Consider the following 52,814-nt stretch of genomic DNA (forward strand, 5'->3'; position numbering starts at 1 on the left):
CATCAGTTTCAGATCGAACCCATTTGTTGAATACTTAGCCCAATTTCGACAATATTAAGATAAGTGTACCGGCTAAAAAATAACTATTCAACTAAAACGTTATCGATTGTTAATCGAGTAGTATATATATATATTAGCTCTGTTATTCAATAAACTTAGTTTAATTAGTTAATTATTAATTAATTTAGTTTTCTTACACTTCGTCGACATAAACGTTCCATATTCATGGCCGACATGTCAGCTGGCGTCTGCATCCAACACTATAACGATTTTGATTACCGGACCTTGAGCAGCAGAGTAAAGTCGATCATTAATACTGTGTTACACTCTCGTGGAGCAGTAACTTCGAACATCGAGCAAAACCGCCTCTAGGATGACTTCAAGATACAGGCACCGCGTATTGTGATGGTTACCGCGACCGTTCAACTGAAACTGCTAGCACCAAGCGTCTATGCGTTGTTAAGCTGAGGCAAGAGCGCCCCTTGCGTGCACGAATAGCAGTGTTGGGCAACCGTACACCTTGATTACAACAAAAACGGTTTCTGAAAAAATAGGGGCCGGGATAAACCGCATAGTACAGCATTCCCGTGCTACTGATTACTACAGAAGAGTATGTTGGTAAAAAGGCAGGCACTTCGTTGGAGTTTTATAGGCGAAGACAGTAGCTCATTGAGTTATGCTCAACAAGAGCTCACTAATTCATCAGGTCCGACAATGGCCTAAATGTGCTACACAGCATATGTGGTTAAATAAAGAACGTTTTAATAATGGCAAAATGATTTATGGTCCTTACGCCTATGTTTAGCGATGGATATACCCAATAAATAGTACAAGATGTTCGATTCATTTGTTTTCGGGAGAACTTTTTGATTGGCGAGGTAATTAGTGATAAAGCACTAGGTTAATTTTCCAAGTGCACCATTATTTTAGCCTTTTTTAGTTTTAAGAAGCATATTATCATCTGAATTTGAAGAAAAGGTCCATTAGTCGTTGATACGATTAGAGCTCTCGAACTTCTATATGGAGCGAATGATAACGCAAAGGCATAGCTTCCAATCAGATCTGCGAAAAAGCTACCTGATGATCTACAATTCACAAGGACACAAGTTGGCAACTAAAAAACTTCCACTTACGTAACCTTTAGATGAACAAAACAACTATTATTTCAACACGTTTTCCACTAATTATCTATAAGTTGACTTGATATAACGTAATAGAATAAATCAGCCGTCACCAAATTAGAATACCTATCAACAAAAGCTTTCTGATTCAAAGGCTTTCGAACATTTAAACGAGTTTATAGTAAGCTTTTCGAAATTAGAATGCTCTTTGGACAGCAGGGGACTCAAGTTCGAAGATCACCTGCTCTCACTTACGCTGTGTAACTCTATCGATTGAGTATTTTGAATTCTAATCAGCTAAAATAGGATTACACACTGTAAAATATGTTGAATAATAATCCACTTCTCAGATCGAGGCCTAATCTTCACGTGTTGAAGGACAACGAAACTTGTCACGGGCATTTCCCACAACAGCCCAGAATGCGTATAGTGGTATCTAACTACGGGCACAGCATCTTTAAGTATAGTTTAAACGCAGGTTATATAAATCAAGTGAGTCATTTACATAGTTTATTAGATATGGCAATAGCTTCGCGATTCAATATTAGTTTGCCTTAGAAAGGTTATGGGATTGTTGAGGCAGGCTGATAGATCGACTGAATCAAAGCAATAGAATTACTCTAATTTCATAGCGGCTACCGAGTAACACGATAGACAACGGGGTCTCAGGGAAATTGCAATCTAACAATTGTACAACTGTAGATCTGTAGTTTATTAGATCAGACGTAACACCAGTCAGATCGATCAATATGTTTATAAGTATATATAGCATCAGTCATAACGGTATTGGAGAATAGTGACCGGAAGGCGATCGGAAATAGCTGGATAATAACCATTGTTACAATTGAGTTGTATTGGAATATTTGTTTTGGTTCGGTGTCTTCCAATTGCTTAAGGCCACAGAGCGTTAAATATTAAGAAAAATCGCAATAGGTATAAAATAAAAGTAGATTATTTCTTTATTCTTTAGTAGAAGCTTCAACATGAAGCTACTTTATATAGATTTTAATGGCCGTGCCTGAATACGCGTTATGAGAGCATGTCTTAATACTAAGTATTCTAGGCTCTGGACTGACTTTGCAGGATTCTATCTTAAGGTAGTTCATGAGTTGTGCGCGTATTGTGTGCGTAGCCTTGCTTTAGACTTGTTTTTTTGTAGTATAATATAAACCCTTCGAAAGCCATGTAGATTGTTAACTGCTAAATTATAATGTATCAAGCTTTACTTATGCAATCATTCACAAGCCAATCGAGTTTGACATTATATATGGCTACCGAAGTCTCTTCTTGAAGCTGTTCGTATGAGAGTACTTACTCAACCTACGTATTCTTAATTTCCATTAAAATACACCTTGATTCTACCTAACATCTAGACGTCTCGCTAAACCGAAGGTTTCAGACGCAGTTCCTATCTAGCCGTTTTTTCGTACATACAGTCTCAACGAACCTTTTATGTTCTTCGCCTTCTGTTCGCAACCTTTCAACTATAATCCGAAAAGCTCGTTATGCTGAACTGAAAATAGACTCCTTGCTTCTAGTTCATAAGCTCGTGTCCCATTTTCATAGTTCGGCTCTCCCACAATCCCCCGGGCGGACTGAGAAAGTCGTGGGACAACCCGCTGAAATTTACCTTGAGAGCACAGTCAGGGTCGGCTAATACATCGCGTGCATAACGAATTATTTAAATATCGACGAGCTGGACCAGGAAGAAGCTTGGTTTGCTAGTGCCGTCGTGGGCTGCCGTATCTGTACGACGTAATAAAGGATGCATGCAAGTTTGCCCTATACCTGGGACAGACAGTAACAGGGTTTCGTTTCACCCACTGTGGGAAGAATCAATGGAGAGACAGGTCGCGGAAGAGATTCAGAAGGTCAAAAGCATAGATGTATAGCACCATATAGCAGAGACCAAGCAAAATCGAAATTAGGTCAAGTCGCCATTCGTAGCCGTACACAAAACTGGGAAAACGAGCGTGCGCAAAAAAAACTGGAAGAAATATAAAGGAATGTGTTATTAGTTTTCTGAAGCTGGGTTTGAAATAACTTTGTTCTTGTCTGTGCTCAGTTTTTTTCTGTCGTGCTATCTTAAGTTGATGAAAATTAGCTATTATGGCCTATATACTATCTTCGTCTATGGTGTCTTTTGGCCCGTGCATTGCACAGTACGCAAAACGTGCATCTACCCGATACAAGTGAAGGAAGTGTTATACTAAAAACATGTCCACGGAAATATCATTTCAGGTTAAAAATTAACAAATAGAGATTTGTTTAAATAAAGTATAAAGAGAAAACGATGCACGCGTAGACGCCTACTTAGCTTACATGAATGACGAAATCCCTCGCATTGTCCTTCTGTAATCTAGAAGTTTACATTAAAAAGTTGTTGACGAACGCACAAAAGATGACCGCTAAGGTTGTATCAATCTAATGCTAACAACAACCCAATACACCTCACTATTACAGGAGATATTGAAGACTAAGCACAGAACTAGATGCGCTTAGCAACATCACATGGATATACCCTGCTCCAAAATGGTGGCCCTGACTGTGACCAGGCGTACGTTTTCCTGTACGCCTGGTCACAGTCAGGGCCCCCCTCCCTTTTCTATATGAAGCTCCCTTATATCTGTGCTGTAGATGCAGATTTTATTTTTATTGTTGTTAAATGTGCGCACCATATGCCATGTCAGCTTGATCCCATCTGAAAGGTTCCACAGTTCTTACCCGCAAAGATTTCGCTGTCGGCATTGGCACCGATGCTACTGAATATGACTGTACAGGGTAGCGACTTTCTGGTACTAAGGTCTTGGCGAGGCCTGGTTCTTGATGCTCTTCCCAAGAATGGCTCGTAATCTTCGCATTGACTGAGGCTGCGTGTCCTTAGGATTGCACTGATGTCTAAGCTTCGTAGTCCCAATTTGGCTTTTTTCCATTATATCACTTGTCACACTCACTCTGCTTATGTTTGTTTGCGCAGATGTCGCTGAGAGCAAAGACGCCTCTTTGTGAAAAAAAGAAAAAATACATTTCTTTAACAGCATAATAACAATGTGGCACATTTGTCAAATGTCTGTCGCCGTTTGAGCTCGAACAACAAACTAATGGCGACTTGATAACATTGACGTTAGTGCGTACGTCATCCTGGGTTCGATACCAAGATGGGACCTAAGAATTGTCAATATGTCGGAGCTTTTAATATCACCTCACCACGCAGTCAGCTCAAACAAGCTGGGTACATATCGCGTAACATAACGATCAATGGCCGTATAGCTCTTCTTTCTTCGTCTGGTTTATACTTTGTAGTTAAATAAACGGATGTTCTATCGTAAACGACAATCGGCCAATTGTTGGCTAAATAGATTACCTGCGTAAGAGAAATCTGTCCACCAAATACCAATTTCTATATATGTAAGGTACGACAACTATGGTCATTATTTTCAAACACACATCTTTAATATGCCAATCTTGATATACAACCCGAATTAATAATATATTTCGGTTTTATTTACGCTTGATTTTTTCGCATCTTTTCTCCGTTATCGTAGTGTTTGAGCTAACATATAATCAAGTAAGACAATTTCGGGACCTTTACTAGCCGGGCTAGGGTTCCCGGTGACGCAAGACCGTTTGCCTGTTCGTACAGTCGACGTATTCTGTGTCGATGCTGCTTACATAGTAATCACACGGGGTGTGCAAAGTCGAAGACGAACGTCCGGAACCTGATGGAACAATGGACCCTGCAGCGACAACACAAATTGATGAGCGCTGTCATAATTCCATTGAAGGTCGTAGCTAGATATTAGTAGCGTTGTAAAGAATAAGCGTTTCGCTTATGCGTCCACGGATCGATTACGGCCTATCGAGGCAGTAGCTTGGAGCGATCAGTACGCGACCGAGAGTTCGCTGGAATGGTTTAAACTGGCGATAAAATTAGCCCTGCCTCAATATGGCTGTTCACCTTTGAAAGACGCCAGCACCGAATAGCAAGTTTATTGTCATTTCCAATATGTCTGAGCAAATCTGATCAACAGAACACAACAAATACAAATGAATTAGGAATGGTACGCTGATAGTTAAGCAGCGTTCTATTCGTTATGGGTTAAGAAGGCAAATGCCCATTTCCGCTTCAGCTGGCACAGCTTCGTTAAGAGGCAACACAGAATAGGGTAAAAGGGTCTTGATAAGTTGAAACATCAGAAAAGTTTTTCGTCCACAACAGAAAAGTTGAGCTTATTCTATACAGAACTTTTCACCACCCCTTATTCGGTTTATTTTTACTTGATTGTTACCGTCGGTTGAGGCAAATTTTTTTTTCTATGTAAATAAATTCCGGCAAAAATTCTTGTAGTGCTTTTTATGTGGCTGCCGTTCACCGCTTTCCTCCTCAAACCTCAGGTTTTGAACCAGCTCAATAAAGATAGAATAACATTTTTTCCTTATAATTCGTCAAGATTCCGTACAAAGCAGATACACTGCCTGTTTCAGGAGCCAGTAACGGTATCAAATGTTTAACTTGTTTCGTTTACATTCCCTTGTGTCTATAAAAATTAATTTAAATTTCATTTTATTCGTATTAGAAAACAGTGTGACTGAAAGTTCAACTTTTCTATTAAACGCAGTTAATACTGGGCAGCTGAATTAGGATCGAGATTAAAATATAGAGCGGAGCCTCTTATAGGTTTGTAGACAAATTGTTGATTAAGGCAGCATTTCTAAGTGATATTTGCCATTTTTTTTTTTTTCGAAGAAATACCAACTATTATAGGGAAATTGGATATGAGTATTAAAAATATTGACCTCTATTGCTGAGTCGTATTACTTTCTTAAACGTTGACCTTAGGCCAGTAAGGCTGCATATATTCATTTTATTCTATAGACAAATTAAGTAATTGATGAGGTAATAATAGAAATGCACTAATAGACGTCGGAGTTCAGTAAATAGACGCGGTACGTTGTCTACAAAATTTCTCATTTTTTAGCATAGCAACACGGAACCCAACTCACTTTCTGCCATCTTTTTAACCGGCGCCATCGATATCAACAAAGACATCCCAACCTTGCCGCCTCACCCCACTGTTTGACTGAGCTATTCTGCAACGCCATCGGCACTACCCTGGGCTCCTTGATTGACATAAAAAAAACAAAAATGCACGCGAATAATCAGTGTTACCTTGTACCAAAGGCCGAATCAGGCTAGAACATACGACCCAAGCGATGCTTTCTACGATGCAAGCTGCACATATGACACCCTTCGGCTACCAGCAATAGGCGCTAAATGCCTTGAGCCACATTACCTGTTTATAAGTACTAGAATACTATGTGAGCGCAATTATACGGCTACACAATCAACTATCTACGGCCACGAACGTTTCTGACGCTAAAAACTGCCCCCTATTGAGAAATAAGTTTTTACTTATCTGAACTAATTTTCCGAGCGCTTCTAGAATTTTCCCTATTCAAACCTGTCCGCATGCGGCTTACCGGCTTCCAGTTGACTGTGCAGGCAATCGAACACCTAACCTAGGAACCTAAAAGGTGGTAGTGGCATTTAGTAATGCTCTTCGGTACGACAGCATAAAAATCTCCGTTCAGTAATTGACTATATTGAGAAAAAACCGGCAGGCTTACATTGTGCTGGCCTGCTGGAAAAAGGATGCGCACACGACCCGAAGGTTGTTTCTGTTCTTCCCTGTCGGAATTTGGAGCTTCGGAAGGGTTTCCAGCGAGGCCAATTTGCTAGGCCAGTGCGTTTGCCATTGTTTGGTGCCTCCTAAAACTCAAATGTAGATTTTCCAAAAAAGTCACGTTCCGGTTGTCAAAGCAGACGACAAAAATGCACCGGCTCACATAATCGACAGTTCAAAAAGCTGCTTGCTCATTCCAACTGTTATACTACAGACGCTTGTTTGCAGTCTACATACAACGCAATAACCACCGTTAGCGTCATAATTTACCGCTTTAACATTTTCTCTTCTGCTAAGGTAGGACGTTTGTCGGTAGGGACGACCAACAGAACAGACTTCATCAAGCTATATAGGCAATGAAAACAAGCAGACAGAACTTTGTATTAACAAGCAGCTTTTTCCAGCAGTAGCCTTTGCTTCACTGAGAATAATATGGCCGTGACAGTAACACAGGCAAATTGTATAATTAGTAATTAGATCTGAAGTTGATTTAGTTCATGATTACTTTCTTACTTGAACCTGATCAAGTGTTGAACCTAAAAAGACGTTCACGTGTTGTGAAGGGCTATCTTCGGCTAGAGCAAATGTCGACTATGTATTTGGACTCGATTTACGTTCAATTACCAGAAACACACTTCACACTTTTCGAGGTAAATGGATAAACTCGGACTCCGAATTAATGTAACGAAAAAAATTTTATCATATTATTAGGATCCTTGATAATACTGCTATTGCTAAACTTAGTGCTAAGTAAATAGATTTTGAAGACTTGCTGTTTGAAGTGCTTCGTTTGCTGCTCTGCCGTTCTATCTTACTTAAATATACTAAATGGATTCGTGCTAAACCTTATTAGGAAAGTCGAAGCCCTTCCGTGACGTAGCACTACTTTCTTCCTACAAAATAGTGCCCTTTGTATAAATGGATGGGTGTATAGTGTTCGTTCGACGCATTAAACCCATTTCTCTTCAGCAGTCAAAAGTGCTAATTGATAACCTGTAGATTTTGGGCACTGTGGGCTCATAGTGTTTTACGGCTTGTCAGAAGAATGCTGTATCTTAAGGCCTTCTGAGGATAGTGGAAACGCAAATTCCTCCCCTGGTGTTTAAGGCTAACAAACGTTCGTACTGCTTGGCTCGTTTGCTCTATAGCATGCACAGAAGATAACAAAATTGCCAACAGGCGACGGGCGATAGTGAAAACCGCCTCAGGCATCACCTCACCTGCCTACGTGTCCAACCCAATGAGTTGTCTTTCTCTTCGCGCGTATTACCCTATCCCCCAAATAGCCGACCAACAGGTAAACCTTTGTTGGATTGTTTAGAAATGTAACAAAAAACTCGAACTGGACTGCGATTACCAAGCCCGGGCCCTCGGCCCATGCCTGCGCTACTCAGCTACGGTCATCGTTTCGAGCTAACAGTGGAAAAAGATGAAGAACAATAGATGAACAAAACAGCTATGGTCCAGTATTGAGAATTCCAGATTTTCGCAGCATCCGAAGCAGACGACCGTACTTGATTAACCTGTATATAGATATAAAAAGAGAGGTGCCTGAGAGCACTTCCTCTCCGCTAGCAATCCGAAGCAAAAACATACCGACCCCCGGTCGGGTCCACAGCTTGTGTGTTGGTCGTATTATTTGTTGGGCGTGACTATAACGAAGAGTTTGCATAATACCTTTCGACGAGGTCAGATTCGATTTATCTATTTGAGTTAGCACCGTGTTGCCACTCTTACCGTAGCCCAATAACGAATTTATATACAGACGAAAACACCGTTTATATACATATATTTGTGGGCGGCTCTTATCTCTGCGCCAATCAGTTACCGTTAGCCGCCCATCGTTCAATAGCGTTACCGTAGACGTCGCCATAACTGTATCGTCTACTAGAGATGCACGCTCTAGCAAACCCTAGAGCAAACAGCAAGAGCATAGCTGCCCTATTCTTCGGCGCGAATGCTTGAGCAGCAAAATCATTGTGCTACATTGCGTCATAACAGCTGTCAGGATTTATTGCGTGCCGCTGCGTTTCTCACTGTCTAAGGATGGTATCGAGTATTAGGATTAGGGGTACCTAAAAAGTGTCAAAGAACGGGCGAACCAAATGTACCAAAAGATATGGAGACGTCTCGTTGCCTGCTCAAGGCACTTTTGTATAATACTTCACATCGATTTCTTCATGGATACGAAGCTCCATGAATAGATTTGATTTCTTCAGCGTGACATTGGTAATGGCGCCGTGGATGCACACTGTCGACTATGTATATCTTGCCAGAGCAGTAGCAAAATGTTCGAAGGTCAGCTTGTAATAGTGAAACGCATAATTGGAAAACAAATCGCAGTTGTCGGTTAGAAACATGTTTACAATTAGTTCCACAGTTAAAGCAGCATGGGTATTTGTTTAAAAACGTGTTTTCTCGCAATAATAAACTTGCCAACCTACAGATAAAAACAATTTATATTGTTTATATAATATTGTTTGGGCATCACACTTCTTTTTTGGGCAACACAGCTTTTGTTGCTATATACCAAACAGCCTAATTTCTTGGATTCACGTTATCCTTTTTATGTGTAATATCAATTTTACGATTCATTTGGAGTGCAGTTTGTATATAAAGCATTCTTGGTGTGTATATATATACTTTTACTACATTTCTTTTTTAAGGTTTAGAGGTTGTTTCACAAAATCTATAGAACTACTACTAAATTTAACTAAACAAAAGCTTATACGCATTATATTCTGGGCGATGCTTATAACCGGACCCCATGTTTTCTGTATCTGTTTTTGTTTCTTTTTCAAAGTCACGAACTGCATAAACGGTCTTCTTCCGTCCTTGACTTGTATACCAAGATCTCCCTGAACTCCTCGATGGCACCAAGTTCTTGTCCCACAATCTGAACCAGTGAACTGCACAAGTCATAAAATATGCGTTAGAACCATTTTACGAGCGTCCAAGTCTGGCCGCGAGTTCGCCGCGAATGACAGCAAACAACCAGTCTACTTACACACTAAACCCAAGCTTCGGTATTGACAGCCCTCAGCCGGGGCTAGCGTGAATTCTGTGGAGAAACATCGTTTGCAAACCGATCTTTCTCTTCGCTTTCACTTGTATAGATACTGTAGCCGTACCATACGTTTAGCAGGCGACAGGCAGTGGCATTTTCAAGGGAAGCAACGAGTAGCAAATCAGGGCATAGCGTTGCCACGAACAGTCTAAAGAAGTCAGTTGCACTTCTCTCTCTCTCTCTCTCTCTCTCTCTCTCTCTCTCTCCCTCCTCTAATTTTCGTCTTCTATCGTTGATAAAATTGCGCAAAGGCTGTAACTAATGTACGTGCTATTGTGCCTTTTGTTTCAAACCGCGTTTGTTCGAGAGCCCTGCCTCCCGCGTGCGTGTTTCGGGTTTCAGTTAGCGACCGTCCAACACTTGTCTGACGCCGCTAGGACCTAGCGCTAAAATCTGGCGGTTCGGCCTTCAATGCAGCGTTCGGCACGAACACCACTGACGGAGAATTTAATAGCATGAGCCTTGCTCGCTGATCATTAAGGCGTCACCGGAGGAATCACTGCTGCTGCAGCCACCGTTATGATAGTAGTTTTTGCTGTGTTACTAGTTCTGTTCTTTACTCTTTCTGTTCCTAACTCGTTCGACCACTGAACTGATCGTAAAGTGGGGACTGTGACAATAAGAACTAACAGCTACACTGTATGTTAGTGTTCCAGCGAAGATATGCGTGAACTAGTAAATCGAGTCGTCTCACAATTCTTGCATCTCTATCCGGAAACGTATGGTCGCGAAACTCTTGAAAACTTCCTATAGACAGCGTTGACAGTGGGGCGTTATGGAGCGGGTCCTTAAGCTGGCTGAGTTCGACGTCAGCTGATCCAGTTAGAATGCGGAAGCGACGTAGCTTGGCTTGTTTGCACAGCTAGAATTTACGCTTAAACAGATTGGAATATAAATATTTCGCACCATAGCAACCGATCACGCAGCTGGCGTAGATATTTATGGAAACTGACCCATGTCAGGACAAGGGCACAGATACAGTAGACGCTAATGCTGTGCGTAGGTTCACGCTTATAGCTGTAACATGTCCTGAGGACGAAAAGGATACGCTTCACTGCTAAGAGTTTCAGTAAAGGCAAGCGATCATAGCAACCAACGCTGTTATTTGTAGTAAAATATACTTTTGTCGGTCAGATCATTAAAACTTACTCAAATTTGTGCAACAATAATTTTCGAGACGTCGAAGCGCGCAGTATTATCGCACATCTAAACCTACACACAATAGATTTGCTTCCAAACAACAACCAATATCATACCTTGTGCTGTTTTCCTCTATACTCTATCTACTATAATCTATACTCTAATCAGCTTTGTAGCTACACACTAGAGACAGTCTGAATTTCTATGTTTTCCTCGTCCGTAAATCCTATTTTTTGCCTAAATTCACTTTTTATTGATGTCCCCTGTATATCGATTTTTGACTCTTTCTGTGTAGACAACATGATTCATTTGGGCTGGTTCTTTTTTAGTTCATCTTGCAATAACAATCAGATACGTATTTTCTATGCACCGTTCGTGCTTTTTTACTTAGCTTCCCAGTGTACATGCAGAGACTGCGTATAACGGTAACACTCGAGTTCCTTCGAGGACGTTTTTATGCCTATTAGGGATCCTATATTCAAACTTTAAGTTATAGCCCCTTCATCTAGTGAGTGGGAATTAGAGGGGGCAGAGGGCTATTGTAGATGCTCCTGGTTTTCACAGATTCATTAAGAGACGCATAATATACTGTGCGGCAGATCCTGCTACTTTATAGGTAGCGTGGTAGCGATCCACTCTCAGCACCTCTAGATCCTTGCGACCAGCATGGCCGATATATCACCTGTCCCCCCGCCTTGCATGAGCCTAGTCCTAGGACTCTTACTATGCTCAGCATATAATAGCCAAACGGCTTAACTCGTTTCATGGCCGGTGCGGCTAAGCAAGACGCCTTCTTATACTGTGCCGGCCTAATCCTGAAAAGGATACGCAGCTCTCGTTAGCCCTGACATTATCCGCTAAGACCGAGAAATCGAATGAGAGTACATAATTAATCGGTCCCGGTATAATTTCTCTAGAAGACGAGCGAAGCAGTAATTCGATTGGCTATTACTAGCTACGCATTAAGCAAATGAACGCCCGAAATGATCGCATGCGATAGGTGACTTTTTCTTATTGGCATTTTATATATTTGATTGTATGGCACTGGAGTTCATACTAATAATTAGGACCATATATCGTCCGTCTTAATCTGTCAGATTTGAGCATGTTGGATGCGTCCGATGCAATTGAAATTAAGGGTAGTATGGACTATGGGTAAGCTGAAAAACGCTAGCTACAGTTTGAAATAACCAACATGCACGGCATCCTTCGCAATGGCACGAAATCCTGTGAACGCTTTGAAATCCTGCGCGTGATTGTTAGCTTGGACGACTTCTGAATAATCTATTACGTATTCGTATATAGCGAGAGCTAAACATAAACTAATTGTTTGTCTGCTTATCCTACCTTTTGACCGCACGTGTTAAGTTAAACAAGCTTTGGCACCTCACTTTTCCCTCTTCTTACTATAGACATTAAAGCACGGGAAAGCTGGTAATCAGATTTGTCCGCGCTGAACGATTAGCAAACAAACGAACCTAAAAGCAATTTCCCATTATTTTTTAGCCACTACTAAATAACATTAAGTGGTACAATACTTGACAATGTTAATGCTAGTGAATAAGAAATCTTTTACTGTGTCAGCGAGTTTTAGGTGTCGTCATATTTTACTAAGCAGGGATTGCCCGGCATGTAATACGTTTGACCTACGTAAACAAAATAGAGACGACAACCTCATTAATCGTTTATGCTGGGTTATAACCACTGATGGTTTTAATTAGCGTATGCTGCGTCCTATTAGAATCAAGTGCGAATAAGTAAATATGTCGGTTGTAGGGTCCCATGTAGTATTAACTCACAAGTTTTGTTGTACGTAATGCTATATAATAGAATACTTAGATATGCACCGACGTCCTACATTTGTTTGAATGATAGTGCACCCGGTATACTTTCCTGCTTTGTTACGCTCCCGCCACTGCCCTATATCCTCGTTACATTGGCACCAAACTAGTTCCAACCATCCGCTCGCAGGTAGCTTTCGCTCGGACTCGCTCTGCCGTTGCTGCCGCCTAAAGCCACTTATCGAGTAACCCATCTAATATCATGATGTAACCTGTAATTCGATTAAATATTATATGAGTGATATAAAGGCCCATGATCAGCCTATCGAGATCGTCGTTCGGCCATAATGTCGTCCACAGGATCTTACATATGCAGGAAGCATTGCAGTGTCTTGAAGGTTCCATGACGAGCCTGATCTTGCCTTGCGGTAGGCCGTCTTTGCCGCGGTGTCGTGGCGCTTCGATCGATGCTGCCTCATAAATATGCTCATGTTTCTAATAATTAGCGGAAATTTTTGCTGGTCGTTCCGCTAGCAACAAAAGCAGCGGCAGGCCCATCAATTTGTCTGGTGAGGCCAACTATCTGCCATGAGCTTTGTCAAGACTGATTGGATACGTGCTACTTCTTTTGCGACTGGGTGCGTGGCCGCTAAGCTCCGACCAGCCTGGACCTTCGGGTACTTGGGATCTCAGAATCTATTTTCGGATGTATTTTTTTTCTTTTTCTGGCACGCTGTTTGGAAACTGAAGATCCCTCCGTTGCGAGCAGGTAACATCCCGAACATGACGCAGGCCGATGAACGTCAGATAAATCAGTTGGATGAACGTCAAATAAATCAGTTAGATGAACGTTAAGGGTCAATAGCAGTAGAACGGGCTCTTCAAAAAGAGGTAAAGCTTCTCGTTGTTAGCTGCGATGCTCGTTTTGAACTACCAGCAAGTCGATGATTGTAATTGGAGTACTTAATGATGAACGAAATACACAACCTTAGCTTCGATTGTCGTCGCTCGAGGATAAACCGTGACCCTTTCTTTCTTAATCGTCTAACTAATTCCGTGTTTCATACGTTAACCTCTGCTGCTATATCCTAGATGCGCTATCATGCTGCTCTACGTGTTTGAACAGCTGCCTACACTCATCCCCACCATAGTATATTGCTCCGAGATTCATTAATCTTGATTTACATCCATCTGGGCACGGCACGATTCGAGAGGAGAGCCTATTACAGACGCCTTTGCCTCTGTCGAAGGCAATGGTCGCCTCTGTTACCGGCACGACTGCCGCCGCGACTATCCGTCACTAGCATAACGTCATGTGCCCTAACGTCCGTTGTTCATTGTTACTCAAGTGTATCTCTTCGTGTCAGCCAGGGCAGTTAAAGCCAATACTGCCAACAGGCAAAGATTGAGGAACGGTAACGGTGATCGTACCTTCGTTGCCGTCGGGAGAGACGGCTGGATGCTCCTGAAGCTAGCACACACAGCAGTCTGCACGGATTCTGGCACCGTCGTCGATTACCACACGATTAGCAGACACCACCGCATATTATTCAGCGATCAGGTTGTCTGCTATTTTAATATTTTGGCATGTGAGCAAAATGGTGGGTAAATGTAGAGAGAGGGAACAAGAAAGAGTAAAAAGAGGGAGAGAGAGGCAGGCAGTTAGCGAATTTGAAAACATCTGTTCGCGGCAGAAAGCAAGTATAGCATGAAGGGCTACTTAGCTTGCTGATGATCGACAACGCGTGCCTTCACCGTCTTTGCTGGTATCTCCATCTCGATGAGCACGGATGAATCAGATAAATGGTGAGAGTGACTGGCAATATAGGGAGGAGGAGAGGGGGGGGCTAGTTAAGCGTGGTTAATATTTTATAATACATGACCGGCGTCGAATATCGCAGCTGTGTATTCCGATTTGACCAAACCAAGCCATAGGTAGGCCGAAAAAGTTTATCCGTGTCGCAGACAAGTAGAAACTTCGTCAAGCAGACACAGCAAGTTCTAGCAAACCGATCCAGGTGGCGCTATTCCTGGTAGCTCTTCGTAATCTAAAAAAAGATACCCATTAAGGCAGAATGATGATTAGTAATTTGTTAATGACTTTTACTGTGATCCTGCTTGCCTTTTGCGCGGCAAATCATTCTGTGCCAGAATGTTTATTCAACAGTAGGACCATAAGGCTAAGTGGGTATCAATACGATACGTGCAGGATAATTTGTTGTAGTAAGTTGGTAAAATATCGGACGTGGAAGGTCTTGTTTGTGGTAAACAAAAAAAAAGTTTAGTAAATTAATTAAAGATAACATCCTCAGGAATGATTAGAGCGTTTGTATGCTAACGTTCATGAGGTCATTAAACTAAATCAGCATGTGTAGATACACAAAGTATGGTTCAAAGTATGAAATGTTTTTTTTTTAATTATGGATGTCTTGCGAGTCGCAAGATCACCAGCAATTCATAAAATTAAAAAGCGCGCTTGTGGTTAGGCGCTTTATGTAGCCACAGTATAAGAATACTATGTAGTAATGATTAATGGCTTTGGTCGTTTTAAGAAAGGAAGAATAGTGTTCTTTTTTCATAAAAATGCTCTTTTTGCTTCTATGTGTTTCCAGTTTACTATTATTCATTGATATACAATAGAAGCGAGGCCTTGTACAACGTTCACGCCCGGGTCTAATGATATTGCTCCCGTGATAGCTTAGTGGGTAACGTATTTGCCACCTAATTTGTTTAGATTTGATCCTGGGCATAGCCACAGCTCATTTCACGCTGGGGGCCAGTTGCCAGATGGGATGCCCAACAGTGAGACCGGACGTAACATTCGGAATTTGATTCAAAGAATAACGATTTGATGTAATTAATGATACTTCCGGTTTTACGTGGAATCAAATGACGAATGTACTAAATAATCGTGTACGCTTTCCTTCACAGTGGCCAAATCTGGGACCAACAGAATAATTTCTCGGTGATGAGCAGCTAAGGTAACAAGCTATATACTGGGTATAAGCTAAGGTAATAATGTATATACTGGGTTTGTTTTATTGACAGCGTAGTGGGAACTATGGCTCCACCTCACGTAGAGGCCCCATTCAAAGTGCATTTCAAATTTCATTGTACGAAACTATATTTCCAAAGCCACTTCCACCATTCAGAAAAAAATTCCCAAAAAAAAAGCGAAAATACGTTTAATAGACAAAATACATACTTGTTTCGTACATCATAAGGCTTAAGAAAGTACGCACATCTTTTTTACTTGTGAGGTTTGATAATGCAAATCTGCAGAGATCGTTGTGCCGACAATGTGGATAGAACGTATCGAGTTTTGCCCAAACATCTGCCTCGGTCATTTCTAATATTTAGTCAACTGTTCAATCGCGCCGTTTCATCACCGCGATGGCAATGCTTGCAGTTGTACAGTTTTCCCAAACTGCTTTTTGATAATCCTTCTCAAAGTTGTAGAACTACTGTTACCTCCGAAAGAAAAAATTATTCATTTGCGAACGGCTACCCGATGGTAGACCGCTGCAGATCGTCGGCTCAGCAGACTGCCATGATGGACTTCTCGTTGCAGCACATTGGCCTCGTGGCATTGTCTACCATTATGATGAATGTGAGGCCACGATGAATGTGGAGAGAACGGGCATCTGAGCAGCTCTTGATGACCTAAGAACCACAAGTTCACATTAATTGATAAAGGACTGTCAAAGCTCTTTCAGTTCCAACAGCGCTCGGCAGATTCCTGTAAAAGTAAACGCCTAAGCTAGTAAAATCCTCGACATACGATGTCGTGTATAATGCACCACAGTACATAGATAGGAATTCAGCGAAAAAAAGGTAGATGAAACAAGTATCTTGGGTTCGGGAAGGTCATGAAAGTTCCCAGCTAAATGAAGTGCTTCTTATACGAGTAGCGTATAACAGCGTTCAAATGCATCTGAGAGAGAATGCTGCCTTTTATATAATGAAGAGCTTACTGTAACGGTCATTGTAGAATAAGATGATTTATAATAAGAAACAAACCTGCTTAACCCTTGGGTTTGTTTCTCATCCTCGATCTAGACAAAAAAAAAAGTAAATGTATTTGAAAATACGAGAGAAACATGGATGCACCGGTTTGCGAATGATTTTTTTAGGGCAAAAAATAACCGTAGAAATAAGGCATATATGCCAAAAACCCAAAGTTCGCCGAGTTGTATTACAGCACAATGATACTAACAGAAGCCCAAACCCCCTAGAAGAAAATATTGGGTCGAAAGGTTGAATTCAAGTCGAACGTCAAGTGAGATGGCCTGGCCACCTGCCACTCCTGAAAGGAAACCAGCTACTCGCCACAATACGAACCCTTAAGTAAGGGACCGCGGCAGGAGGAACCTTTGAGGGTGGAAGACGAAGCCGCAGTTGAAGAGAGTCTAGCCTAGTTCACTAGCTAGCCATTGCTAGCATCGTCTTCTCCTGCACGACGTGCCTTAGCGGCCGCTGTTATGTGTAAAAACGGCTGAAGACTGGCATAGAATCATGAGGGAGGCGCATTTTTGTGCCATTTTTACGCACAGCTTTCGTTCGCCCGCCCGTCCGTCCGTCCGTCCGTTTAGAAAGAAGAAGAGAGGACGCCGTAGAGAGTCAGAGCGGGGAACCTAAATACAACCTACAGAATACGGCCGCCAACGGTTTTGGCCGTTGCGCCTGCTACCTCTTTCGGACTAGTAGAAAGATGGAAAAAAAATGTACTTCATTTACCTCTTTCGTAGGAGATACACGGCGCTACAGCGACTTTATAGCGGATGGAAGGCGAGGGCCTCTTGAGAAGTTCGCTTTCAGTTTTTTTGCCTACATTGCCCGCCAACTACAACAAGCGCGACCGCTTTATACGCGGTATTATTTGCGAAAGTATTATCCCCTTAGGTAACATAAAATGTGCACAGAGTTTGTTTACCTCTAGTTCTATTCTTTGATGACGTGATAACTGTTTGGTTAAACGCGAACGAGAAAGCACGCCCCAAATAAACTTTATAGGCGACTACTAATTGCTTGCGTCTTAGAGGATTATTGTAAAAAGATTACAATTAGATTTTTCAGTAACGAAATAAGTTTATAAAAACATCGACAACTTAGATTTTGTTCTATGTTAATAGACACTTGCTAATGTCATCATTAGCTATTTAATTCATACCATACAATCAACTCAGTCCCCCTGCGCCCTCGTTCACTTATTTAAGGCGTGCTCTTTCTGATGTCTACACTCCTTGCTCGTTCCGACGCTTGGCGCGAAGTGTGCTATGAGTTAGGGTTACGATACGTAAGTCGGCTTCGTGTTATAAGGACGGGACATGACAAATCAACAGTGTTCGTTCATCCTTTCACTCATCCACTTAGGCAGAACTGTTCCTGAGCATCTACGGAGCACGAGTCATATCGGTAAGGATACGAGTATCATTATTCTATTGCCGCAACACTATTTTGTGAACTGCAGTTACCTGTTAAAAGCAACATCTCTCCATCGCGCTGTCTTGGCCCTCTTCCTATCTCGCGGATGTTCTAGCGTATCGGTTGCATTTCATGTAATGGATTTAAGGCCAGTTAGAATTGACGCACGACCCGAACTATGAAGGGTATTTTGTGAATTCTATATAGGTATGTTCTGACTATACTACCGTACTTCCAGGCGTTGTAGTTGAAAGAAAGCGTACATTATGGTTGAGGTATAAAGTCGATTTGCTAACGATCCCACGAAACTTATAAGGTAAGAAGCTGTTTAGCCCGCGCGTAATTTTTCAGACCTATTAGCTAAACGAGAAATTGATTCTGATTTTTATCGAATAATTTTCGGTGTAGAGAAAATATGTTCTGTCTTCTAACGCTGTTAAGTCTCAAAACTGTGCCATTTTAGCAAAACCTAAGAACATTCACCAAAACTCACTGAAACGTATCTTTAGCTGTACCCGAGTTATCGATAAATGATTGGTGGTTTTATAAAAACGTGGCCGTAGAACGAAGCGGAATACACAGTGTCTTCGCTGCCCGTGTCCCCCTCAAAAAATAGACTCCTCCTAAGGCAAAACGGGAACTGAGTTGATGAATCGGGACACTGACTTCGCCAATAGCGGCCGTACCCGATTTGCGCCGCTCTTCGCAGTAAAGAGACAGCAATACGAAGGAAGACATATCCGTACGCAACCGCGCGGCCGCTTTTCAGCCAAGCGCTGATTTGGCTTTTGTAGGGTGCCAATAAACTTCACACGATCGAGACGGCTGCCCACAGCACTACTGTGGAGAAAAAAGGAAGGAGGGCTAACTCTATCCCCCGTCTCGTTCCAAATGCCTCAACGCTACACGACTTACCGGCGTCGCTGCTGTTGTCGTGACAAAATTGGTGGCCGTATCAGCGGCGACTGGTGGAGCAATGACGGCCTTAGTGGTGGCAGTTGCTCATTTGACTTGGTCGAAGTAGGGGGTCCGTTTCATAGACCGACGAAACGATGCCGATATGAAAGCACTTTTGCGCTTGAGTGCGTTTGTTGCCCGCGTAGACAGCCGGAGCCCGGGCCTATAAGCCTCTTCGGGTCTCCTGGTTGCAAGGAGTGAATGAGAGAAAGAGGGGAGTTCCAGGAGGCTACTCTAGGGGTACGTCAGCTGAGTTTGTCGGGCAAAGCCCTTTCTTACGGTCAGAAAGAAGAGTGACAGCCGCAACGAGGCAACCGAGAAGGAGAAGATGGACCACGCGGTAGCGGCTAGCTGAGCCCAGGCGTGAATAGGACTTTGGCCTCTCGCCCACCCCTGCTTCAACGACCACCCACTGCCCACTCAGTCTGCCCCTGCAGACCCTACTCGTCGTGGGATAGAAAGGAAACGGCTTTCAAATTGCGCACGAAATGAGACGAACCTCAGGAACTTCCCTGCTATTACATTCATCCCATGCAACGCCCTTAAATGACTTTTTGTCGTCGTTGTTGCCGTTGCCTCCTGCTTCTTGTAGGAAATAAGCGGCCTCAACGGGATGCAACGGGACGAGTGGTGCCGGGAGGCAAAACTACTTGAAATAGGAATAGCAGAAGTACTGAGCGCCGTGCGACAGCTGCCGGCTGGCCGCCATAGACATAAGAAAAAGACAGGAACTCAATTTGAATGAAGTGTGTGTTCTAGCAGAAGACGACGATGCGATGGCGGCATTTTTGAATGATAATTTTATCGCGAGGGGCGAAAAGTAGCTGCTGTGCGTACAGTTCGTAAAAGCAAGCGGAACAGAGAAAAATAGGATATGTTTAAATCGTCCCGCACCAGGAAACGACGAAGATACGACGGTGAATGGGACGACATTGTCAGTTATGACAGATATAAGAAGCGAGTGGAGCCAAAAAAAGCGTTCGTTAAGTAAGACGTTTTTATCAATAAATAGACTATAATATGATACAATGCGATGATGTAGACATAATCTATGTTTTTTGAATTTGCCAATGATACGTATAAGACAAAAATATAGATATGCATAAACCAAGTAATTTAGCTTCAGGAACTATGCGGATTACCAGTTATTAGATACATAGATACACAGTGTAAGTACGTTTGCTGGAATTAATTAAACGAAAAGAACTAATGTTTTTGCGAAAACCATTTGCATCTGACTCGGTTAGTACAGTGCCTAGAGAGAATTTAGTAGTCTTTTATATTACGAAGTAATGATACATTAAAAACATGTCTTGAAAAATACGTATCCCTTTTTTTGTGTGTATTTCAAACTATTCGCTAATTTCTAACTTGCGTCCGATTTGCTATCCGATTTAGCTTTTTCTGCAGATTTGCTGCACGGCCTGAAGTAATGCGTAATGGCATAAATAGCGGACGTAGAAGACAAAAGGTGTGGACTGGTTGTAACATTCGTAAGGATAATGCTTACAGAAGCTTCAGCCATACCAAACTATAAGACACATTAATTTTTTATTTTTCGGAAGAATGCTACATGACGTCGTACGAGGAACATCTTAGAAAAAGTTCCTTATGTTAACTATCAAGGCCACTGCCCAAACACCAAATCCTTGCAGTGCTATATGCCACTCGAAAAAAATACTCTCACACGTCCCCTTAGACCTTACTACAGACTGATTCATAGAACCATATATTTTTTAGCGCCGGTAGCAGCATTATATATTATTATTATTATTTTGAAGGTAAAATTTCTTCACTAAAGCACTTTCCCTGAATTTCTATTCCAGTCAATATTGATTACAGAGCCCTAACGAAGATCGCTTCCTCAAAGCAGCAAATTGCCGCCTAGACTACGATAGGCACTTTACTAATTTTTTGCCTTACTCAAATAAATGAACGTAGCAGAAAATGATAACTACGTACTGACTGGCCTGCTGATTACCTCGGTGTAACAATATCGCCCTATCTATGTCCGATTTCAGGAACTATCGGCTTTTTGATTGGATGGTGTTAGCGTTTGCTGGGCAGATCCAAACCGTAACGGATCAGGGAACATCGACCATTCTTGGGCCATCAACGACGGATTTAGGTTCGATCGAATCGAGTGCCCCACCGTATGTAAAATGGACAGACACAAAGATATCGTTCTTCCGGATAGTCCGTGTGTTTAGGTGTAGAAAATCCTTATCGGTATCAGTGTATTTTTGGATGCAGTTCTCGTTCTTCGCCGCAAAGCGACTACAAGAAAAACAAGCTGTTATTTGGCTCTATCAGCATTTGGCGCATTTGTAATATTGTAAGCGTTTATTGGTGTCGTTTTCAACGACTACTCACTCACAAGATAATAGTATAAAAACAAAACTACACACGAGTACGTTTCATTTTCTATATTTAACAACTATACTCAGACGATATAATCAATTTATTGAAGGGACTATTGGCTTAAAGACCTTTCTGGTTCGTAAAGCTGAATTAAAAGAACTCAACGTTAAATCGCAATAAACCGATGGATACGCGCATTCGTGTAACCTATCGCGTGGTGGACTGCTCCGATCCCGTTGGTGCTTAGAGGACGTGGAATCTAAGTTAGAAAGATGCAGGCGCTATTCCAAATCGTACTAGCTATGTAGCATGACTTTGAGCATCGAAAGAGCTTGAAAATTAGCCGCAAAATGTTTTTCGCGCACCCCAATTTCAGAATTCTCAACTTTCACCCCTTTCAGTTCAAACATAGCGACAATGACGACCCCAAATCCAATACTCGTTGGCTCCATATTAAACTTTGCCGTAACTGTCGTCTTAAGCGAATAAGTCAGGTAATATGTCGCACTAGAAATAAAGCGCGGTCATCTGTGTTAGTGGAAGATAAAAACTTATGTAGATGCAAGATAGACATATTCTTTCCTCGACAGAACAAGGCCGTCCGCTATTGAACACACCGTTTCGTCTACAGGGCTGGCTGTTTCAGTCTGCTTCTCTTACGGTGACTTGAGGTAGCGCTCTGCAGTACGCAGTAGCTGATACATACTGAGAAAGGACAGAAACTGCTGTCAAAACGACACCGTTTCCTGAATAATCATGAAGGCAAGTCTTGTGATGCCTATCGAACGCATATTGCTCTGAGGATAACGGCGTAGTCGTAAATTCGCTACTTCGTTCATTGCTAGCTGGACCTGGCTGGGCTAGCTCCCGCTAATAATCGCTGACACGAAAGGGAGGAAATAGTACATAGGGTGTGAATTAACGCAACTTTGCCATACTTCCAGTGCTCACGTCGGTAGTGCAGTGTTTTAGGTGTAGTGAGAGTCCAAAAGACATGTCCGAAGAACTAGAGTCACCTTCCGAGAAGACTATGATTAGTTGAAATCGCACAAGAGCTCAGCTAGAAATATCTTGAGCCTAGGGAAGTTAGAAACGCTCGCATATATATCGCAAATGTATGATGATTAATCATGTCGTTGGGAATTTCTGTTATTTGCTAGGTATCTGCAGAAATCAGTCGTACGAGCCCCGTATAAACGATACAGTCACATAGTTTTCTTCTTCGGTGTTAACGAGGACTTTTATTGTTTAACGATTTGTTCAAACCACATGGAACTACAAGGCTGAAAAGGAGCTTCTAGGCTAAAAAAGGCAAAGGAAGCAGAAGAGGTATCTAGACCTTAATTGTTTCTTTTCTCGACTGAAGGAAGTGTCTACTACCGATTTGACCCCCCTTTGGTCAGAAAGTAGACACGCTGCTACTGCAGCGTTTCGCGAACTCGATGCCGGAACTGCAAGCTGACCAAAAATATGTTTCAGTAGCTAGTACACCAGCAAAATGTAACAATTCATTAGCATACTATGTGACCATGTCCCCGTTTCCCACCAGACCGTCTATCTACGCACGAACAAGCTGATAGATCGGAAGAACTTCTATCAGGGTCAATACAAAATGAGCTGAAAAAGCATCCCGCGTCACTTTGCGTGTGGCGGTCCGACTCAAACACTGTCAGTATATGCTTCAATATACGCTTCAAATGGTATGATGGCCGGCCCCAGTATCTTTCTCAACATCAAGGAACGCCTTACTTAGTATGTATAGAAACTGTTGATGGAAATTTATAAAATGTACAAGGTCAAATCCACGAGACGTCCCTAATATTTATAAAAATCGAAAGCTGATGGAAAAATCCCGACCTACGAGAACCCATTTGGATTTTTGTTCACGTCATTTTTTAATAGTCGATTTTTTTAATCATTTGCAATGATTTGTGTTTTCTTGTTTTAGTTCCAACGAGCGTCTTTGTACAGTTTCCATCTCGAACGATTCGGATATTATTTAGGTTCTATTATTTTCCTCGTTAATGTTCCCTTAAGATTTCACCTGCTCGCCGAACGTCACACTTATCCTCTGGTAATAATTAAACAATAATTTCAATTAGCTATAATAAGTTGACGTTTAATGTACAATAATTATATAATAATGATCCTTACCCAGCCAAACAATGACAGCCCGACAAACGCCCGTCTTGGTGAGTCTATCCCATTAAAACCTCCATATTTCATTCATAGAGCTATGTAACATTTGTACAGATTGTAACAGTTGAGAAGTACCAGCTTGAGGTGGATACGAGGGAAGACACAGGCACTCTTTGTCTACTCGAAGCACTAGGAACACAGCTGTTGCACTCAGCTGGGTTGTGTTTATTTCTAAACGCGTATTTATTGTTTCCCGCTACACCATAAAGCGGCTCTACGCTGTTCACATGTCGAAGATTCGATTCTCACTGCCTTTCATACCACCCCGCATAGAGCCTTTATGTACCTTGCTCCTATTGTTGTTTATATATTTGTATGACTGTATGCACGACTCCAGACGGAAGAAGGCAGACAGGAAAACTATATGTGTATGGTACACATGCAAATTCAATTAAGCTCCTTACATATTAACTCGCCGCTTAAACTCCCGATCACTTATAGTAGATCTTGGACCATCAGTAGAGACAGCAGCACAAGAGTCCATAATATAGGATGATGCCATGTCTAAGCTGTCCTTTTCCTCACAAATGAAAGCACAAGGCACGCGAATGCTCCGAAACATGAATTTATTGCTTACTGAGCTCGTGTGTACCACTAATGCGTGTGCGGCGTGATCGGCCAAAGATTTCGTATCTGGTCTAGAGCTATTTTTCATCAGGGCACTCACAATTGGCCGTTTTCTTTATTCTAATGGCTCTACACCTTCAAACATGCCGTCGAACAATCTGTAATTGATAAGGCAAACAATACACGATCTTTCTAGATAGGATATAGTTCTTCTTTAGAACTTCGGTGACCAGACCAAACAAAGTCAACATACACAAAAACTGGTCGTAATCGTTCTTCATTAACTAAGGCCCTTAACATAATTTATTCTATTTAATTGTATCCAATGTTTATGACAATTTGTATCTAGCTGAATTGAAATATATCAATCTATACATTTGTGGTAATGCCGCGAATAACACTAGCAATAGCTAAATCGAACAGATTTCCATTCCGGCTACATACATACACACTGGTTCCTGCAATAAACATCGGCCAGGGCAGAGAAAATGAGATCGATTAATACATGGTTAGTGTCATCATATTAAAAGTTTCTACTAGTTCTTACTTTTTCATGATCTACAGTGATTTCTCTATACTCTCTTTTTTTTTTTCTGTTTCGTTATTTTCCCCGTGTGTATCACAAGTTTAGGGAAAACATCTATCTTCTGCTCGCAACTTCTTGCCCAGCGACTAACTAGCAAGGCGCTTAAGCCGTACGTTTAACAGCAGCGTTGATGCTGCAAACATAATAATAAGATACATAAGAAATATGATGAAGGAGCCGAGACAAGAAGGCCGAACGATACCTAGGCGAAAGCGGAAATTACAGGACTGCATTGGCCGACTGGGAAACCAACAACGGGGTCGACAGCTAGGTTTAGTTTCCCTTTTTCCTGGGTCTTTCGTCGCCTTCTTCTTCGACATTTTCCTTTGCCTTTGTTCGTTGACTACTTCGACTGTTAGCGCTGCTGCTGCGTTACCTCGTTATTCTCCTGGCGTTTACAATTCTGCTGGTGGCTTCGCCTTCCGCAGTTACTACTACGATTCGACTGCTGCTGTTGCCACCGTTGTTTGAGAGCAGACTTTGGGGCATTGTTCTGCGAGGAACGTCTGAGCCTTTCGGCAGCTTTTCAGTGGTATGTCGCCTAGGGCGATGGTTAGTGCTTAGGGGCAAAACTAAGAATCGGATAGGGGCGAAACTAAGAATAAGACAGGGACGAAGAAGTAGTGTTGGGCCAATGGTGAGGAATCATAGGTGTGCTGGCTGGCCTAGGCTTGGTCAGGTAGCGTAGCTTACCCCGAAGAGATGCACCTATCAGAAGCGTCTTAGCGTTTCGGCATTCCTAGCGATACAAAAAAAATGGCCAGTATTCCGAATCCAGTGTTCAGATCAGGGATCTGAGCTTCGGGCTTGCTTAGGGTCTCGTGGCACAGTTCTTTTTTTTTTAGCCATGACTATAGAAAAAACCGAAAAAAGAACCATGAAAGATACAGATAGAACATTTCGTTGCAGGAACAGCACCAGCAGTATCGAAGATCTTTGGCCATCTTGGAGGATAGGGACTTTGCTGTGCGCTATCCGTTTGTCCAGTTGCTTGGATGTCGGCTTGGTATCTGCCTTCAACCCAACTTTTCGCTAACACGAAGCACGAACGGCTGAAAAGAGTAGAGAGATTTCCACTGTATAAATATTAATGGCGCATCGCCTTACCTTCTCTGTCTTGCCCCAAAATAGAAAACTACGGCCGTTGGGGAACATCGATGTGTGCGTGTGTTCTGGGCGCACTGAGGTCGCTTGTTTCGGTCTTCTTTCTTTTTCAACAGTGTCAGCCCAGACAACAGCAGAAGCAACGGCGGATGCAAAAGCTGTCGTTTTGACGGGCTATTGTCAGGCTGTGATACAGAAATATTTTGGCAGTAGACATTGGTTATATTGGCAGGCCGACAGAGCAGGCTTTTCCTTGTCTGTGGTGGTGGACTACTGTTAAAATAACGAATAGGCGGAATTTCCATGAGATTGGTCAGTCCGACATTCAGGAACACAGGCTAGGTCAGGTTTCTTCGGACCATAGCATATCTCAACATGTATTAAAGCAAAGGGCGAAAATAGAACATCTTCGATAACTATTAGTTTTTTTTTTCATTATCAAAGGGAACAAAAATACGGCACCTTTCAATGCCATTCTCTCGTTTTGTCCTTTCTTCACCCATCCAAGACAATAACCGTAGCAAAAGGCGTAGCATCGCCTTAGATATTCAGCGCCTAGCGTTTATCGTTGGTGTAGTAGCTGAAAGGCATCTCGCCTTAGGCTGCTTGGACCGCATTGGGCAAAGTAAAACGCCTTCGGCTGAAACGCTTTTCGCGCAATCCATCGGCACACTACCAGTGCTCGGCTTTTGGCATCGTTTTCGAATTTGCGCTTCGACAACGGAATCTACCACTATTCTCATCGAGGGTATAAACACTCCTCGACAAACGAGTTCGAGACTCCCAAGCAATGGGAGACGGCCACCGTCACTCTAACAGTAAACGCCGTTGTCTGACTGGTCGAAAATTAAACCTGAACGCGAGCCGAAGTACAAGCCCTCAGATTTAACCAGCCGACGATAAGAACAATGCGGAACTCACTGACGGTGCAAGCAGGCCAAATTCTGGCGCTGCTTCAATCCGCTGTTGAGGTATACAAAATATAGGCCTGGCAGAGGTGCATTTCGCAGGCGTCGAAAAAGCGGAGAAGTGCGCGCAAACCCGTTCGTCTTTCGGCCTGAGCGCATTTCTTCAAGAGGCAGCAAGGCGTAGGCCCGGAAGCTGAGTGGTGCACGGCTCCATTACAGAGAAACATAGGATATCGGCGCCAGGGAGGAGCCAGAATTCGGCTGCGGAAGTATCGGACGACGCTAGTAACGTAACTCATGTTACGAGTGAGGTTCCAAGAAGTTTCTTCTGCGTAGTGAGGCGTTTTTGGAGACAACAACTGAAAAAGAGGAACAGACAGCTGTGCGACGCTCTTACAATAGACGAAAATTTCGACTGCAAAAAGCGGCGACCTCAATAAAATGGCGGACATAGCATTCTCTTTCCTCTCACTCTCGTCCTGTGTTTTCTATGTTCAGTGTTTGTTTTCGAAGCGAGGGACGGCGCTTCAAAAGGCGTTCGTGAGCTTTCGGCACAATTTTTTCATCGCTTTTGTCCGTGGCCAGTCGCGCCAAGCAACGCGCTAAGCCCATTGGCGCCACTATAACAGAAGAACTGTACAGGTGTCAAACAAAGCACTTGTAGGTGGTTATATGGGCAAATGGGAAAATAGCATTCTGGGGCAGTGGAGAGATTTTGGATAGATGTTTGTTTTGATTATGGCTGCCGCCTTTACCTACTCGTTGGATATGCGTAACTCGGGAGGATACGGAAAACAATAACACTTATATATGAAATATGAAAACAATATGAAAACGCTTATATATTCAAAAGGCTAGTTAAATTGCGAGGTCTTTTTACCGACCTCAATAATAAAGGTAAGTTACGTTTTTGCCCTGTTCTCTCTTGTGCATAAATGTGCGGTCATCGAGGAACGATTGGCTTTCACCAGTTGTTATTTGTTCGGAAACGACAGGAAATTTAATGGTTCCGTCCAGAACATGACTTATGTATATAAAGATTTGTGCTCCGCAAGCACTTGGGTAAAAGAACCAAGAAGTATTATGTGTCATTTGACTCGGACCAGCAATCCCATGATTATTACCTCTAGTAACTTCGCTATTTCTGCCAGCTACGGCATTTTTTGTTTCATCTCCTGTAAGTAACGTCCTAGGATTATACGCCTATATAATATTAGTTGTGCTGCGAATATTGCTATAAATTAGCTGGAAATCATCTGTGCTGCTAAAAATAACCTTTTTTTTTTTTATACAGTTTTTATTGTGGTTTTTTTTGTATCAAGGAAACGAACTAATAAGGGTCAAAGTAAACCTTTACCTAACAGTAACTTAATAATTGCAGCCACTGCCCGTTTTCACTGGATTGCTAAAAAGTTTGTAATTATTTAATGATGAAGGGCAAATAGAAATGACCAACTTCTGATCTATTATAATAGCAGATTTATTATGTTAGCTATTCGACTTGAAAGATTGCCATCAGGGGATTAACGGAACGGGCTTTTTCGCAAATTAATATTTCGTGAGAGCCAAGTTATATCATAGCACGCGAACTTACACTTTCTGCAAATTGCAATGATCTCCTCATAGGATTAGCGGACCAAGATATGCCTTTATCTACACATACTTATATAATAGATTTATAGACCTAAACAATACGGCATAGCCTGCAAATATACTTGCACGTAGTCTGTTATTTTAACTAAGTCAAAAATCTCCACGAGTGATACCGCACGCTTAAAAACCCCAAGCGGGGCAGCCCGCTGTGACGGCCCCAAATTCAGCTAGCAGCTGTGAAGCCGATTATGTCTAGAAATTTCCTTATGTCTACGTTGATAGTAAAAATGAACCTATTATTCACACAGTAATAAGCGGATTACGAATGCTGGCCAAAAAAAGTGGGACATTTATTAGAGGAAAGCGCAAAAAAAGCCAGTAACGCACAGAGTTGGTGTTCGTGTTGCCTGCTGCTGATCTGATAAGAGGTAACGAATCCCGTTCGCCAACTGAACCTATGTTGTATTACATCCGCTGGCAGGATAAGGACCAATGTTATGGGTTGTTCAACTCTGTTAATCCCTCGTCGTCATAATGGAACATATGAGATACTCTTTCTACGTAATCTTTGAGCAATAGTTCAAAAACACTATTCTCGCCAAAGTAAACTCTATATTTTTTCTAACGCTGGATACTGAAAGACTATGAGAGCATATTTAATAGAATTTACCTACGGCTAATGAAAAGGTACTCTGGTATAGGATTTATCTTGAATTTTTTAAGACTCTATAGATTTCGTAAATAATTGTTCGTACGTGCAGCTATACTTATTAATGGCCTACGAGAGAACAAGATTGATAGACAATAGATCAGTAAATGCGTATCTTTGTTCAACAACGTTCAGATTTTAGCTGAAGAGTCACTGTTGTTCTGTACAAGCATAAACGACTTCGTACTGCTACGAACTTAAAAAAATAATACACAATCAGGTTTAGATGGTGGGCTTAGTGTAGCTGACACTCTTTGCGGCATTTTCGCCATGAAATAAACAAAATGTTATCCAGCCAACAATAGTAAGCGTATTATTTACTCTGTTCGAGCACAGCTAGCTCATTGAAAATGCTAAGGAACTAAAGATAACAGTATTACTAGAATGGAGCCGAGTCCTGTCATCCTCCAAGCGTACCTTAAAACAATAGCCGACAACGTCTTTTGACGTTTGGCCGACACTCGGTTTAAAGTGGCCTACAGCTTTCGGCTCCGGGGTTTTTGGACCATGGAGCCTGTGAGGTGCGCGTTGGGCTCTATTTATTTTCAAGTTTGCGAAAACAAATTGTCGTTATTTTAGCAGTTTCACCAACGAGTATCATTACATTGCACCAAATTCACGCGAAAGTTAAATTATTCTTTATTAAAAATGCCATCATTGTACTTTGCCCATAACAAATGTTTCTTATCGCGTCTTGTACTTTTTTGCCTCAGATATCTTCTCAGTGTCTTCATACCTTGAGAGTGGCACTGTGTACTAATGCCGTGTATTTACCAGAAGCACTGTGATACAACTACAGAAAACCTGCTTAGTTGAGAGGCCCCAGTCGTGAGCCCGCACCTTACTTAATTTGTTTCTTATTTTCCTTTGCCATTGAGCATACCCACGATCACCGCCGTCCAAAGTAGTACGCCTTCATTTAGCAATACCTTCCTCAAAGACAGCAGCCAAGAAGGCTTAGCTCACTTAACTTTTTGTTCCCGAAAATTGTTTATTCTTCCTCTCTACGTCCAGTTACGTTCCAGTAGCGATACGTACAATGTGAAAGTTGGTCCTGCGTTAGAACTGCTTCCCGACGAGGATCTGGGTGAAAGCGGATGCGGATTATTTCCTTTACCATATCAAAAGACAGGAGTATCAATATAGTGGTGGCGTCGTGATCGTCCACCGTTCGTCGCCATCTCTCGTGTCGTACGCACTTTTACTCGTAGAATCGAAGAATCTCCCTTAGAGCAAAAAAATAAGCATCGTCGTTTGTAGCCGTAGAACAATCAGGCAGGTAAAAATAAGTGGTGCACCCATAGCCTACATTATGTCCGCGCAGGCAGTGGATGCCTGTATCAGGACGATCGACAACGAAATACTACATTGAGGTCAACCATTCATTGTAGTGCTTCACGGTAACACGGAGCCTTTTTTCCTAAACGATGAAGACGCTCAGCGGCTGACAGCCCGCCCGCCTGTGTTGCTGAAAATAAAAAGAAGGCAAAAAATAATGTGACCGATTAACGCGACGAGGACTATCTTCGTTGCTACGGAATTGCGGGTCAATGTTTGCCATCGTGTACTTTTCTGTATGTCACGTCCTGTAGCCGTTCCCGAAACAAAACCAGCGGGGAGAAAAGCACAAACAAAGAGGCAAAGCATTAACGAGATGGATTTCACTCGTTGGTGTTCTTTATATAGGCGATGTATTGAAAAATATTTGAAATTATTAAATATCAAGCATGCCGCAAGCTAATGTAATAGATTAGATACGTGGTTTACGTTTGAAGCCAAACGTAAAGAATACTGATAGAGACAAGCCGTTTGAAACAACGCTTAATGGCAGTACCAGACGAAAAAGCGCAAAAAATATAATTTAAGTTTTGTACGGAATGTGTTGCCAGTCACGTTATTGGGTGGCTATATGTATACACATATTGGAAGTGGAAAGAGGAGACCGGCTATAGGCAGAGCTATAAGATGTATGTTGATCATCGCCATTTCCTGCAGCCGCAGACTATCAGCAAAATGTAACTAAATCTTTTAAAATCCACGAATATACCGTCATAGTAACGACCGTCGTCATCTATTAACACATCTGTAGATACATTCAAGTATAAAAACTATATTGAAGAATAAAGGTAACAAATAAGGTCGAGAGTAAATAAGATAATCACATGAATTGAAAAATAAATAGAAAACGGAATATTATTTAATGAAAACCGCGTAATCATCAAATGCAGTTAACGTATAATAACGTGGATAGGCTACTTTGTTTTTCTATACATTGAGATGATCTGACATAGTAAAAATCTAACTATTTTTCAACTTAAAATAAAACTATTTTTCACTTTTATAACAGCTGTGAGCGAGCACTGCAGACGTGAAGTATGAGTTGTCTGGAGGACCGTCTATGTGCGTCTCCTCAAAACACATCCTCCGTGTAGGGCGAGGAGCCTACCGAATCAGCCTTCAAGCAATCGACAGCACTTCAAATCCTCTTCATTTTCTATAAAGCCATTGCGGCCAGTTATCTTCAGACGTTAGGACTCTTACACCTTAGAGGAGTCTTGAATCTCCCTTGACACGGCCTGCATCGAGGGTTGGATGCCGCTGAGGAAAGTAGATCTTTCTCAGCCCCACTACCTTTTAAAGTCGATACAAAGACATTAAATAGCCCCAGACTTCATCGTACGAGAGGTGCTTATAGGTCCGGCTGTGCTTAGGAAAAAACAATGTAGACATGTTTTACAAAGTTACTACACGTTATCAACACGTATTGGAGTAAAGCTGAACGCATAAGGTTTCAACGACTTTACATGCTTTGTTCATTTAACAATTTTCGAAGGATCTATCTATATAATTGGAATTATCATAAGTGGCTTTGCCTAATTCAAACATAGCTGTAAGCTTCAGAATATCAGAAACGGTTAGATCATGATATTCAAAATTAAGAATGACCTTTAAATAAACCAATCGAGAGTATAAGTGTTTTTTTTCTCTCAGCTCTGTGCATGATGCACAGCTTGCACTGCACCACGATGCTATTGAAAGGCTCATAAAGGGCTTCTATTTAAAATTAGATTTACGTCTTTAAAGCGTTCCTGACAAATCGGATGTTACCGGGTTAGAGAAATAGCCGTGCACTTGTTAGCATCAGAGTTTCTTTGGTCCTGAAGCACCTGTTTTTCTTTTTTTACTGAAAGCTCACATATATTTTTTTAATCACCATTCATATGGAAATCGATGATAATCTGCTTCGCCCCCGGTTTTGTTTATTATTATTCTAAAATATTCGCTGTTGCAACTTTAGATATACACATGTACCTAGCTTCATCGCTTGTCTTTTGTCGTTTGCGGATAGGACTACATAAACTCTACACTCTGCAAGCGCAACTTCCTCCACTGAACAATCTACTGTGACTCTGACTGTCACCTGCGAGATGCTAATATTATAAGTCGCACCGATTCCTTAAGATGAGTTACCGTCCTAGCTACCCTCTGCAGCCTGATGCCTACTGAAGGATGTTGACATTTTAGACAAACAAAATATGATTCCGCTGAAAAACAACCCCTAGATTTTGCTCAGACCCTATCACTCCACGGACAGCTTCCCCTGCCTACAGTCCCCCATCTCGTATTCGTGCCTTTCTGGATCGAAACAGACAGAGCAAATGCAAATTTTTTCAGAGTTTTGCCAGCAAACAGCGTCAAACATGACACGGTGGCCTGAGAGACGTGCAGATTCCAACCAGTCGTGCAAACACCTCATTGTTTTCGAGCGACGCCCTCCAACCATTGCCTCCACAGCGCCTCAAGCGCCTCTCAAATGCCCCTCTATTTTGTCCCCCCTCGTGCGAGTACCGACCGTCGACAAATTGCGACTGCCACTGCACACCAACGATGAAATGCAATTTCGGATGTCACATCTAATGCTACCCAGTTTCCCATGGCAACATCATACTGTGCAAAGCTCCACAGTTACAACGAACAGGCGAGTTATAACAAAAACGGGGATATGCAGTTGCTTGCCGCGGTAGACTTCGGCGTCTTCGGCAAAGTCTCACCCGATTAAGCGTGCACTTCAACGCACACCGCAAGCTGATTCCATGCAAATGCGGTAAGGAGCAGGCAGCGCCGTAGTTATGAAACGGGTGCTCCCTTTGTGTGGGTTCGTATATCCCCAGTAAATTCCCCTGCGTAACGACCCCACCGTACGGTCGTGTCATGGTTTTGTCTTGACAGAACTCATAAATCAGACGTGGTGTGGACCAACGGTAAGCAACGAGTGAGCAAGCGGGGCAGCAGCCACGACTCTAGAACGCCGGAGTGCTAGGAGAACTTCACTCGGTATACGCACAAAGCCACTGACAGCGTGCTTTGGTAGGTAGAGTCGTCACGTGAAATCTGGCTAAGGAAGACGAACTTAGCCTACGGACTAGCCACTTAAAGAGGTATCAAACTTTAGATTACTGTCTGTAGTGGTAATAATGGCATTCAACGTAAACCTGTGGGAGCATAAAGATTAAATACGTACGTGCTTTTACAGTGATAAACGCAGATTGAACAGATGAGATCGGTGAATAGCCTGTTTTTTTCATCGTGTGAATCAATTTTTGCTCATCGATTGTTCATCTGTAATATGCGAGCGTTGTCAACGAAAATTGCAGATCTTTGACAGACGATTTCACACCAAAGGGACTAAAAATAGGCACGGTAACGGCGCTAGTTCGAGTGTCGATTTTCTCGCTTGAAGATAGATGAAGTCAGCTAGGAGACCCAGGTTTGGCATGACGATAGTAGGGTAATAAAGGCGTTCGTAACTCTTCTTGTTATTAATTCTGAGTGCCAAAAGGAACTCCGCAGTTCCTGTAGCGTTTGAAGGCTCAAAGTACTTGCATGGTGGGCAGGGATTGCGGGGTAGAGTCGCATTAAATTATGGCGCACTCCGTAAGCTACGTGCGTGTAGTTTTCTAGCGTTTCAGATTAAAATTCTAGTTGGAACTAATCATGAATGTATGAAACAAAGACAAATTGGTCATAAATACGATCCTTGTGCACTGCAGTAGTTCTCAGGTTCGTGTTCCTCTTTTTTCAATATGTCTCTACCGATACCTATTTATCTATTTGTTCTATGGATTTATTTTTAACACCTTACCTGTTCTTTCGTTCTCCGAATCTAAAACTGAGTTGGTTTCCTGTCCCCGCTCTTTAGATTAACCCTATGGTGCACCTTTCACCCCAATCTAATTGTATATAAACATATATAGCTAGAAGACGCTGAAATACACTTTGCTTTTCTTAGTTTAAAAATGTATATATTTATAGACCCGCAACTACTACGCATTAACATTAAAAAGTATATATATATTCACAACGATTTCATAAATTGACACCTGAATCGAATAGGATGGACCTCTAGAGTATTTGCTATGCAGGTTTATGCAGACTGGTTCATTTTTGTGCAGAAGTATTGTCAAGCTACCTACTTAGAAGTGATCCTTATCTCACGGCAGGGATCTTATGGCAGGTTGAAGAAACCAATAGCCAACGTTAGCCCATTTTGGCCAAATCTTAAACGACGCATTGTGCTTGCACAAGTTGAAACTATCGTTATCCATACAAGGGTCTAACAACTACAGTCACAATCGTAGCGGCGCTTGGTCTAATTTAACAACAAGTTTGTCATTAAAATATATCCAGTGTCCCTTCAGGGCTGCTAAACTCGGTGGCACAGGGTGGAACTTGAGAGATCGAAATAGCAGCACAATATAAACAAATAACGCAATGTTGGAAGCATTAGGCAGAAAGTGGGCCGATAAAAAGGTCGCTTCTCTCGTCGCCTTTCACAGAAGCGATATATAAAAGCAACCGGTTTGTAGCTATAGCAGTAAAGCTAAATGAATATAAGTCGTACAACAATGTTATGCGCCCCTCTGCTCGCGCTTCATAAAATTCACTGAGTCTCTGTGACCTTATTATATTGCAATGTCATATTGAACCACATATAATTATAGAATAAAGAATTAAAACGGCCAAATGTTTCAGACACTGTTTATCCGGATCATTGGTACTTTGCCATACACCTTGTCGTTCAATGTTCCCACGAACGTGCAACGAACTTTCAACGAGCTCCTATACTCAGCAGCCTTATTCTTCACACTTTCTTGGTATAAAGAATTCATCTTTGACAAAAAAAAGCCGAGTTATTTCAGATGTTCCAGCAATGCTGGACAATATTGGTAGCACTGAAATAAGCATATTCCAGTTACTCCAGTAAGTATGAACTGCGTCCGAGATCTGCCTGGCAGAACGTGCTGCGGTTAAGAATCAAGTATCTATGAGTAGGTTCTGTATAACCTTCGCTGAGCGGCTGGGATAGCACGTATCTCGTCTCTTTACGGCTGGTATCGGTGTCGCTGCCACGTCGATGCGGTTAGAGAGTGAAAGCCCCCCAGCGAGAATCTCTGAGACTTTGTGTGGACCACGGGGATGCATTATGTGTTAAATACTTTAGACCAAGAAAAGACGCTTGAAGCGGTTGTTAGAACGACGAAGCCTTCAACTCTGTTAAAGCTCATTAAAGCTCTCCACTCTGGGACCCCGCATTCCCGGTATAGTGCTGTTGGTCCTGCCGCTATTACCGCAGTGGAGGTGCATGACGGTTTCCGGCATAACGGCGGCCTCCTCAATCGAGTCGTCAGATCAACGCAGCACTCCGTGTAGATGTAATTAATATATCTAAAGGATGGGTGGATCAGCGTTCCATTAGTGTAGGAAAAGAGGATCATGTCTCGTGAGAAAAGAAATTCAAACCGGCTTTGGTCAGGTCAGCCAAAAAAAATATAGCATAGCTATATACAAACACACACATACACCCAGTTATTCGTGTGTCTGCAGGCTGGTTAATCTTAGGTAGGGGTAATCAATTTAATAAAACTGTCGTTTGCCGTAAATGAAAGGAGTATCAGTCGACCCGCGATTGCTGATATAGCTTAATTGTGATCTATTGTTTGGATTTAGAAGTATCAATCAAGCTATCAGTGTGTGCAGAACGAGAGGTAAAAAAGGCAGAGATAGGCTCGTCAGTTAGAAAGCCTAGGTTCACCCTTAAGATAAAAAAAAAATGAGCTTACACATCGAAAAATACTTATTTTAACGAGAAACCTATATTTGCCTTTTCTTTATCTTATATGTTTCGAATTCTATGTTTATCATCGCCCTTCGACATTCCCTCAGACGACTGGCTCCCCGCACGAAGCACCCAAATTCGAGCTTCGACTACAACATGTCTCTAAAAAATTAGCAGGCAAAAACGTTATCTGCTAAACCTTTCCTTTACCAATGACTTCATACCTCACTCTATAGTGACTTAAATCAAACTTCATACAACGACCCTCATCATTCATTTGTAGATTTCACAGTCAGCAAATGATTAAGTTCGGGCAAGTGGCTGGGGAAAAAATCCAGAAAAGACAGAAAAAAAAAATCAGAAACAGGAGAAAAAAGAGAGGACTATCGATTTCTAAAATCGCTTTAGAGACACCTTCGTATCCCTGTAAAATTACAGCTACTCATCGCAAGCCACCCGCGGAGTACCCCTTCGCTGGTAAGTCTGCAAAGCATGCCTTGGCAGGATATACGCTCCAGAAGTTCCCGGCCATCAACGTAACGTTGCCGTGTGTTTTATGGTAGCTTTCTTAAGTCTAAGACCCCATTTCATTTATGCTCTACCTTAAATAGGTTTTATCAGCCGATTACTGAGTACACCTGTGAAAAGCTTATTGATATATTAAACGACTGTTTCTTGGATAGATTGGGCAGACAGAAGCAGGAGTAACGTCATTGCAAGTATATTAGACCGTTACTAAAGCTTAGACCCCGTAAAGACAACACTGCGAGGTGATTCTACAATAAATATAATACCGTCTGCTAGTGCGCTTATTCTATAGGCGACTGGAATACGTCTACACGTCGGTGTATCACTTGTTGGGCAACTGGAATCAAGCAACTGGATGTCATGGAAATTTCAAATCGGCAAGATACCAAGATCGTCCGCAAGCTGATGACGCGATAATTATTTTCTTCGTCCTGTTTCGCGGCAAGACGAAGTGCGCATGGGTATGATACCATAGTATGATAGGTTGGATATGTTAAACAAACATCACTAATACCCACTCAATAACAGCTAGAGTTATGTACAAACTGAAAAACTAGGCTTAAACCCATATAATATGTATGAAGAACGTACAGCTATAAGTAATACACGTCTCAGTACAAATGAAATATGATGGCGACGTTTAGCCACCATACGAACGGGCTCCAGGACCCAGACCATAAACGGCAGTAGTTAGTGACAAATCTGCCTCACTGAGAACCTCGAGGTGTCCATTTTTTTACACTGAATTAATTGATCTTCGAACTTTCTCTTTTCCTACGTCTTGCTGACGCCGTTTTCCCTTGTGTCCTTGAGACGGGTGAATAGCCTTCATAAACAGCTGTAAACGGGAGTCCCTTCTGCCACTACTCAGATGCAACTAACAGCAACCTTTTCAAAATAAATGCTAATAGGAGTAGGACATGGCCGTCCGTACGTATGGCCATCGGTGCAGAACCTCCATGTTTCATCGTTCAATAGGTGCATTGCTGGTACCACCATTTCTCCTGGTGCTACGTTTGGACCCCGCAGTGATAACAAAGGAAAATAGGCGATTGCTGCCACGTAGCCGCTACTGGCTACGCTCCGTTGTCTCCTAAACAGTTCTCTGCTAGCTGTCTATTCCTATTATGCAAAGCCGACTGCTGTTGCACTGCTTGTTCTGGCCATGTATGTGCGTACCGGCGCCTAGCTGCCTCATCCACTATTGGCTTCTAAAGGCAGTATCATTTTTTTTAATGGGCTATTTTTTTGCACTTTTATAAAAAGTTCAAAAGATAACCCATAAGCATGGAGCGAACACAAGCTTCTTATGGCGGATATCCTGTAGCCTTTTTTCCGATAAGGAGGACGCCTTATAACCTCTACTTTTGATAGCTATGCAAGCTGCTCCTTACGTCCATGCCGTCACTTTTTCCGCTGATTCTCCTCTGGCTAGAGCCCCTATATTGTTCTTCATGCTACCGCTGTAATGGCCGTAATGAAGCGCTTAGTGTTTCGTACAGTGTCTTACGGCTGTGTCCGTTGTGCTGTCAACGTAAAAAAAATGCACAAGGGAAAACACGAGCAAAAATGTGGAAACGAGACTAGCCGGTGAGAACGTAGAAAGATGCGTGTACGCTTGAAGTGAAGGGAGTCTGTTGATGTCTCTTAGCCCCTCAGTACTTAGAAAAATATCAAGTCATTGAAAACTTGTTCCCATCGTCTGATTTTTTGTCAAGTTTTTTTATTTTTAAAAGGAAGAATTCGTTGAAAACGTTACAATATCTGGCGTGCACCTATTAGGCCAATTATGTTGTGGACTTTTGGAACGCCATACAACTTTAAGCTTCAAAGAGGTTGGGAAAACACACAGATTCGTGTTTGACAATCTGATTCATGAATATTAATGAATGAAAATTATATATTTATTTATTAGTAGTCAATATGTTCATATGAGAATCACAGTATTTAATTTGTAGATTGATCATTTAGGACTGGATTTAGCTGTATCGTGCATGTTAAGACTGGTCTTATATAAGTTAGCACCAATATGTGTTGACAGAGAAATTAACACGTTCTTAAATTCAATTTTTACTTGATCATTTTTTGGTAAGTTCAACTCAATTTTCGTGGGTTCGATTTCCTTGCTACATAGATTATACCTACGCCATAGTAGGAGCTCTATACTTGAGATGTTACGCCTGCATCACTACCCCAAGTTAATGCGGGTAGCGATTACTTGTCTACCATAATTGTTGACTTTTTACAATTACAATGGCTTTCATTGTGAACCTAACTTTGACAGTAAATACAATACATATCAACGTTAAGAAAAAGAATAACGCCACTTATTCTATAAATTGACGTATTTTTGAATGGACGCTTGTATGCCGTTGTTGGCCTTTACCATGTAAGGCCCTTGACATTTGGCATTGTAAAAAGTACATGTACCTGGACAGATTTGGGGCATGCTATAAAGACATAAAAAATATTTGGACTTTGGCCAGGTGACGTATTGCATATTGCAATTTTATTGCATAGGCGTGTTTCGCACAATTTTCTAATGAAGCCTAAAATTGAACACGGATGCAACTAGAGTATAACATGAGCGCGATAATTTATGACGTTTATTATAGCTAGTGTCATTTAGATAAGTTTCTCCATCATTCAGTAACTCGCATAGAGCTGGGATCACATGCGAAATGAAGTGCGTATTTCTACTAGGCAACTCGTAGGCGCTGTAGTAGAATCTATGGGAATATAATACCTGAGAATGCTTAGGTATCGGTACTTCCAAAGATGAGCGAGTTTTTGTGTGATTCCCATTAAACCCAAGTGAAGGCTGGTGAAGTACTATTGTTTATCGTCATCGGTCAGACCCAGCACAGGCCATTCTTTTTTTATGTTGGTTGTCCGCATGCGGGAACAACGGCGAGAAAGATAATCATCCAAATACCCTTGAGTAAGAAATGGAATAGAGGTTAAACATCAGTTGAGCCAACTGAGTCGAGTTCTTTTTTTGAAGTTTGTCAAAGGTTTTTTGTGGTTAGCAGCAGAAGTAGATCACCCATGACTGGATGGATCGCCCAGAGCGGGCGATTGGATCGCCTCAAGCGAGCAAGGAAGCTTGTCAGTACAGAGCTCGTGGCAACCACAAGAAACTATGGGTAAAAACGGTCTCCGACTAGCGCCATTGTCCCATTGCCTCCCCACTTTTTACCCCGCGCGCTTCATTGACTCAGGCTATGTATAAGACTGAAGGCCAAGGAGCCTCCAGTTGAGTCTCTGTGTGTTCAGGGACCTGCCGGTGCAATGTTCTACCACACGAGCGACCTTCTGTCTGTGAAAATCGCTGTGACCAAGTCCTCTGTCCCTACGTACACAGACATTGCCGAGAATCCGGCGGCGAAAGAAAACCACTTCTCTGAGACAGATCGTTGCGATCGAGTTCATGAGGATCAGGATCAGATCGTTGGCCGGTTGCTTCGTCGCCAGATCCGTCCAATTCGACAAATACAAGCGCAGACCGAGCAGGAAAAAGGGAGAGAGAGAGGAAACTTGTGGATTTTTGTGAATATGAGAGCGACAAAGAAAATGACGCTAGAACGAGCGCCTCCATGCGGTAAAACTCCATAGTTAGAACCTTTAGGGGTGCCACGCCAGAGTGAAAGCGGAGTGCAGGCACCGCTGATCTCCGGAGCAGTCGAACGACGCGGAGCCGCCTGCGGCTCCCGACAAGGCCGTTCTGACCAGTCGGTTTCGGCACTTCTTTCTTTTCTATTTCCACCTCTCTTGCTCTTTCTCTCCGTCTTTCTTGTAGGTTCCCCCTCTCTTGATGATGATTCTCTTCCAATTAGGATCAGCGCTGAAGCAAATCAGGAACGCGGCTGGATGTGAAATGATTAGGGCGGCTTGCGTTCGTTCGTAATTTGGAATTCCAACCGAGGAACATCATGCATTTTACTTCATTCTCTGAAATTGCAGGATCCGTGGGATTCTGACGGTGTTCAGGAAGTGGCGTTTAGTGTGTCGGGAGGCAGGCTAAATATTCAGAATATGTATGCGACGTACATATGGTAATGATGGGGTAGAAGAGTATAGACAGGATTGGGTAGTTCGACGTGATTTGTTGGGGGTCCAATTTACAATAAGCTAGATATGGTGAATTCTACCTTTGACGTATTTCTAATGCATGGAATGTGGATTAGAAGGTTACAAACCAGCTTGTTGCACGGTCGACAGTGATTTATATCCTGATTAATTTGCTTCCAGATAACAAAAATGGCTGTGTAGTGATTTGAGAAGCGCTTTTGGCCTGAAGTGAGCGGAAGATACATACAGCAATCCTAGAAAATGAAGCAAAGATCGTTACGATTCTAAGCTTATATCCAAAGGACCCAACTGGGTTGTTGCTATGCAACATGTTTTTACCAGGTACCAATAAGCGTAATCAAACTCTGTTGTGAAGTATTAGTTTTGCTTGTAATGCCTTATTCACTTACTATATTTATAGAAACTTGCCAACGATAACATGAGGCGTCATGGGTCAAAATGATACGAAACCCGATTCTGACGTAATCGAAACTTTGTAAATTGTAGAATTAAACAAGTTTTTAGTAAAAAATGCGCGATACATACTTTACGTAGCTTGTAGTGCGAAAGGTAGCAGTGGCACGTCACATGTAGATCGCTTTGGTTTGAGACTCTTTAATTCAGCCTTAACCTTTTGGACATGTAGCAACCAAATATTTTTTTTAAAAAGATACACCATTATTGTAAATTTATTTTCTAAATAATATTCATAATTATAATAATGATGACGTTGGTGATAATAATAATAATAATAATAAGCCTGTAGTACTCGTTGAGACACTTATATGAAATATTGCCCCGCCCAAAAAAGTCATTTACTTTACATGTTAATACGTACATAAAATCCGAGTTAAAAAATGGGGCAACCACGGTGTTCGCTGTAAATCCCACGACACAGCCTCGAATATAGCACACACAGACCCACACAATATAATCCTCGTCTAGCCAAACATTGCTCACGACTACACCTATGCATACATGAACGCTGCAAGGTGCTCAGTCGAACATATTTTGTATACTGAAGATCCTTCCTCAGATCCATAGCATACTGCTAGCCAGCTTTACTCCCCATTACATCGTCCCACAATCCGCAATGTTACAGTAGTATCATGAATTGGGCCAGGCCAAGCTGAATACGAACCGAATTCAAGCCCAAGCGGATATAGCCCCTGGATATCGATTAATCTGATAATCGATTAATTAAAAAAAAATACAACTGTTGTCGCCTAGTTAGTTGCTCGGTTTTGATACTGTTGTTATCAACCAGCGACTTCCAGAATGGTAGAAGGTAGCTTGCTTTTCAGCTCACGACCCTTTCTGTGTAGCAATGCTAGTGTCAATGGCTAGTCTGCGTGTCCTGCGCCTGGGGCGAGGTTGCAGCCACGGGCCAGTCTCGAAGGCAGCCTTGAGGACTATCTAATACAACTCGCTCTGCCTCTGAACGGAAAAGAACGAACGGGGCAAGAAGATTCCTGAGGCCAAGAGAAACGGACACACAAAGAGAGGGCAAAAGCAAACGCTGCAGTACTTCTCTTACTGATACTATGCTTCTGGTAGCCAGTAAGCACACCAGTAACACTAGACGGTACCTCCTAAGATGCCCCATTTCATCTCCTACCTCCGATTGCTTTTTCCACCGTAATGGCGGCCCTGGTGTTCACCACTGTTCATAACGATAACATCTGTAACGGCCTACTGTGGCCTATTACCTACGGGTGCTGCAGAAAATCATGTTATAAAAGAGCGTGCCTTACCGGTAGCTCGTTACCAGACGACGAACCTTTGTAAGCCCACTATACGGTTCTGCAAGCCCTTCACGCTTGTGAGGACTTAACAGCCGCAGAGGAGGGGTCATTTCGTATTTTCCTCACCGTATAAGCTGCAAAAACTGATCGCAGAAGATGCCGCGTTAAGTGCCACACAGTTCCATCAAACTCCTGCACCAGCAGCAGCAAGATTAGCAGCAACTGCAAACCATAGGTGATAGAAAGTATCGCCACCGTACCGGTGATTCTTATTCCTTCAGTACAGCAATATGTAACGTAGGAAAAGAATAGAGGTAAAATATGCCTGAGTCCTAACACCCTAGCAGTGGCAGCGAAAGCAGCGTGATCGACAGAAGTAACAGCAGAAGAGGCTTTGTGCTTGATAAAGACAGGTTCGTCACGTTGGTACAAGCAGGACAGAGAACCACCCCAATAGACGTCTGTCGGAGCGGACAAAGTGAAGCCCCGCCGCAGCTACCTGCTATGCCACGGTACTTGCAATATATCGTGTTATAACGCCATCTGTGGCTTCGATGCGACGCCGGGCTGACGTTTGTCGCTCGTCGGAGTCCGCCGTAGATTCTGCTATAGATAGGAAACGGTAGGACAGAACGAAGTTCTATGCCGTAGTCATTTCAAGTAGTAGTAGTAATAGCCAGTAGTGATGCTCACACATGGGGCCATATTGCGTTGCACGCGGCTCTTCCACACGGAAGAGGGCGTTGGTGAGATGCGTATGTATGTTTGTATGTGTATTATTGAAGATTCGTCGGGGCTGTGTCTGAGTAACATAGGTCATGTGGAGATAGTGACAGCTGCTGGGAAAAGAAAAAGCCTACATTTTTACGACTTCCACTTTTTTTCCACACCACTTTCCAGCCATTGTAAAATACGCAGTGCATATGTTATGTATTGATCGTTAGAGAATACGAAGCAACTTGTGTAGGGAAATAAGAAGCGCTTGAGCAAGTCCTACGAATAGGTTTAGGATTAATTTCATTGGTTCTACAATCGTTGTTTGGGATCGGCGAAAAAGAGTATGAGTTTTTCAAGGACGTATTTTTGAATCCGTTTAAACATAAATAAGCGTATTTGTAATGAACCGGATAAGCTTTTCCGATGGTCGGCTCGATGAATGACTGGTGAGAACAAAACATAGTTTTAGAAGCAGGCTTAGTTATAAAAAATTGCTTTTTTTTACTCCAAGCTGGTAGAAGTGTGTTTTTATCGGCACCTAGTTGGGCAAGGCGATGATCAAGGTTAATAGGTGTGGGATGCTGGAATGGCCTACGCTTTAGAATGAATATAAAAATTATACTCTCATAGTACGTTGAAATATTGCGTCCTCGATTATTTGGCCTATCTGATTGGAATGTTTTTTGGTTGAAAACACGAATTACCATAGGCATTACCATAGGTACAGCCTATACTCAGAAGGGCCTATAGACATGAACAAGCCTGCTAAAGTCGGCCTAAACAATTTAGAGTTGGTTATCACCAAAGCGTATACCATAAATGTGTTGGAGACTTACTCAAGCGAAAGGTTTACACAATTTTAAATGTCGACTGCCAGTGAGGTTGATTTGTCGGTCAATTAAAGCATTACGAGGGCCCATAAAGCCATTTCATGCTTTGAGCCTTGCGAAAATGGTCGGCATTGAGCGTTAAGTACTGGCTCTAGAGCTCAAATTAGTAAATTAGTAACCCTTAGTACGGGTTCAGTTAGCCTGTTATTTTAGCTTGATATCTTTCACTCAAAAAGCCACGTATGCCATGGACGGCACTCGGGTTTGTTATTCACTGATAAAATGAATATTATACATATTTATTTGTATCCGGTATATTTAAAATATAAACGTTTTAGCCCTAAAGGGTTCCTCTTAGAGAAATGTTTCTATGAAAATTATTTTGTCTACTTGTGCTGCGTCAGAACAAGTCTCACCGTATCGCTTCGCAGAAATGATTGTTTTTTGGTGGTATTTCCAGAAAAAGGAAAATTTCAAGGAAAAAAGATTGACATATGAAATTCTCATACGGTTTTGTCTTGACATTTGCACTTTGTTGGGAAGGTTCCCTACTGTTTTCCAAGACGGAACCTGCGTCGTACTCATTATCGGAGCATACGCCATAGTTCTCCTGAAAAGAAATATGGTTGTGTTTTTTTCCATCATTGGAAACATCATAATTTTAATTAATAAAACATAATTTTAAAGCGGTCTAGGTAGATTATAGCTATCTTAGATTCCCACTGGCTGTGTATCTATACATTACCCTTCTTGTAAATGTTTGCCGGACTTTTCCTCTGATAGAAGTCTCCTATCTTTGGTTAGGCCTCGGCTCGACAGGCACTACGTAGACCATAATTAGCTCAACATTAAATAATCCGACGTATAACTTAAGATCTTTAATAAAAAAAAATCAAGGAACTGCATAATAGTATCTACGGTTACTATCGTGTTAACTTTCTACTTCGCTTGTGACTTGTAACCTCACCTGTTCCTAATTACGCACGCACAAGCCGATCTCATGGCAAGAAAGTGCGGTTAACCAATGTTTCGAATTTGGTGTCCAGTATTTTCTTGATAATACATCACTCTAAACACTGATCGCTTCTAGCACGGGCCGAACCATGATGTGTGTGCACCGGGCTATGAATTTCAATCAGCTCTGTGCTTCTCCGGTTAGGAGGTAAAGAAGTCACCACTGCACGATTGTGTGTTACGGAGACATAGTTACAGCCTCTAAGATTACTTCTATATCTGCTATACTTTGTCAATTAATTGTCAGCTAAGGCACGAACAAATCATCACAATGGCGAGGGTCTTACCGGGCCAGGAAGAGTAGACGTCAAGTGAATCATTCCGCTGCCTAGAATGATGAACGACAACGAGGGTGAAGAAAAATCCGACCTATAGCTTTGCGTCAAGTGGAGGTACCGTGGTCAAGAGATGAACGAAGCGTAGTTTCGAGTCCATGAAGAAGGATCCTACGCCTCCGGAGGACGCTTTGCTTGAAAATTCGTCTGTGGATGTCGAGAAAATTATTTGTTTCCTTTATAATAGAGAAACTGAAAAAAAAACCAAGGTTTGGGGCGCATAGCATCGACGGCGTGATGGCAGTGGCTGTAATATACGGGGTGGGGCACTTACATTCAAATTATTAGGCTGTTTATCACTACAAGCATTTGCCGTTTTCGGCGCTAAACGAAAGCCAGTTTCTTTAGAACAACTCAGTAAACTCGTTGTGGCGGACAATAATACGTCATTTCTGCACTCTGAGCGAAAAGCAGGAGGTGCAATACCTTTACCCGTGATGAACACCTTCAAAGCTTTTTTTTTTTTTCCCGAAATCGACGGCTTTGCATTATAACGAAGTTTTATGCTGTTTATGAAAAGTCCGGAGAAGATTTCCATAAAACGAATTTGATCAACAGATTTTAGATTTAAAAAGCTCGAAGACTCATCAAAATGGCTTAAAAAGTCGTTTATGATATACTTAGATCTTTATATGGAGAACAACTGCCGTCTTCAGGAGCAGAATATCAAGTGTCAATTCGATCGTCTAGATAAACTTTAACGATTAGTCTTTTTAAAAGTCTCTACGCCCTTTTGAGTCTTTGCATTTCTAAAACTTGTCGACTATCACCAGCCTAAAATTTAATAAGGCTAAAATTTTTTTTATCTACTGTATTTGAGAGACGCTTCAACATTTGCCAGTATCACTTAACGTAAACTTACTACTAAAAAGTTATTTGCAGATTAAAGAAGGAATATTGGGATAGAAATAATCTGTTAGTGATTTTGATCCGACATTAAAAAAAAAATTATGGCGCTAAATGCCTTAAGTTATGCTAAAAATGACGTTGAATCTAGTAAATGGAAAAAAATTTACTTGCAAAATTTTTGCTTATATACTGTTTTAAAAACAGCTTATAAGGAAAGGCTCAGTTTAGATCTCCCATCCTGCATAACGAAGACTACGAAGGTTGCGAAGTAGATAGTTACTTTGTGTAAGTTGAGAGAAAGATTTGTAGGATTCATCAACAGAAATGTTTTCCATGGATATGATATCTTTAAAGTAGTGTGGCCGGGTTCATATAGGCGTTTGTGTTAAGATACGCAGGATAGGATAAAAGTTTCTAGACAACTGGAAAAAGAGCGAGCGTTTTTTTAATATTTTTTTTCTTCGTACAAGTAGCAGCACATTAAAGTGCAATGAAATTAAGAGTAAATGAAATTACATAAGGTTTATAACTATTTCAAGTGACTTTTAAACAGTCAGCATACCCTTGTGTTTTATCGTATTGCCCTGTATATTACCGTATCTATTTGTTATAATATACGAACCATAGCAAATGGAAGGTTGTAAGGTAAAAGCGGTTAAGTTCACTTTGGCAGAAATTAGGTCAGAAGGAAAAATACCCTTTAGTCTCAAAAGCGAAAGCTCAGCTGTCAAATTCTAATTTTTCGAATGTTACAGCACTGAAGAAATTAGTCGAGGAGCGTTAAAAAATATTAGCCAAGGGGGCCTTAGCGAAAACCAAATACGTAAATCGCGCAAACATTTTAAAAACGGATATCAGATTGTTAAATATCAGCAATGAGGGAACTAGATGTTGAAGTCCGAAATACGCATTGCCGCAGTCGGACAGGCACGCAAAAGGTGGGTTAAGGGCCTAAAAGCTCTGTCAACTAAAGCTAACGGCATTCACATGCAACGCATTACATAGAAACGCTGAAAATGCGGGGACTATCTGAAAAATGAGTCCTTCGTGAATTGACTCCAAGCGGGTCGGAAATGCGTTTGGCATGTTTTACGTGCAGTTTACGGAACTTCACTCAACAAAAAGCCCGCATAAAGCACACGATCGACATGCACAATCGACTTGGTTCAATCTTGGTCGCCAGTCGAAGAGGTGTTAGAGGAAAGAACGACGTAGTTTTGGAAAAAATCGAGTTCGGTAGCGGTGTTGAGTAGGTTCGGACGTGCAGCAATAGTAGTACTAGCAATGGACATCAGGAGCATGAGCTAATATAGGATACCCACCAAAAGCAGAATAGTTGTCGTAACCCACTATCAAGAATTTCTTAAGAGTATCATGGATAACTGGCATGGCAATCGAAGGCACACAGCCTAATCACTTAAGCAGTATCCCAAATTCAATTGCTATACCTCAGTTGTTTTCTCAATTGAACAAAGGAATATCCAACGTTGGTTTTAGCCTGCCTATTCTTCTGATCTAGATCCGTGTGATTACAGATTCCACGCCCCAGAAGGGCAACCATTCGACACGCTTATCTTTCTGTCGATTTACTTTGAGAATCCATAGATAAAGAAATTGGAACCCGAATAATAGGTATATGGCTGAAAAAGGCTGTCACAGAGCTGGGGCAAGTATGTAACAGGTGGAAAAAAAAAAAAGAAGTACTTTTAACATATATGTAAAAAAATTATTCCAGATCGACTAGATCAAAAGTTAGTCAATCTTACGCTCACCGAATTGGCTTCGAACAGTCATTATAACCGTTCGGGTCAAAGATATCAGCTAAGTTCTAACGGGTTCAGGATCGTACGAGTCATAACGTTTTTCACACTAACTGATACGATAGTCGCAATTCTTTGCAGCTTAACTATACGATGTATACGACTGGATCCAGATTCGAGTTCGATATTACGTAAAACGCAGCCGGACCGTAATTGCGTCCCAAGTGCTGCCTAATCAATAGGCTTCACTGATTTTCTGCGTTGGCGTACTTTGACTAAAGCGTACATCCGTATCTAGCAATGAACGTACCCACTTACAGGCCTCGCAACATAGCACTGTTATATTGTATTGTGAAATAACATGTATGCTCGCATCCGCTGCGTAATTCTCATAGACTAATTGTTTCCTATGATATTTCTCAACCAATGAGCGCTCGACCGGCAACTAGACAAGCCCGTAGTAGAGTTTCAACCTCCATAATGTAATGCTATAAAGTCGATACCAGTGCAAGTCATATGTTTCGTCCAATAAATGAAAGCCATACACAACCCCGTAAGAAAAACCTATGTCCAATTTCGCGGACATCTTTATCAGAACCGTCCTCATACTCGTTGCACCTTACTATAACTTGTCTTCGCCTTATCTTTACTGTTTTCCCACAAAGCCGAATAAATCAAATGCTCGGTATATTCGCTGTGCAAGATAGTCGCCATTTCCCCTGCCACAACGCCATCATCAACTAAATCAGCTCCAGTAATCCGCATGAGACCTATCCTTTTCGCATGCACTCGTTCATTCGGCCGTTGTGTCGTCGCATTCTCTGCTTTCGTAACTAGCAAACCGCAACAATTTGGCAAGGCGAACTCAAGCCTAGAGGAAAGAATAGTGTCACTAGTCTAGCAGGCGCTAGTAGGCATCGGGGAATGCGTTTCGATCACATCCAGGCGGAGAGGGCCGGATAACAGTCAGGAAATTTATGCCGCCAACGCAGTCACAGCTATCAGTCCGAGGCCCGGCGCTTTCGTCACTCGTCTGACGCTGGTGTCAGCGGCTGGGTTCAGCCGATACTTATCTTCTCAAGCAAATCTTTCTTTCTATCAGAAAAGTCAAGTCAAGAACCTTACTGTCTGAACAAGGAACGGATCTCTACGTTTACGCTTGTCAAGATAATAGACGTGATTTTCGTCGCTCCACCCTCGTACCAGTCGCCGTTGTTGCTCGTCGCACTAGCGCGTTATCTTTTCGAACTACTGCAATCCAAAAATGGAATCATCAAAACGTTGGTATACCAGAGGAACCAAAGCTACCGTAAAGCTGTAGAGGGATGCTACACTCACACACAGTTATATAAGGAATAGGATAAAGAAAAGATGTTGTATCTTTCGCTTGTTATTGCTGCTGCTGCCGTGGCCAGTCACTGTTGTCAACGCTGGCGTTGCTGAGTCGAGGCAGTTATAACGGTTCCTGCAATTTCTTATTATTGTAACTGTGTTTGTTGTGGTCATTGCAGATTCCACTGATGCCACAGGTCTAGGGTGAATATCTTTTTGTAAAAAGTAGCAGAAGGGCGTCAGCGGTTCGAGACTTCATTTGCAGACGATTACAGCGGCGCGTGACATCAGTATTATTTGTACACAGGTAGATCCTTCCTGTGTGTGGGTGGTAGGTCCTGTATGAAACCTGCCCAGCCCCATATCTATGCAATATTGTTGCTGCTACTCAAACAGCTGGAAAAGGCAGTACGGGGCCGTTTGCGATCCTTCCTCTAGCTTGTTGGGCTGGCTGGCTGGCTGGCTGGCTGGCTTCAGCGGCAATTGCTTCATCCGATAGGCTGCATAGCATATGGGAGTAAGGCGAAATTCACAGCAATCGTCATCAGTGACGATCCCTTTAAGTTCCCGTTATACACCCCAATAAGAGGTCTATGGATGATTAGGCGTCAGCCGAGGCAGTCGACGGACAAAGAACGATTTACCCATTGCTGCTGCTGCTGCTGCTGCTGCTGGTGTTTTATATGGTGGGCCAGTTGCATGAGCCCATGGGCGCAACTCGAAACGCACAGAAGCCACCTATCGACTATTAGATTTTATCCAGCAGCTAATGCAAATTGAGTGGTTGGTATTAATTGCCAACTTAAAAAACTTATCAAATGCAAAGTATACTTTTGCGTGAATTAGAACTATTAAGTTGGCGAGAAAGGGGAACGTCTATTGAAGCAGAAGGTTATCACCTTTATGCACCCAAGTCTTGTAAGTTAACACTAGTGACTAAATTAACACTGCCAGTAGCTGTGCGCGCATAGCCCTAGCTGATTCATGACGCTGATCTCCACTATGTATACATAATCGATATATATATATATATGTGATATACAATATTTTTTTTACCTACTAAATGTTAAGATTTCTCTGAAATTTAAGTAAATCGCCAGAAATTTCCAAAAAAAACACGCGCGCCGTACTATATGCACAGACCAATTTGATCGTCAGAATCACACGGAGTTTGGGTTCTGCTTAGCGCATAGTAATTAATTCGACGTGGTCATCATACTTTCGAAATATATTTGTTATAAAAGGTTTACACTGGGTTTATAAAAATAGGTTGACAATTTGGGCATCGTATTCGTGTTGATCGACGAATTGATATAACCGCAGAACTTGGAGTCATCGTTCACGTACATACGTTGAAAAATATTCACACGTTTTGCTAGGATGTTGTGTTAATTATAGGGACTTGACTTTTAATTGTTTTTTTTTTATTACTCTTTGATTTAGGCTGCATTCACAATGCTGAGGGCCAATATGGAGAGACAATTAATTGATACGAAAAGTGGCTAAATGGCATATTGTACAGTGTTTTTGGTCCCTACAAATTTCCCTCTTGCTAATTGGGTAGAAACAGCCCGAGCAAGCTGTGGATTGTTGCAAGACAATGATTTTAATTTTGTCACAAAATAACAAATTTGCACAAATACTGTGTTCTATTATGTAAAAACACTAGCGTATATAGAATACGTTGTGAAGAAATCTGGCAAACATTTAGAAGCAGAACTTCTTTTTATTTGAAAAAAAAAAAAAAAAACATGACAATCACATCAAATAAATCCTATTATAAAATTTGAGGAAATTGATCGATTAGCAATATTGTACCAAGTTCGGACAGTTTTATTTAATATTCTAATGGGAATTGAGTTTTACGGTGCTAAATTCTATACTTCAGACTGAACCTACGTTATATCTAGTGATTTCGACACTAGACACGATGAAGTCAGCATAAATCGATCCTTCTGAATTCCTATTGCGTCTAATGAGCAAATGAGCTTACATGGATGTTTGTACTTGCAGGCGGAACACCTCCGTGTTTGGAGGTCTACACTAATTCATATATACCTATACTTCGGTCGCTGAAAATGTTTTCTTAAGAAATTTCGGTTTATATTTAGTATCAGTTAGAAGAACTAAACCTAATCGTTGTTATTTGTACTTAGTTCCGAATTTGTCTTAAGCAGAATATTCGAATGTTAGCGGCTTGACACCACATAAAGCTTTTGGGCATATTTTTGCCCAGAGGTAAGGATACATACGCATCCACAAAAAGATGGAAATCGTATTGCGTTACCTAAATGAAAACGTGAGAGCAACCATTGCCTTCTATAGGCAACAAGGCAGTGTAATTAGTGAATGATAAATGCTACCTAATGACCAGCGGTGCGCAAGATAGTTCCGCCTTAAATCAAAAACAACAGTCTTCAAACGTGACGTTTTGCACGTTTGTACAATAAGTAACACTCAATTTTTTTCCAAACAAAAGCCTAACAAGAGAATGGAATGCACCTGATGACTGCTATCTTACCCATCGATCACATCTCGGCCATTTCAATGATTTTTTTGTCATCCTTATGAATCTCCACGAACCAAGCAGCGAAACGTTCCGTGTTATACCCGCCGGTCTGAACAAATCGTTAATACGCCTCTCCTAACAAGCTCAACCGATACGGGTCGTGATTTACCACAGACACTTTATAGACGCACACAAAAAAACAGCCTAAGTAGCACTAGACAATTACGTTTTACTACTTGGCGAAACCTGGAAGCCTACTAGCAAGAAGCGAACCGGTTGATAATGACGGTCGTCTTGATAAAAAAAATTTGGCTTGAAAAGGAAAATAATGGACAATTTCGTAATTCCGTCGCCGGAAATAAGTATTAACAGGTTTGCTATCGTCACAACTCAGAGAGCATCGTTAAAAGATTCTTCATCTATCCTTGCGTCAGTGCGAAACAAAAAAATAAATAAAATGCCAGGCTGTCTTATTCTCAGCTTCGGATCTGCTAGAGTTCCTGGTTATAAAATTAACTTGAGCATACAGCGCATTTCTTTGCAAAATAAGCATAGAAAAATAGTGATGAAGAAAACGGGCACGAATGATTAATAATTATCGACGTATTCTCGTAATCCTCATTGATTTCTAGACATGTCCATTAGATCAGGCTACCACAAAAATTCGTCGAAGCAATCCTATACGATCGAAGTTCCCTAATTAGGACAGGTAGCACAAATCACTTGGTAAAAGATCAATGTGAAAGGACGGCGGTCAAGCTAGATTTAGGTAGTTTGTCGTATTGCGTCGGAGTCGCTTGCTAGAT

General features: G+C 41.9%; 2 long non-coding RNA genes across 3 annotated transcripts; one reads left to right on the plus strand and one right to left on the minus strand.

The window, feature by feature from the left end:
* Positions 1-4,244: 4,244 nt before the first annotated feature.
* Positions 4,245-11,242, minus strand: LOC111259757 (uncharacterized). Of its 2 annotated transcripts, XR_015310731.1 has the most exons (4): positions 6,750-11,242; positions 6,603-6,649; positions 6,126-6,242; positions 4,245-5,141 (listed from the first exon to the last, which is right to left on the minus strand). It is a non-coding gene; the product is annotated as an uncharacterized LOC111259757 (long non-coding RNA). The 2 variants fall into 2 exon arrangements; XR_015310730.1 differs by having other exon boundaries at positions 4,245-6,242.
* Positions 11,243-18,018: 6,776 nt separating this feature from the next.
* LOC147753585 (uncharacterized) lies at positions 18,019-21,724 on the plus strand. Its single transcript, XR_015310729.1, has 4 exons — positions 18,019-18,208; positions 18,456-18,533; positions 20,573-20,645; positions 21,196-21,724. It is a non-coding gene; the product is annotated as an uncharacterized LOC147753585 (long non-coding RNA).
* The last annotated feature ends 31,090 nt before the right edge of the window (positions 21,725-52,814 follow it).

This window comes from Varroa jacobsoni, unplaced genomic scaffold (assembly GCF_002532875.2).
Source record: "Varroa jacobsoni isolate VJ856 unplaced genomic scaffold, vjacob_1.0 scaffold_365, whole genome shotgun sequence".
Classification (NCBI taxonomy): Eukaryota; Metazoa; Arthropoda; class Arachnida; order Mesostigmata; family Varroidae; genus Varroa; species Varroa jacobsoni.